The 72,089-nt window shown below is 40.1% G+C and overlaps 1 long non-coding RNA gene across 1 annotated transcript; it reads right to left on the bottom strand.

Moving 5' to 3' along the window:
- Positions 1-36,630: 36,630 nt before the first annotated feature.
- Positions 36,631-64,854, bottom strand: LOC121319571. The gene is made up of 3 exons (XR_005950719.1): positions 64,814-64,854; positions 64,117-64,180; positions 36,631-36,904 (listed from the first exon to the last, which is right to left on the bottom strand). It is a non-coding gene; the product is annotated as an uncharacterized LOC121319571 (long non-coding RNA).
- Between the last annotated feature and the right edge of the window lie 7,235 nt (positions 64,855-72,089).

The raw sequence follows: 72,089 nt of genomic DNA, 5'->3' as shown, positions 1-72,089 counted from the left end.
AAAAAAAGGGTAAATAACAAAATGAAATAAACATTAGGTAAAAGCCCTGGGGAACAAATATGAAAGAAAAGTACAGCTAAGAAATTTGAAACAAAGTTTATGCTTTATTACTTACTGCATGCTTTGTGTGTTGACAATGCACTATGTAAGCAAGGGGAGAGGTGTCCTTTCACAAGGTACAGGGGGCACGCCGAATACTAGTCTTTGAAGGGGGAAGTAAGAAAGGTAAAACATATGCTGTGATTGCCTACAGAAGTACCTATCCTGATCAGCTAAATACAAATATGCTGTATATGTGTAAATGTGGATTTTATGGACTTTAATTTGTGTTGTAAATAGTTTTAAGTTCCTATGTAATGATATATTGCATTGGAGGGGCTAGGAGATTAGGCTATAAATACCTGGTCCTGGGCTTCACTCCAGAGAGCAGAGTAGTGGTGAGTATGGAGTGAGAATGTGTTGGCTCTTATTATAGCAGGAACAGAGTGTGGTGTGCTAATTTTACCTGTAGCAGTCTCCAGTTTTACATTGCCAACGTATCAAAATAATAAAAACATTGTTATACACACATTTAAAACTATGAATTCAAATGTGTGTTTTTTAAATCGTTCTGTTTGTGATGTTGAAAAGTAAGAAAGTTTTCTATACGGTATTCCTGTTTTGATTAATTGTAAAAAGGGTCATGGTATAGTAAAATAAATGTAAAGACATACACTTAGCAAAGCAGAATAGCACAGCAGTTTCTTAAAAAAAAAAAAAAAAAACATAGGTAGCTAATTAAAACAATTCAGTTCAATTGAGACAGGGCATTTTTAACCTGGTGTGTCAAATAAGTGTTAACATAATATTTATTGAAAAATATATAATGAAAATAATAAATAAATAAAGCATCTATTTTAACACTGTACCATCTGTTGTCATTTAAAAGGTGACAGGTCTGCTTTGGAGTAAAATTGCATAGGCTTGTATTATATAGGATGCAAATATAGGGCTTATTGTTGGTTAACTCATAGGCAGATGACAAAACAACAGTGTGCATATATGAGACTGTTCCTTCAGAATTTGTCATTGGTGCACTGAAGTGGTACAAACTGTATTCTACTGTGTGTTTTCATTCCTCTATTGATCACTGTCCGTGTGCAGACTGCAGAGAGTATTTGGATTTACATATTTTTCATAGGATTCTATCATGTCAAGTCATTTTAATTCCCGGGCACAAGTCCCCAAACACTTAGATGTGTATTTTATTTATATTGAAAAGTACTGTATTTATGTCAAACAGAGCTGTGTTCCCATAGGCCGAATTTGTACAAGAGGTTCTAATTTGGCAACTACAAATAAATAACACAAAATATGTCAAGTTTTCTTGTCTGATTTCACAGTAAAACTGTGTAGTACTGTGTGACAGGGTGAATTTATTCTAGTTGTATTTTTTTTAGTTTATCGTACTATATGAGATTTTATCAACCCTGTATGCTTTTAGAACCTAAATTGATTTGGACAGCCCTGTAAAGAAACCATTAACAGGCATAACAGATAACATATATAAATCATATAAAGAGTTACAGTTTTGGGAATAGTAAACATTTTGAATGAATAAAACCTTTATTATGATTTATTAGACCAAGCAGATCAGTGTCGACAAAACACCCACAACCAGCCTTTCATGTGGTGTCATTATCGAGGCGGGCCATGACGTCTCACTTTTTAAGAAAAGAAACATGTGCACAGCAGGGAAGAAAAGGCACTTGAGTAGTTATACTCTGTGTAAACTTTTACGTTGTGAGATGTTTTTTCGACATAAAGGACTGCACCCTCACCATCAGCACCTCCCTCCTCCACCTGGTTACACCCTCACCCTCACCACCACCCTCCTCTGTTTACACCCTCACTCCCAGACCTTGGAGCCCTCACTTTTAAAAAGGCTCATGCTCCATTGTCATTATCATGTTCACATTCAAGAGCTCCTTGCCCTGTAATACATTACTGTCAAACAACATTGCTTTTAATAACTAGACTTTGTGAGACCATGTCAACCTCTATGACCTGCAGGTTACTGCCCTTATTACTTGCTACTGCAGTATATAGTGACAAAGCACTTAAAGAACACACTTTGTAGCTTCAAAAAAAGGCCCAGTAGCTACCTGATGGCAAGATGCTATCACCTGAGTGGACTGAGCTCCAGAAGAAAAGAGCAAGACTTTGAACAATGAGGAAAACAGAGTTACAAGAATACAGGCAACCAGCTGTAACTAACTATCCTGTGTGACTCTGAACTCAGACCAAGGCTGCCCTGTCGTGGTGACGGATTGTGATTTGAAAGGTGGGCTCATGGGAGTTTTATTAATCCCCTGCTAAACAATGGCTGACCTCCGTGTGGTGTCCTTTCTCACTACATGGTTTGGGGGTGGGGGTGGGGGTAAGCAAAACAGAGTTTACTGATGTGTTTTTAAAACTAATTAAAAATATCCATGTAATGGCTTCTTTAGGATCTGACTTCCCAGGTAGTTAAAGAAGGACGGATAGCTTTATACATGTTCTTTCTGTTCGCAGTAATAATCAAGAGAAGAATTTGGTCTTGGCACATTTCTGGTTCATTTAATTTTAATTTATTGTTCATTGATGCCTAAATTTTAGACTTTTCGCTTGACCATTATTATGTTTTCATAATTTCAATTGCTTTCAGTCACATTACAGATGTTCACTCTAGGATGAAGTAATAACTTGCCTGTGTGTATTCAACCATGTCATGAATTAAAATAAAATCACAAATTCAAATAACTAAATCTAATTGTGTGCAGTCATTTGACTAACAAATCTGCCATTGTTTATATCATTAAACTGTCAATACTGCAGACATTTACAGTGGTCTAGGAGAGATGACTACTAAAATCCAAAGACAACTATTCTGTTACATAAATTATATTGTAATACAGTATTATTCATGACGGAACTGTCGAATCCCTAAATACTAACTGTCAATAAAAAAATACTCCAGTTTATAAGTTTACTTTTTCAATTAAAGCAGATTGATATTGAGTGTTTAAAACACAGAAATTAGGCTTTTTTTTACAATAGTATGCATTTATTGGTAGATAATGGCCTATAATACTGCATCTTGATTGTTTGAGGCAGTGTCCAACATTCTGTTTGGTTTATAATGCAGCATACATATGCCTTTGCCCCTGTCCCCTTTTCCTCTCCCTTACCGTATATTTATTTTTTCAATATCCTTTAAGACCTTTATGGGAAACGTAAGGTATTGCCACAGCTATGCTCTATTTGAACTACAGAATGTGATTGGTACTTTGAACACTTAATATTAATTTTTTTTAATTTATTTAATATAATTTAGCCAATCCACATTTTTTACCCCAAAGCTGAATTTTAGCAGTCTTAAGATACCCATGATACATTGAATGACATAAAAATAATTAAAGATGAAGTGAATGCCCAAACTATAATACCACTGAGCTGACCCCTCATTCTGGATACTAGTGTAGTAGTAGCTCGTTATTTGAGATATGCTTGTAGTATTATTATTGTCTTTTGTTTCTGTGACTTCCAGTTCCCCTTCAATAATTCCAGTCTAACAAAAAAATTGCTTAAGTGTTGTTCATCCAGTCTTTCCAGTTTGATATGCATTTAATTTGGCTTCATATATATTTTTTGTGTTATTTCTGTAAATTCATCTCTTGTCTTGGTGTACTTTTCTTTTACAAATTAATTAACCTGAAAGACTTTTATAGTCTTAATCCGAAAGACTACATAATGGTGTCTATCTCCCAATAATCATGCAGAATATATTGATCCCCATGCTTGCAATTTAAATGCTTTCAATGAGCAAGTACTAAAATCTAAAATAATAAATCATTGTGGAGGCTTTATAAAGGCTGTGGAGGCTGTTTTGTGATTACTTCACTTTGAAAACACCTAATTTGAGCCTTTCTATGTATTAGTAAGTTTAATCGATGGAGGTCACCCACTCTTCAAATACAAACCTTTAAAATATAGTAAGGCCCTAATGGACTTAACCTATCTAATAGCATTGTGTTCTAGATTGAAATGCCACAATGTGTCCTGCAACAGTCTAAGCAACAGAACATGAAGAGAGGACTTTACCATCTGGTAGGCCCGCCTCGTGCAGTTAAATGTCGAAGGTGAAGGTATTTAACATAACAAGAAGGGCCTTATCAGACGACAAATCCCTCTTCTGAGGGTTGCAATCCATTTTCTAATCAGAATTATACCACAATCTTAATATTAATTGATTTAGTGGCCATGAATGGATAAACCAACACTTCTTGGTTCACAGACATGCACAGTCTTGCTAGTTTAACAGAGGCTGTTTTGTTGAAATAGATGTAAATCTCAAGTTTAACCAGGGTGAGAAGCTCTACTCTCTTTTCCATGAGGTCCTGCAGACATTGTGCCAGTGGGGATAGCTTGTTACCTGGATGGGTGAGATCAATAAGCAACACTTTGGAAAGGCTAGAGGCAGGTTTATGCAATTTGGAGAATGGACATTAAATATACACAAGGAAAATATTAATAGGATCTTAACATTAATATACATCAACACAATTTCCATATAATAGGTATTTATTCTAAATACAGATTGTTTCCTATATGGCTATCAATACACAAGAGTAACTATGTATTTTTTTAAGAAAAACAATAAAAAAAAAAAAAAAAATGCCCCATCCATTATGCATTTCTTAAACTTCCCTGGACCGCCAGAAATAGCAGGGATATCAGAAAAAGTCAGAAACACTAGTTAAATAAATTCAGTAAATGTTTTTTTTTTTTTTTTTTTTTTTACATGATATTCTAGTTTTTTTTTTCTTATCTGTAAAGAACAGAACACTAAAGTTTTGTAATGTGTTTGTCCTTTCCCAACATACATGCATACTGTATAAATTGTGAGACTACACCGTGCCCCAGTAAATATTGGATGCTAGTGTACATTACACCTCTTGTTACAGTTTCCCTTTTTTCCTCCAATTACATTCTAAAAAAATAAATAATAATTGTCATCTTTATTTGTGATATTTTCCACCTGTCATCATGAACTGTCGATTGTCAATGTGGAAAGCTTTGAGAAAATTACGGTTTAAATTGTCACTTCAAAATAGTTAAACCTACAGTGTTTTCAGCAATGTATCTGTTCATTAAATAAGCCAACAATTCCATAACATAAATAGAACTAGTTTGTTATAAAAAGGCAGTTTGTATAACAGTCTTAGTAGGGACAGGTTCTGTTGTGCAGTTATTCCAAGTATTTTCTTAATGTTTAACAAAGGTAACCAAAAACAGCCATTTCATCACTATTAACAAGACATTCAAGCTGCTTAAATCAGGTCTCCAGAGGAGGAAATGTAGGATAGTGAACCTGTTATTGTGTTGTACAGACTAGAGTAAAGAGAAATCATCAGTAATAGAAAGTGGTTCAATTTACAAAACCCCACTCACAACTGACTGAAACAAATAGAAAGTGGCCAGCTGTAAATTTCATAACAGTTGAAAGAGATCTGTTATATTATAAAAAAAATGTATTTGCTGTCCTTTTCACTGGGGACTTTGTGTAAAGTTACATACCGGTAGTATCAATTTAAGTCCAGAACAAAAAAAAAAAAAAAAGAGTGAAAATTAAAATGTCATCAGTTTGTTGAAATGAGAACGATGAGTTATAAAAGAGTCTTTGGAAAATATTGGGTTTAGGCTGGTGAAATCACATCACTACAGATTTACCTCCCCTCAGAAAACTCAATATAGAACAATAACAGTCTATTACTACTGAAGCTCAGAATGTAGAAATAAAATTCAAAGTGTTACATAAAGGCCTGGAATCACCAAGATTAAATTACTTGTTCCACAGGAAGCACACCAGGGAGCTTACTGAGTGGGGCTTATAAAAGGGGCTACTAATTTACCATTCATACACTGAATCTGCTGCAAATTCAGTTTTATCAAGAGGTAGAGAAAGGAATAAAGTGGGTACAGTAATACAAGACCCTTCAAAGAACCATACATGGGAAGAACAAAATAGTCATTCTAGAATCTGAAAAAATATGCTTATGAAGCAATCCAGCAAGAGTACTGTATATTAATATATTTCTTAGATAAAACAGACTTGTTCAAAAGTCGAGTCCAGCAAAGTCAGATGAAAGCCCTATGGCTGTGAAATAAGGATATTCAGTAGCTGTTTCACTTTTATATTAAAAGTGATGCCTCTGTTAAGCATATCAGTAGTAACTCACTTATAATTTTGCAGTGTGGTTCTCACATTCTAATGTCAAAGACAAAATAATCTAAATGTTTAAACCACAACACATTATATATGAATTGAGTGAATAATTTCAGCATGATATATAATGTATGTGTGTACAATTAATTAATTATATATATATATATATATATATATATATATATATATATATATATATATATATACACACACACACACACACACACACACACACACACACACACACACACACACACACACACACAGTACCTTGAAAAGTATTTGCCCCCTGTCTGATTTTCTGCATTTTTGCACATTTTGGTCAGATCTTTTTGTGGGTTGTAGTAGTATATAGAGGGAGTCAGTTTGGTGCTTCTTTCATTTTTGGTGTGCAAGGTAATCAAACATGCAATATTCAGATGTGAAAAAGTTATTGCCCCCCCCCCCCCCCCCTAGTTAACTCAACCCAATTAAAGGGATAATTGGGGTTTGAATACTTTGGTTAACAATCAGGCCTGATTTTGGCCAGCCCTGCCCAATATAAATCTGACTAACTTTGTCCCTTACCATCAGAGTGAAGTTGTCAGCACACAGGTTCTAGAGGCACATCATGCCACGATCAAACGAAATTCCTAAAGACCTCCAGAAAAAAAGTTTTGATGCCTATCAGTCTGGAAAGGGTTACAAAGCCATTTCTAAGGCTCTGGGGCTCCACCAAACCACAGTCAGAGCCATATTGTTCAATTGGAGAAAGTTTGGGACATTAGTTAATCTTCCCAGGAGTGGCCATCCTGCCAAAATCTCTTCAAGAGCAGGGTGTAGAATTGTCCAGGAAATCACAAAGAATCCTAGAACAACATCTAGGGATCTGCAAGCCTCTCTCGCCTCAGTTAAGGCCACTGATGGTTCACTCCACCATCAGAAAGACACTGGGCAAAAATGAGATCCATGGCAGAGTAGCAAGACGGAAACCAATGCTCACTAAAAAGAACATGACTGCTCATCTCAAGTTTGCCAAAAAGCACCTGGATGATCCGCAAGAGTTCTGGTACAATGTTCTATGGACAGATGAGTCAAAAGTTGAACTTTTTGGCCAATATGGGCCCCATTATGTCTGGCGAAAACCAAATACTGCATTCCACAGTAAGAACCTCATACCAACGGTCAAGCATGGTGGTGGTAGTGTCATGATTTGGGGATGCTTTGCTGCATCTTGACCTGGACGACTTGCCATCATTGAAGGAACCATGAATTCTGCTCTGTATCACAGAATTCTACAGGAGGATGTCAGTCCATCTGTCCGTGAGCTGAAGCTGAAGCGCAGTTGGGTCATGCAGCAAGACAATGATCCGAATCACAGAAGCAAGTCTACATCAGAATGGTTGAAGAACAAAAAATTAAAAGTTTTGGAATGGCCTAGTCAAAGTCCAGACCTAAACTCCATTGAGATGTTGTGGCAGGACCTGAAACAAGCAGTTTATGCTCGAAAACCCACAAATGTCATTGTGTTGAATCTGTTCTGCATGGAGTGGGCCAAAATTCCTCCACGGTGCTGTGATAGACTGATCAATAACTACAGGAAGTGGTTGGTTGCAGTGATTGCTACTAAAGGTGGTGTAACCAGTTATTGAGTCTAAGGGGGCGATTATTTTTTCACATGGGGCATTGGGTGTTGCATAACTTTCTTTAATAAATAAATGAAATAAGTAGCAAAATTTTGTGTTATTTATTCAATCAGGGTCCCTTTTATCTAATATTAGATTTTGGTTGAAGATCTGATAACATTCAGTGTCAGAAATATGCAAAAATGCAGAAAATCAGACGGTGCAAATACTTTTTCACGGCACTAATATATATATATATATATATATATATATATATATATATATATATATATATATATATATATATATAGTGATGGATTGCCCTCTGATCACATGTTTTTCTTCTCCAAATAAATACTTTTAGAAACAGAATGCCAGGAAACTCTATAGCGTGTGTTTATTATGTATAACAAAAGAAAATGAACAAAAAAAAATCCTAACCTGATCTCGGGCCCTAGCTAAACAAATGTTTCCCGAATTAATAACAAGGCAGGCTAAGCCTGTTACCTTGTCACCAAAACCAAATTGTAATCCAAATCGTAATCCAAATACCTTTGAAATAGTTAATTGTCCCTTTTCCACAATACTCACAGTAATCAGCTTACACACCAACTCTTCCAACCAAACTAATACCATCACTCACACCAAACACTCACACCCTTTTAATCATTATTAATTAGTTAATTGAATTAACCTGGAGTTGGTTCCGACTCCAGTAACCACTACTGGGTCCTAATGCCCCCAGTGTATGGTCTCTACTAAACACAACATATTTATTTTAAATCAGGCTTAATTACATCTAGTTTCCCTTATTTAACAGTATTATCAATTAATTAACCCATCTTTAGTTTTAATCTCAAAACCATTACATTATTTATTTTCTTTGTTTACCAACCAGTTAGTTTACATTGTCTTTTCCATTTTTTAATCGACCAATCCCTTACACTACCCCCCTTTTTGCACGATCCCATGGGATCGGGCATACAAAAAAAGACAGGCATACACCCCGTAGAACACAATACCTTTTTTTTTCTTTTTTTCTTCTTCTTCTTCTTATGTCTCTGACCATTGTCCCAGGGCTTTTTGATGCTGGTTAGTAACATACACTCCATCCCATACCCAACCTCTTTTTTTTTACAATTTCAGGTTGAATAAACAAGTTAACTTTGGACAAAAAGTCAGCATTGACGTGGTCCTTGCCCTTCTTATACTGGATATCGAAGCAATATGGTTGTAGCGACAAAAACAAATGGGTCACCCATGCATTCCCATCCTTGTTACGATACATCCACTTTAATGGTGCATGGTCTGTAACCATGGTAAACCTTCTTCCCCACAGGTAATAACGAAGGTCCTCTTTTGCACTGTCACAAAGACGGACGGAGTGGGTGACGTCAGACCAGAAACAGAAACCCGGAAATAGACAGAGAGAGGAAGTGGAGTTTGGTGGAGCTGAGTGAATGGTCTCGCTAAATAAAAAGGTTGTAACACAAACAAAAACACAGGACACGGCACTCGTCACCAAAATAAAAAGACAAACAAAACGGACTATACAGACAAAACACGGTGAGCAGATATTTTAATGTTTACGATTATTATTACAATTATTACTATTACCTCCGTCTCCAATCCTGTTCTCCACTCACCGAACACACAACCCAGAGTGGGTGAAAACATGCAGCTTTTATGCAGCTGTACTGTGAATCGATTGCTAATCAATCATTCAATTGGAGTTGCGGTACAACTGCACGTGAATTAATAAAGTGCAATTCCCCATGCTCACATATTACATTTCACTTACACGTGAAGTGCTGTGCAATCCTTGTGCCTAAATACAAATATGCATTTTAAACACTTGTGTTACACAGACCCGTTTATATCCCGTGTACCAATGACTATACACCAACATTAACACACAACACAAAATACACACAGGGGTGAGAACTTTGCCACATGCCCACTTAATGGCCATACATTCTTTTTCAACTGTGGCATATTTAACTTCTCTGGGTAACAACGTCCTACTTAAGAACAGTACTGGATGTTTCTCTCCATCCCTTTCCTGTGAGAGTACTGCCCCTAGACCTACTGCTGAACCATCTGTCTGCATAATGAAAGGTTTGTTAAAGTCAGGGCTAATTAACACTGGCTGACAAATAGCCGACTTCAGATAGTTAAAAGCCAGCTCTACTTTGGTGTTCAAAACAATATGGTTGGATTTTTTTTTCTTCGTCATCTCAGTAAGGGGAACAGCTCTAGTGGCGAAATCTCTTATAAACCACCTATAATACATATTAGCCCTAAGAATGTCCTCAGGTGTTTTTTTTTTATTGGCCAGTTGTTTATAGACTTGTATGGCATGTATCTTCTTTTCCTGGGGTTTTATTTCCCCATTCCCTAGTATAAAGCCCAGATACTTGGTTTCCTGTACTGCAAATGCACATTTCTTTTTATGGGCCGACAAGTTACTGACCAACAACAAATTCAGTACTGCCCTCACCTGGCGTAAATGGGACTCCCAATCTTCACTAAAGATAACCACATCATCCAGGTATGCAGCCGTATACTGCTGATGTGGTTTAAGAACCTTATTCATGAGGCGCTGAAAAGTAGCTAGGGCCCCATAGAGACCGAATGGGAGAACTATGAACTGAAAAAGACCTTCAGGAGTAGAAAACGTTGTTTTCTCTTTCGAACTTTCCTCTAAGGGAACTTGCCAATAACCTTTTGTTAGGTCCAGTGTCGTTATAAATTTGGCTGGTCCCAATTTTTCAATCATTTCATCTGTCCTTGGCATGGGCTAAGCATCAAATATTGACACTTTGTTTACAGCGTTAAAATAAATACAAAATCTGATGGTGCCATCTGGCTTCGGCACCATCACAACTGGACTTGACCAATTGCTGTTTGACTCTTCAATAATGTGCATTCTTAACATATTTTGGATCTCTTCTGTCATGCTCTCCCATCTATGGCATTTTTTTGACCACTACCCCTAGTGGTGTAACAATTTTGTTTTCTATCAGACTAGTTCTCCCTGGAAAATCCGAAAACACATCCTGATTCTCTCTGCGTAAATTCATTATTTCACCCTTTTGAATCTCTGACAAATGTTCACCAATTATGACATTTTCTGAATTCAGGCTTACCACGTGTGCATGTGCTACATCCACCATTTGACCATCTTCCCATGGTTTCAACAGATTAATATGAAATAATTGATAGGGTTTTCTCTTGTCTGGTCTAAACAGTCGGTAGTTTACGTCAGATACCTTCTCTACTACCTGATATGGCCCCTGCCATTTATCTAAAAACTTATGTACATGCGAGGGAAGCAGAACTAACACTTTATCCCCTACTTGAACTCTCGTAGCCTAGCCCCAGCATTATAGTGCCGCTGCTGTTTCTCCTGTATATCCTCCATAGTTTGCTTGACGATTTCAGCTACCTTGCTCATTCTTTCTTTCATTTTGAAAAACATACTCAATTAAATTATCGCCTGAAGTATGTTTTTCCTCCCATGTTTGAACTTTGAGGTACTTCTCTAAAAGCAAACAATAAATAGGGTAGCAGCCTGTCCCAGTCCTTACCATCATCCAGCATCAACTTTTTTAACATCTGTTTCAATGTTTTATTAAATCGTTCCACCAGCCCATCCGTCTGTGGATGGTAAACTGAGGTCAATATCTTCTTAATTTGACACAACTTGCACAACTATGATTACCTCATTCAGAAAACCCATCCTGCTGAAAACCTGTAAAAGAGCTTGAGCTATATTCTTTGTGCTGGAGACTCTGGATACCTGGTTTTGCATAGTCTACAATAACTAGAAATGTATCGATGACCAGAGTTCGTTTTTTCCAGGGACCCAATCAAATCCATCCCAATATGAGTAAAAAGGATCTCAATAATGGGTAGTGGTACTAAAGGAGCTGGTAATGTTTTTTTTTTTTTTTTCCGAAACCAGTTGACGGTCTCTATGTTGTTTACAATGATTAAGAATGTCCTGATAAACCCCTGGCCAAAATAACCTATTCAGAATTCTCTCTTGTTTTATGTGTGGCCAGATGACCACCCAACATGTGACTATTAGATAAATAAAATATCAATTCTCTAAACTTGTAGGGAACCACTAAATGTTCCAACCAATCCCCTTTCTCAGTTTTGGTCATGCGGTACAATAAGTCGTGTCTTGTAATAAAATGTGGAATGGGTAAGCTGTCTCTAGTGTTTTCATAACTGTAATCAACTCCATAGATCTGGTCAAAAGCAACGCACAAATTTGGATCTGCAAGTTGTTCTTTCCTGAAATCCATTTGGGAGACAGGTAATTCATTCCACATTTTTATTGACACATCTCTTTCTCCAATTGCAACTTCTGCTTTTCTAAGCCTTTCTTGCCTCGTTGTTTCACTTTTCTTAGAGTACTTTCCTGACGGCAACGTTTGTGGTCTAGGCGGTTCGTTACTTTTCAGTACACTTTCATTAGTACACTCAGATTCTGTCCCTGAATTAACCAACACATTATATTTTCCTAGTATTCTCTCTCTTTTCCCTGTAACCCCATCTTGTTTTTTCTGTTTTCTTGTTTTCCTGTTTTTTCCAGGTTCAGCAAACAGTTCCTGTGAAAATGCAAACAACTGGTTTACCTCATAAGTCTCCTCTCTGGGTTTCTCATCCTCTGCCTGTAACGAGGATAAAGCTTTCTTTCCCTTTAATATTTTCTCAAAATTGGGGCAATCCCTACCTACCACTACCGGGTAAGGTAAACAAGGAACCACCCCAAACTTGTAGCATACAAAGTCCCCTCCAATCTTTATCTCCACCAATTTAGCTGGGTAAGTTTTAATATCACTATGAATACAATTAATCCGCACTTTGTTACAACTAGGCAATTTAAAATTTTCAATTAACAGGGCAGTGATTAAGCTCTGTCCACAGCCTGAATCCAAAAGAGCTAATGTCTCTTGACCTGCTACATGCACATTACACAAATATTCACTGGGTAGAATTCGTGAGGTAAACAAGTTGTAACTAGTGGTAGCATATTTACACTCCTCATCAATCACATCTCTATATGCACCAACCCAACTACAATCCATTTTTTCCACCTCTGTTTTACAGTGCCTAGCAATGTGTTCTCATTGATGACATTTAAAACAGATAATGTCAGTATTAATTCCCCCCTATAAGTTTCACCCCAAGGTCCCTCACAGCTCTTGACTGCTCTTCATCACCCCATTTCCAAAACACAGTCTTAACCTGTTCCCTGGGCTCTCGGTTCTTCAGGAATGGGGTGCGCGGTTTAAAGTGCCGTTGTTCTGCAGCTATATGTCTCTCAACCAGAGAGATAAGATCCTCTGCATTGCTAGGGTTGGTTTGTCCAACCATTTTCCTTAAATGGAAAGGTAATGCCCGCAGATACCGGTCCATAACGAGTAGCTCCACCACCCGAGCCGATGAGTTGTCCTCAGGCTGTAACCACCTCCGTGCCAGATGGATAAGGTCAAACATTTGTGATCGTGGTACAATATGCTTCTGGAACAGCCAGTCATGGAATCGATGACCTCTTAACGCAGAGGTAACTCTAAACATCCTCTTCCAACAAATCCTTAGGCCTTGTTATTTAATGCTAGTGGCTAGCAAAAGGACGGTTTGGAAACATAGTCATCCATCTTGCTGCATCATTCTTTCACAGATCTTCAGTGGATAGAGTCCTTTTGCGTCACCAGGGCAACATTCAGCAATATAGTGGAACTGGTAAAGGAAGATGTGCAGCCATAAAGGAATTATGTATGGTCTCCTGTGCCAGTGGAAAAAAGAGTGGTGATTACTCTGTATAGGCTAGCATCCTCAGCTAAGTACAGGGTAGTTGGCCATGTTCATCGCTGAATTTACAAGTTTGTCAACTCCCTTGTTCAGAGGCATTGCAACATATATATAGCTATGCCAGATGTAACTGAAGCAAAAAGCATTGCTCAGCGTGTTGGTGAAAAACATGGATAGATTGATGCTATCCACATTACCATCAAAGCACCACGGCACTGTCTGAGAGATTACCTCAACAGAAAGTACTGGGCATCTTTCATTCTGCAAGCAGTAGTGGAATGACACTGGTATAAATTTCATGAATATTACTTTATTTGTGTATTATATATAGATATATATATATATATATATATATATATATATATATATATATATATATATATATATATATATATAGTGTTTACACAGGTCTTGACAACATCTCTGTAAGAAATATTATGACTTTTGATGTAAAATACCTTATTTTGACATGTCTTGATTCAACATGCACTTCCGCAGGTTTGTATTTCTAAGGGATTAATGTATTTTTAATGAAAATAAGCTATTCAGTTATGTGTATAAATAGAAGACAGTGTTAAGATTTTACATTTTCCTCATATATTCCTCACTTAACAGCGTTTGTGTGTAATGCTGTAGTTTCAAATTAAGCGCTCAATATTAATATTTTAAGATGTTTGGGGGATGTTAGGAATACTTTTGCATACATTTCACATCCTTTTTTCAATAATAATCTATATTCCCCTTTCATTCAGGCAATACAGCATATAGGGGATCAGGATGTGCCCTTTTATCTAGACGGTGATGCTGCGTACCTCCTCCTGCCCTGGCTTATGAAACCCTACCTGTCTGGACGGCTGACTGCTGCAGAGGAAGCATTCAGCACCACACTTGGGTGAGTACGGGTAGCGGCTGCACACGCTTTTGGGCACCTGAAAGGGAGGTGTTGTATCCTGCACAACCTGTGTCAAGAACAAAACAAGGTATTCAGCAATCAGTGGCTGACGTCTGTGAAACAAACATTATTATTTATACCCCTGCAGCCATCTCTGCCACAGGGGACCTCTCTTTGGAGAGCGATCTGGACGACGGATAGACGTTGGAGGGGGCCTTCCCTGTCTTTGCTTATGCCAGCAGCCTCAGCAATGCTCTGCAGGAACTCTGAGAACATCGCTATAGTTTCCCGATGTTGCTGCTGCTGCTGTCTCATCCACGTTGACCAGTCATGCTGACAGCGACGCTCTGCCTGCTGGAACAGGACCTGTTGCATCTGGTGTTGCATCCGTCTCTTCTCCTGTAGACTCGACCGTCTGTACTCCACTGCTGAAGGGTATTCTTGTGATGGACGAGTTTGAGGGGGTGGGGGGGCATGCAGGATAGAGGGTTTAAAAAAAAACAAAAACCAAGCAACATGCAATATCGATCGTTAATTTGACGTACATGTATACAGGGTTCAGATAAACTGAAGACACAAAAAAATGTATACAAATAAAAAATAGAGACTCACCTCCATCTGCCACATCAAATTGTGAATGTGCAGTCTCATCCATCAATTCCTCACCCACCGATTCTTCTTCCTCTGTTTCCTCATCCATGACATCTGAACCGGTGTGTTCACTCACCTGTTGAGCTTTCAGTTTACTATTGAATTGTATCACAGCAAACAGGTTTGGATGTTGAATATTTGCCAAGTGTCAGATCAATCACTTCAGTGGTTCCAAAGAAGAAGATTGTGTGAGGTTTGAAGAAGAAATGTGTCATATGGCCATTTCGGTTTAACACCAGTTTCTTAAAAGTCAGTTGTATTGTTACAGTTTCAAGGATGATGCTTGTGAAGTTTTGAGTTAGTCAGGCAAACCGTTTGTCAACTGAGGCAGTTTTAAATTTTAGATGTAAACGTACACCTGGTGGCCATCTTGTTTTATAAAACATAACCATTTTGACATATTTGTATCCCATTGTTACTGGGACAATAACTACCAAGTTTGTTGATCAAACAGTGTTCATATAGCAGCAGTTTGCTGTTAAAGGCACATTTCGTTAAAGTCTGTGACAGCCATTTCAACATTTATATTTATTGCAGAAACTTCTGCTTCGCAAACTTGATACCAGTTTGGATGCTGATGATATATGGTAAGTGTCAGATCAATTGCTTCACCTGTTCCCAAGAAGAAGATTTCGAAAGGTTTCTAAAAAAATGCGTCAAATGGCCATTTTCTTTTCTGGTACACACAATTTTTTAAAAGTCAGTTGTATTGATACAGTTTCAGTGAAGATGCTTGTGCGGTTTGGAGTTAGTCAAGTAAATAGTTTGTCAACTGACACAGGTTTAAATTTCAAATGTAATACGTATAAGTGGTGGCCATAATGTTTTATACAACATCACCATTTTCACTTACTTGTATCCCATTGTTACTGGGACAATAACTACCAAGTCTGGAGTTTGGTGGACAAACGGCTTTCAAACAGCAGCAGTTTGTTGTTAGGGGCGTGTTCCAATAAGATTTGTGGCAACCATTTTGACATGAAAATTTATCACAGTTATTTCTGCTTCACAAACTTGATGAGGGTTTGGATGCTGATGATATATGAACCTGATGAGTCACACAGCTTCGAAGTAGCAGCAGTTTAAAATTTTAGGAATAATAATAATAATAATAATAATAATAATAAACAACTTTAACAATAACAACAGGCTACCCAGCCTTTGGCTGAGAAGCCTAATAAACCATGCTGTCTATGTTTATAAGGCTTGTACTCATTCCTGTTGGTTTTTCAGTCTTGTATCATTTACTACTTCTCAATTTGCCAAATTGTGATTATTTTGCATAAATAGGGCAGACATGGTGGGTAGAATGTAGACTTAAAATGTGTGAACATAAGATTTAGAAAAATAAACAGGAGTAAAATGTGAATCCCCCACCCATCTGTGGTTCTCCCAGGTTTACCCTGAAAAAGGAGTTTGATGAAATCCATGGGATTCCCTTGTGCTGTAAAATTCCAGGAACAAAAATCCAGGAGTGACTTATCCCAGGTGTACAAGTTGATAAATAAACCCCTGTTCCCCTACAAATGTAATTATTAGGAAATCATAATATTTTGTTTAATTAAAAAATTTGGGGAAATACAAGTCCTATAAAATCTTGTTCTTGTTTTCGCATGTTATCTGAAGGATTAATCTGAACCTGCATATAGAGCCGTTAAGTTTTCTATACAAATCTATATTTTCATTGTATTAAATATCAGGTGTCCCTATGGTATCAAATAATGTACTGTATTTTTTGTTTTGTTTTTTTGTTTTTAAATAGTCAGCCCCTGCTGACTGAGATCAGAATAAAAAGACACTTGTTCTGATACAAGTTTGTTATCCCTGTGGTCAGTGTTGTTAATTTTGGACTTTATCTCCTAATAAATGTTGTACAATGAAAGGTCAAAGGAACAGGCTAGTCCTAATTGAAACACATAATGTGAAAAAAAAAACTGCAACTTGGACAACTAAAAGTACATATCTGCCAGTCTATTGAAGTAATTTTTACACACACAATGAAAGCACAAGGCCCAAAATGCCATATCACCCAGATCAGCAAGGGTGAACAAAAAAACACTCTGAATGTGATTCAAATATAGAGAGCTGAATACAGAACCTGCCTTTTGTTTCTGACTGGCACAGCTTTGCATCATGGTGTAACAGAGTATACCTAAGGCCATTATGAAGTAAAATGGGAATTATTGTACACCCACATTTGAAGAGAACTTGATTCCTTTTAGCGGAATAAGCAGGTTCTGTAGTTAACGAAACTCCCTTTAAATCAAAGGCAATGCAGTAGAGGTCATCGGATTGGGTTAACTGAAAAAAGCCTCTTGCCCAAGTCCCTAGGTGATACCTGACACACCCAGGCACTACATTTGTAGACTGGAGGCAAGGAAGATAAGGTGGAAATCACAATGTGGTTCCTTTGCCTTTGGCCCAGCAGCAAAGTTTAAAAGTACAAATAGACCACGGCTGGCTAGCAGATGAATTACTTAAATGTCAGGCCTGTATTGTTGGGGCTGTATCTGTATGCACAGCCACTATCATGTGTACAGGGAACGAATTGAAAACATTTCACTCAGTGGTAGACCAGATAAGTAAATTATAATAGGCAGGGGACTTTTTTAAGTAGAGTTAAAAGATTTAGTTTTACAACAATTTTCTAATATCAAAAAGTTACTTATATTTTTTTTAAAAATGTCAGCGCTGGTTTATTCTGAGATAAGGGTACAGATTTCCAGCTTATCCAGCTGGTTCAAGAGAGACCAGTAACATTTTTAATGCTCAACTTTCACATCTGGAAACAGCCAAGTATGTTTTTTAAAGTAGGTGCTGAATGGTCTCATTTATGAAAATCAGGTTTATTTGTAATTGTTTTAGTTCACGTAATATTTGGTTTCCATTTAGTATGCCGAGGACTGATATATATATATATATATATTATATATAATATATATATATATATATATTTTTTATTGTTCAGCCGACTCGCCACACAGGGTTACTCGGGTTCTTTTACCTTCTTTAATCACGACCAGACACACAGGATTTGAAAGAATAGCGCCGACGCGCTCTTTTAATTAATAAAATAAACAAAATAAACAAAAACAAACAAACAAACACTTAGCTCCTTCGGAGCACTGACTAACATTTGTTGCAGGTCCCTGACTAGCTCGCAGGACGGATACGCCGTTTACCTGCAATGTAAACACAAAAATAATCACACAGGTTTAACACAGGACTTGCGATTTATACGACTGCTCTGGAACAGAACGCACCTTCTGCTCCCTTCTACTCAGCAGCTCTGAGCAGACTGACTGCTCACAATAAATACCAAGTGCGGGTGATAATTAAACAATAAAATAATAAACAAAACGTGCATTTGCACATGGGAGGACATACATACACACACACACACACACACACATATATATATATATATATATATATATATATATATATATATATATATATATATATATATATATATATATATATATATATATATATACTGTTAATTCCAGGCAGGCAGGTTTATAATTCTCTTTATAACCCTTTGCTCACGGGTTGTTTTGGATTTTAAACTGACCACCTGGACCTTCCCAATGAGTGTACAGAACCACACAAACAGGGAAATAAAAATAATGATTTCTTTATTAAAGGAAATTATACCGTTGAATACAAACTTATTTAAGACAATTAGCAAAATCCCCCCTTTCAAACCAACCATTTTAATACCAAACCTATTAAAAAAAGCAGGCTACTTTACTTCAGAGAATATTACAGTTATTTAACTCCACACTTATCACAACACAGTCCTGAACAACATAAGCAGCAGTTTGGTGAAACGATAGTTTCAATATATTCATCTGGGCCTCAAAAGGCCTAGCAAACTCAGTTTGTAGGTCCTATAAATCCACACACTGCCCCAGTAGAAACACCAACAAGGAAAAGTAAAGTTGAAGGTAACCAATCCAAGAACCTCCTAATCCGTTTGTCCCGTATAAGGCTTGTATTTAGCTCCCTTCTGCACTTGATATCCACACCCCCTCTGTGTCCCTGGGCATCCACACATACTCCCTGATCTCAGCCCTTCCTACTCTTACTTGATTTTCTGACCCAACCACTGGTACTTAGCTTCAGTAGGGTAGGATCTCGCGTTTCGGATGTGTACAGGGAGCTGGCTGTCCTTCCCTTGGCTGCTGCCTGTTTGCTCCTCTGGGGCGTCGATAATGGAGGGAGGGGTGGGGGGGCCTTGAAGTAAAGCAATGCAACACCTTGTCATAAACCACAATTAGTATTGGTAAATCTAAATATTTCTGCCAACTGTCTTTACTTTTGAATCATTTGTCAACACCACACAGTCCTCTTTTAATCAAAAAGTGCCACTTTAGCAGTATAATTCAGGATAAATACTTAACTTTTTTTTTTATCAGTTTCTGACCAGTCCTTCCTTTCATGGGTCTGCTGTCTTTATCATTTTGTATTCTCTATAGAGTTCCTAATAATCATTGTTGTTAACGTCCCGGTCGGTCGGTCGGTCGGTCGGTCTGTCTGTCTCCTCCATTCAATTCCCCCTGAAACCACACACTCCCTTCCTGTACTTTTAGTTCCCTTTTATAATGTGCTGTTAATGACAGTTAATTGGGTCAAATGGAAAACAACTGGCTGCATTGAGATTTTGGGGAATGGGACTATTTTCTCCTTCTATTCGCCCGTGCTGTCGTACAAATAAAAAAATAACACACACTTAACAAATAAATATGTAACACAAACATACAAAATATGCAACAATGTGCCTCCCTTTGGGTAGTAAACAAAATAAAGTGTGAAACATACATAACAAGTGCAAATCAAACAAAACTAATATACTAAATACAAAAGCAAAACAAAACATAATGTGCACAACCACAACTAATTATAGTGACGCAAGTATAAACAATTGTTTTATTTCTTTATCTGGTTTACTTGTTTTTTTTTAAACACAATTTACAGTATTATTAGTTTATTATTATTAGTTTATTTTGCAGAAGCCTTTATTGAGGGTGACTTACAGGTGTTATAGCGCAATACAAGGTTACAGTGCTAGCAATGCTATTTCTTATCTGATAAGGTCAAAGGTCCAGGGGAAAAAAATGTATTCAGAATGTAGTGTCAAATTAGATTGTCCAGAACTGTCGGTCTTAAACAATAAAAACAATTTTAATTGTACCAATACAGTTCTTGAATTGGTCACAAATAAAAAAAAAACTTTTTATATTTTACAATCAAACAAGAACCCTGGTCAAATGCATATGAGTGTCAATCATGTTTAAGAACCCCCATATTAACCAGTCCTGAGGCAAGAAGTAGGCGGCTCAAACACATATCTAGTTGGGATTGGGCAGATTCTTGTCATTTTTACACCAGATTCAATATTTCTCTCTCTCTCTCTCTCTCTCTCTCTCTCTCTCTCTCTCTCTCTCTCTCTCTAGCAACCTCTGTTTGGTGTGTGTGTGTGTGTGTGTGTGTGTGTGTGTGTGTGTATATATATTTAGTGTATATGCATGGCTTGGGCTTGCATACGAATGACCCTCTTCACAAAACATTATAAAGACAAATCCATGACAAAATTCCATGAAACTGACATTTTATTTATTAGCTATAAAACCACTGTCACAAAATGAGTGACATTCTACCCATTTTCTTTAATAAGATTGTTGATTAAGTTCTACATAAATTGCCAACAGTAGACAAATACCATTAAATGAGGCACAGCTAAATAAAATAGAAAAAAAAACAAAGGTGAAAAAAATACAAAAAAGAAAATGAGATGTTAATGATTTTAAAGAGTAAGTAGCAGGATTCCGAAAAATATAACGTGTACAACACCAGGTGTGGCTACAACTGTTTAAATAATGTACCTGTAATTTTTCTTTTCATTGTTAACATTCTGACAACTTTATACACATATAAGTCTGTTTCAAAGCTATTTTCAAAATGGCCGTGCTCTAGTGCACTGGGGATTAAGATCTGCAGGAAGAGTGATTCAAAAAACAACTGTAACAGGAAGTGCTCTGGCTTCCATTGCATACCACATCATGGATCGTTATTGCTGTGTAACCTGTTTGACAGTGTGGGCAATAATCCTTACATTATCAAGGCACTGGAGCGGCCATTTTGGAAAGAGCTTTGAAACACACTTTAAAGGTATAAGTGTTATCAATATTTGTATGTTAATGTTTGCTAAGATTTGCTTGTTATTTACTTATTTCCTGCCTATCATTTACAATTTTGCTAAAATTAAATATATTTGTTCTAGATAAACAAATACTGCGCTCTTAAATTGGAATACAAATTGGATTCAAATAATGAGAAATTTGAACGACACAAGTGTTACATTCGTACTTAAAAACTCCTGTTAGGATAGAGCTATAGAGTTGTTGACACTTGCACTAGACAGTGAATGAAACCATGATTATGACTTAAAGTGCCACTGATATCAATTAGATTAAGCCAATGGAAACCTAAGAATAGGGGAAAAAAACTTTTACTAAACCTGCAACCGTTAACATTTCAAAATAAAGAGAAATAATTTATCAAAATAATTTCTCATTAATCTGTACAAAACCAAAAGTGAAATTCTGATATCTTCAGATATTTTATCTTCTCGATATATTCACACACACACACACACACACACACACACCCATGTCCTCAATGAGTCACAGTATAAACCATTGTCTGTCATCCAACCTAAACTGTACAGTTAGCGTTTGAGAATAGTCAATAAAATTAAATATTTTAATGAAAAATAAGAAAATCCTGTTTTGAATTTGGTTCTGAATTTGGGTAATTGAGGGATTAATATGTAAGTTGGATTTTTTTTTTTTTTTTTTTTTTTTTTTTAATAATTTATGTTTTTCTGTTTTATTGTTCAATTGTAAAATCTTTGTAGTGCTAAAACTGTCCTCTGTGGTTTTTTTTGCTGTTTATAATTATTTGTAATTCTGTTTTTGTGCTTTTTTGCTGTCCTGAAGGACTTTTGGATTAGCAATTCCTTTTAATCGAGTACAGTTTCTGTGTTGGGTGGGCTGAATTATTTCTTTATTTAATGTATTCATTCTTTAACCAGAAATAAACCAATTGAGACAGAGGCCTCATTTACAAGTGTCCTGGCAAGAGGACCAGAAACCGATAGTTATTTCACACCCCTAAAAACAACATCACTCTAACAGTTAATAGCATACAGTCAATCTGGGATCAGAAACATTTACACTTTGATAATTCTTGAAACCTGCTCATTAAAATAAATGTTAACTTAAGCCCCTTTCACACTGGCATGCTGGTCGAATATATACGATTTCACATTGCTTTTGATAAAGCAGGGTTGACCTGGGTGGCAGACATAAGTTAACAATGCACGTATCAGTGCCCTTGCCCAATGCCACTGGATTGAACCATTGGCCCAAATGTTGATTATATCAAATGTTTCTTCATCCCTGCTGCAATCTGTTTCACGGTGTATCTCATGCAACAAAAATATGGCTAAACAGAATAAAAAAAACATTCCTTGTGGAAGTGAAACTTTCACACAGGCATGGCTGTTTGTTATTTTGTTGGCCGTCATGCATTTTCTCTCGCTGAACCCGAATCAAAGCATGTCAATCCACATCTTGTGGGTCACTGGGACCCGGGTTAACCCAGGTACAACCCAGGTACGTGGTTTCACACTACATGGGATTGTGACCCGGGTAGCAAGAACCCAGGTCCGGACATAGGTAGAAGTGCCAGTGTGAAAGGGGCTTTAGTCATTGTTCTGTGTTTAGCTGATATATTTCGGTTACTTATATTAACTTGCTTTCAGCTCCAAAATTGTTCTTGTACAATATTGAAAGTCTCTTGTATTTTTAATAGCATCTTTGCCAGAGTATCCACTAGTATAAAGCACTGTATCATCCGCATAGAGAGGACAATGGATTCCATTCAAAATTCGACACACTCCATCAGTATATAGTGAGAACATTGTTTGACCCAGGATAGAGCCCTGAGGTACACCTTTTTTTTTTAATCTCTAAAATAGAAGACAACATACCTCCTCACTTTACCTGTTGTTGCCTATCTGTTAAATAATTATGGAACCAATCAATAGCTTTATAAGACAGACCCAATTCCCCCAGCCATCAATTAATAATAAGTGGTCCGCAGTATCGAAAACCTTAGATCAATAAAAACTGCAGCTGCCACCTGCTTCCTATTCAAACAACTCGAAATATCATCAGCCAGTTTACTCACTTTCTGGTGTAACTGTGTAGTTCGTTTTGTTTAGTGGATTTTGTTTAGTGTTGGAAGCCTCACTATTTTTCTCAAAGCTGCTTTGCTTCATTTATATTAAACCTGTAGCCTGTGTTTGGATGTCTCTGAAATTGATATGTCGAATTTTGATGCGTGCCATGTTTTGTTCTGCCCTTAACAATATTCTTGGAATATTTACTAGGAAATATGTGTGGCCCCAACAATCAGTCCAAATATTACACAGATGGCATATATACCATATGTTGCATACATCAACAAAAATGCATAATTGAGATACTTGTTGATACCTGTAGGTACATGGATTTATAAGTTGGATGTATACACTGTGCTTAACAGTCTGTTTGCTATATATATATATATATAGCAAACAGACCCTTGTAAAAGTATGCAGACCCTTCTATGGTGTCCCATTTTGTGAAATTACAATTTTTTTTAAACTTAATATTTTATTCAAAACTTGAATACGCAAACTAAATACTTCGAAGGGTAAGATAAATTACAGTAAATGTCAGCAAAAACTAAAGAGAAAAAACTGAAATATGTTGACCTTTGGCAGCAATTACAGTCTTTTTGGGTAAGTCTCTACCAACTTTGCAAACCGGCTTGGTGTAATCTTTGCCCATTCTTCTTCATAGATTTGCTCAAGCTCTCTCAAGTTGCTTGTGGATCGCTTATGGACAGCAGTTTTCAAGTCTTTCTACAGATTCTCAATAGGATTCAAGTCAAGACTTTGACTGGGCCACTCAAGGACATTCACTTTCTTATTCTTAAGCCACCCCAGTGTAGCTTTGGCTTTGTGCTTTGGATCATTGTACTGCTGAAAGGTGAATTTTCATCCCAGTTTTAAGTCTTTAGCAGACTGAAACAGGTTTTCCTCTATTATTTGCCTGTACTTTGCTCCATCCATATTTCCTTCAATCCTAACAAGCTTTCCAGTCCCTGCTCCCCATAGCATGATGCTGCCACCACCATGCTTGACTGTAGGGATGATGTTGACTGGGAGATGTGCTGTGTTGGATCTGTGCCAAACGTAACGCTTGGCATTTAGACACAAAAGTTCCAATTTGCTCTCTTCTGACCACAACACCTTTAGCCACATTTTTGCAGGATCACTCAGGTGCTTTGTTGCAAACTCCATGCAGGCTTTGAGATGGCTTATTTTTAGTAGTGGCTTCCTTCTTGCCACCCTGCCATAGAGACTACTTTTGTGAAGTGTTCTGGATATTGTTGACTGGTGCACATTTTCTCCTATCTCAGCCATTGAACTCTGTAGCTCTTTCAAAGCTGCCGTTGGCTTCACAGTGGCATTCCTCATCAGTTTCCTCCTTGCCTGGCTGTTCAGTTTGGAGGGACGGCCTGATCTAGGCAGTGTCTGGTTGGTTCAATGCACCCTCCATTTGGGCTGGCCTGACAGTTCATTTCCAGGGTCAGGAAGTCGTTCAGCCTGGATGAAGGCGATACTCTGTTGCAGGAATGTATTGACCTGGAAGGTAAACGAGGTAGTAGCTGCAAGCAATAAAAGCCACATTAGTAACTGCCTGAGAAACAGCATTGTGAAAAGAGTATTTGTGACTGTTTGTTTGTTCTACGTGTTGTTAGTAATTGTCTTGTTTGTTGAACCACCAGACAGCTAAACATGTATCCGGAGCTGTCGCTTTTTGGCCAGCACAAGCTGGAACTGCACTTCATGAACTGTCACAAAATAACCTGTTATCACCCACAATGGGCACTAATGCACACATCCTGGACTGGTGACTGTGTTTTTAGTATTGTGGGGCAGATAACACTTATTGTTTGGGACTGTAACCCGGTTTTTTATTTGGCTCCATGCAGTACACATTATTATGTATTGCCAGAGCATTTTCTTTTGGTCATGTGGCAGAGCAAAGCTCTGCCCTTTTTAAATTGGCAGGGATGGAGTTAATTTCCCCTACCTGCCTGGGTTTATTATGTTCAGGTGGCTGGGGTTGATTAGTTGATTAGGTGAATTAACGATCAATCAGCGCCCAGCCACCTGACATAAAAGGAGGCCTCTGCTTCTCATTTAGGGGAGGGAGCTGAGGAAGCAGGTTGGTGTTTGTGGTTTTTGTGATTTGTGAATCCAGTGAAGGCATTGCCCAGCCTGGAAACCTTTATTTTGTACATTTTGCTTTTTGTCTTTCTTTTTGTGTTTAAATCCCTTTATTTTGCCTTTGTGCACTTTTATTTTGTGTTATTTATAATAAAATTAGTATTTTTTTGAACTGCAGACTGTCTCTAGGCCTCTATCCACTCACCAACCTGCCACAGGTCACCAGACCCAGATTAAAAATAAAACCCTTTCCAAAAGGATTACAGTTGTCTGTGATTACTCCTGCACTGCATCATCTTTTCACCTGTTCACAGTCACCAGCCACTTTTCCACACGTGGTGTCAGTCGCGGGATGGATAGCAAAACACTGGCAGAGCTGCTCTAGGCACTGGAAAACAGATGGGACGTAGAAGAGAGAAGGAGGGAGGAGCGCTACACTGCGCTCATTGAGTGGGTAGGGCTGGCAATTTCCACAGCTCCAGCCCTTACCACAACACTAGTAATGTCGGCACTGAAGGCTCATTGATGAAGATGTTGGTGGAGGATGACTCAGAAGCTTACTTGGTGGCATTCGAATGGCTAGCTACCACTGCGGCTTGGCCAAGAGAGTTCTGGGCAAGCCAGCTGGAACCCTGCCTGATTGAGGAAGCTTAGGCAGCCTACTAGGTGATGAGCGACCTCAATGCCGACAACTACGACCTGGTCAAACACATCCTCCGCCGCTTCAACATAACAACAGAAACCCATCAGGCATGGTTTAGGGAGTACCGAAGATCCCCGGAAACACGCCCCATGGTACGTGGTACAGATGGGGGAAGCAATAGTGGTGGAGCAGTTCTGCCATGTGGTCGGCGTCGATACCCAGGCTTGGATACGGCTCACAACCCGACACCCTGGAGGAGGCAATGAAGCTGGCGGAAGACTTTGAAGACTCCCTAGTTTATGCCAGGATCTGGATACTCTAGGCCCCTGCCATTCAGAGCAGTCTCCAACACCACCACCACCATCAGCCCCAGCACCCAGACCTCAGAGACCGCCGACCCCAATGGGTCCCCTTGCCTCCCCCCCATAGAGACCAAGATTGGCCCCCAGCTGGGGGTAGAGGTGCTGCCCCCACCTAGTTGCCATACCAGCAGTGGAACAGATTCTTAACCCCTGTTCCCTATGTTCCCCCAATTTGTTTTAAGTGCAACCAACTGGGACATATGGCCAGGTCATGTCCCATTGCCATTGAGTGTGACACTGCATGTAATTGGGCATCTGAAATAGGTAAGCACGGGGGAAAATGGTCGGGAGGGCCCTTGTATGATTGATGTGGTTTTAGGTAATGTGAAAACCCACGCATTAGTGGATACGGGCTGTGAGCAAACCTTAATTAGAACAGCTCTCCTGGGCGGTGTGTCGTAGCGGCCACAAGGCCAGGTGGCCATCTCCTGTATCCATAAGCACACTTATCGGTAAGACCGATAAAATGACACCTCGTAGTAGGGGTGGCAGAAAGGTTGCCACACCCAGCTATTCTTGGCCAAAACTCAAAGAATTGGTGCAAATAATGGCAGTCTCAGAAAAAAAGAAAAGGGAATGAATTGATGATGTGTTTTCTTTTCACACTGAAATGTTTTCCCCTATTTTCTGTTATAGAAAAATGAATAAGGAGAGATGGACTGCAAAGTGGTAAGGAGCATCTTTGAGACAAGGCTGGGGTCTAGTGGGTGAGTGCTTGAATGGTAACAAATGCCAGTACAAGGGAGTCGGAATGCAGTGTGACCGAGAGGGTGAGGTTACTGGGCCATCCAGGACAGATGCTACTCCGGCCCCTCTCAACATACCAGACATATGGTATTCAAGCACGGACATAGTGTGGGGCCAACACAATGACCCGTCACTAGTGCACGCTTAGGGGCAGGTATGGTCTATTGAAGGTAATGATGTTGATGGTGCTGGGGCACTAATAAATGCACATTTCAGTATCAAGGGGCGATTACTGTATAGGGTAAATCTAGCTGCGGGCACAGGACAGCCTGTAACACAATTATTTGTTCCTCCATCTTGTCAGACCGAGGTCATGAAGCTGGCGCATGATATCCCTTTTGCGGGGCACCTTGGAGTTGAGAAGACAAGGGAGTGGATATTGGCTCGATTCTATTGGGTAGGTCTTCCTACTGATGTGTGGAAATATGTAGCCACATGCCCAGACTGCCAGCGAGTAGCATTGGGTCAAGTGCACCTCGCTCCTTTGGCCCCACTGCCGATTATTTCCACTCCTTTTGAACACATTGCAATGGACATAGTGGGCCCTTTGCTACCTTCTGACTCGGAGTATACGCATATATTAGTAGTGGTAGAATATGCAACGCAATAGCCCGAGGCAGTTCCATTGAAATCCACTAGCGCCGCTGCAATAGCCAACAAATTAATAGTTATGGCTAGAGTAGAGATCCCCAAAGAGATCTTGACTGATCAAGGAACAAATTTTTGTCTAAAACATTGCAGCAGGTATATAAAATATAAAAAATACTTCGCATAAGGATGTCTGTTTATCATCCACAGACGGACAGTTTGGTGGAACGCTTTAATCGGACCTTGAAGTCGATGCTGAGACGGTTTGTAACACAAGAGCAAAAACATTGGGCGTCGCTTCTTCCCTACCTCCTTTTTGCAATGAGAGAGGTGCCACAAAGTTCAACAGGGTTCTCCCCCTTTGAGCGCTTGTATGGCTGACAGCCTTGCGGCATCCTCAATCTGTTGAGAGAGGGGTGGGAGGAGCACAAAGGCTCGTCCAAAAATATAGTGAAGCATGTGCTCCTACTAAGAGATCACCTAGATTTGGTCGGTTGTTTGGCCCAGGACAACCACAGATGGGTTCAGCATCGACAACAGCAGCATTACAACAAAAATGCACTAATTCGAACCTTTCGACCAGGAGACAAGGTAATGCTGCTACTTCCCTCATCAGAATCGAAATTGTGTGCTAAATGGCAAGGGCCATATGAAGTGATTCGGACTATTAGGAAGGTGAATGAAATTAGACAACCCGATCGCCATAATGAGCGTGAAATTTATCATATAAATTTATTAAAGCCCTGGCAGGCAAAGGAGGTCTTGTTTATAGCCTCAGGCAATATAGAGGATGATTAATGCCCCTGTCCAAAGACTCCTAACACAAAAATCATTTCAATGGGGGAACAATTGGTTCCAGATCAGCAACGGGAGCTGCGTAAGCTTATTGAGGAGTTCAGCAATGTTTTTTTCTGACTTGCCAGGCAAAACTAATTTGGTTGAATATGACATTATCTCTCCACCAGGTGTCATCGTGCGAGAGAGACAGTACTGGATCCCAGAAAGCTGACAAAGTGGCGTTCGCAAAGAGGTATGGGACATGCTCGAGCTTGGGGTGATTGAGCCTTCCAGGAGCTACTGGTGCAGTCCTATTGTCAAGATGGCCAAGAAAGACAGCACCAACTGCTTCTGCATAGATTTCAGAAAGGTAAACTCTATTGCCAAATTTCGATGCGTACCCTATGCCTTGGGTCAACAAACTTCTAGATAGACTGGGAAAATGTTATTACCATAAGCCTGGTTCCCTGAAATAGAATGACAACCATTACCGAATGGGAAAGAGCCCTCTCTGATCTGAAAGCTGCCCTGTCAGGGTCCTGCTGTGAGGGGGAAGTCCCTCCCACCTCCTGTTGAAGAGGGACGTCCTCACAGTAACATATCGCCATTTTCTTTCAAAAACAGAGGTCAGCTGGGGACATGACCTCAAAGGGTAATGGTTGTCATTCTCTTTCAAGTTCCCTTTCATAGCAGAGAAATAGCTGGTTGGACTGTCTCCAAGACACCATCCTATCCAGGTAACAATGCAGAGCCCAAACGTGGCATAGCATGTGCTCCTCCTCTGACTCGTGCGGGGGAGATCTGAAAGTTTCCAAAATCACTGGTTGATTAATATGGAATGAGGATACCACCTTTGGCAAAAAGGATGGATTTGTTCTTAATATTATCGGGGAGTCATTTCCCGTAAAAGCCATGCATGTGTCATCAATGGACAGTGCATGAAGCTCACTTATTCGTCTGGCAGACATAGTGGCTATTAAAAATACCACCTTCCCAGGGGGTCCCCGTCTCTCTCAAGAACCACAGGGGGCAATGAGTGGACTCAGCTGTGGCAAAGAGGTCAACTTGTGCAGGTCGAAACCTCTCCCAAATCTGTTTCACCACTTGAGGATGCAGCCTCCATTCCAAGCTGTCTAGAGCTCTTCTGGACAGGAGGTCTGCTGCTTTGTTGTCCACCCCGGGGAGGTGAACTGCCCTGATGGAACGTAAGTTTCTGTGCATCCAGGACAGGAGTCTTTGCGCTGCGTGGTGAAGGCCCGGTGAGCGCAGGCCGCCTTGGTGATTTATGTAAGCTACCACTGTGGTATTGTCTGTCCGGACCAGCACATGTTTGTGCGCTAATTGCTGGCGAAAATAGGATAAAGCCAAACTCACTGCTTGCAGCTCTTGGCCATTTATGTGCTTTTGCTGCCAATGTCCCTTCCACTGGCTTTTTATTCCTCTCTCATTCCAGACCGCTCCCCAGCCTAGGCTGGAGGCGTCTGTATTGACCACTTCCCTTCTGTGGGGGGATCAGAGGGGAGATCCGAGGAGCAGATTGCCGGGACGGAGCCACCACTCCAGTGTCTTCCGGCATTGTTTGGACACTCACACCAGCCAGTACCGATCTCAGACCGGGTGCACCTTGAGCGTATTTACCCAGGCTTGAAGTGGGCGCATTCTCAGCAGCCCTAGTGGAAGGATTCTTGAGAATCAGCCCCAACAACCTTTGATATACTTTGACCTGTTCCTCTCTGAACAGGGAGAGTGTGGCCTCCAACGTGGAATCCATCCGACAGTGAGGCAAGCATGCTCACAGAGTTCAGTTTGATCCCCAGGAACACTGTGGACTGTACGAAGTTGCTCTTCTGTTGAAGTATCAAGAGCCCTAACTTCGTCACATGATCTATGACCTGTTTCATGTGCGCCTCTGCGCGTGCTTTGGAATGCGTGCAAACTAACCAATCATCCAGATAGTTTAGGATCCGGATACCCCGCAGCCTGATTGGAGCCAGTAATGCATCCATGCACTTTGAAAATGTGCAGGGCACCAGCGAGAGGCCAAATGGCAACACGCAGAATTTGTACGCGTTGCCTTGAAAGACATGAAAGTAGGTGTCTTGCAGGTCGATCAATGTGAAACAGTCGCCCGGTTGGACGGACTGGAGGATACGCTGTGCTGTCCACATGTTGAACTTCCTCTGTTTGAGGAACAAGTTGAGGACCCTGAGGTCCAGAATTGGTCTGAAAAAGCAGTCCCTTTTGGGCACCAGGAAGTACCTGGAATAAAAGCCGCTGAGGGCATCGCTTGGACTTACCAGGCGTACAGCATTCTTCTGTTGAAGATTGGCGATCTCCTATTGAAGGAGTATTGCTCTTGCTGGTTTGACGGTGGTGAGGGGCATTCTCCCTTTGACTTGAGAGGGGGCAAGTCTTTCTTAGGCCCCTGCCTCGGTCTCCAGCCAGAGAATCGGTTAACCCTGGCCTGCGGTGGTCCCCTGCTGCTGGCTCTTCCTCTGCCTGCTTGTCTACTCTGGGGTGGAGGGCGGTTTTCAGACCCTTTTACCCCAGCAGGCTGAGAATGCCACTTTGAGTGCTGACAGTAAGCCTGAAGGAGCAAAAACTTGGAGGCAACCTTTGTGGCCTTGTGGGACCTCTCAATGCTCACATCAGTGGTTGCTCCAAAAGTCTGCCCCGGTGTAATGGGGGCATCCAGTAGCGCCACCTTCTCGGTCTCTATGACCGTGGCTTGTGTCAGCCACAAATGCCGACAGGCAGCCACCATCGCCACCAGTGACCTCCCTGATGCCTGGCCTAACTCCTCAATTAGGTCAGTCATCGCCCTTGCTACCGCCTGGAGCTCCCCTGTGTCTGCCTTTGTAACCCTTTCCTGCAGTCTCTCTGCTAAATGGTTTTGATAGAGCACCAGTTTAGCCATGGCATTAACTGCTCGGACTGACAGCGCTTCCAATGCATACACATTTTTAAGCATCGCATTCATCGTCCTGCAAGGCTTGGACGGACAGATTGGGTCCTTATCCCGCTTAGTGAAGGTGGAACCTTGCACCAATACCATGACCATGTCCCTGATAGCGGGAAATGTGCCTAGGTCCGCTTCTTGGGCTCCTGCAGTGTGCAGCAGACTCTTCTGGAGGCTGAGGGTGCAGATACTGGGTTGCTCCAGGTGGAGCGCAACAATTTCAGGAAGTCCTGGCATAAAGGGAGGGCATGTTGTGGGTGCCCTTTCTGCTGGAGGAAGCTGTTATATGATACCAAAATACCAATATTTAATAACTGTTAGTATAATTCCTTTACAATTGTTCTGGTTTTACCTAATGCTTGCAAAATGAGTACAGTTTTGATTACTGTGTGTTTTGTCTGGAATCACAAGAAAAAAGAAAAAGTTGTTAACATGTACATGCTGCTCGTGCTTCCCCATTCCCTTCAGGAAAGTTAATGCTTCGCCCTAATTTATTGGCTAATGATGTTATCTGTTCCATGCTGATTGGAAGAGTTTTTTCTTGAATTCTCTGACATTCAGGAAGACATTTTGGAACACAAATAGAAGTGATTATGAGGCATTTTAGAGGACCCTAGAAGCCACTAAAGACACTAACAAGGGCTAAGACTTTCTTTCATGCATATGATGGAGAGGAGGGACTGAATATGCCACCACAAGATCTGCTTGATTGTCCCAGAGTGATAGCCACAGACATTGTGTGTGAAAGTTTTTTTGGATGGTGGCTCCTCCTTTTCATTTAAGCTCTGCTGGTCGACAGAAGTCTCAGGTAAAACATCACAACAGAGGAGGCTTTGTGATAGGCTAGGGGTTATCGGAGTGCGAGGTGGGGGCTGACAAGGGAAGGGGACAGCTGGTGAAGGGGCAAATTGTTCCAGTTTCCTATTCACACTCAGCGTTTTTGCATCGCTGCATAATAATTAGTCTTGAGAGAAGGCAGTCAAACATCAGTAGGCTGCCTGTCTACCTGAAGTAAAAGCGCACAGACAATATTTTAAATGAGTGGTAACCAATACAGTGCACTCACAAATCGGTATGTATTCTTTCCTTGCAAACCCAATACTTGTATTTCCATAGTGCTTTATCACAAAGAAAGCATGACCCCTACTTGAGCCATGCTGGCACTTCGTAATGCATCAGCATCCACCACTCTGGGTATGAGCTTACACAGTAAAACCACTGTCCAACTGAAAGCATTCTTGCTTGCCCCTGACTGTTTTTGGCACCTCACTTTTCTAGTTGACTTTGAGATGTTCCTTTCCAACTCCTGGGCTCTCTGTTCAGTCTTCACTAAAATGCTTAAATTTATATAGTTTTCAAATTGACCTCCTCCAATGAAAACGTACATTAAAATCCATAGTAGTTAAACCTGGTGGCGGTTGCGTCATAAATTGGAATGAATATATAGTAAATAAATAATTTAAAGCCATTGTAAAACAAGCATTTAATGAATGAAATATGGAAAACAAAGTTTTTGAATAGATGAAGAAATCCCATTACCCTAATATTTTGTGTATTGTGCATTCAACCCTTTGCTTTCCTCTGAACTAAAGGTTAAACTCATAAAAAATTGGGATATCAATTAGTAAAATATTTAGCTTAAAACATTCAATATTGTTGTTAAGAGGCCCACAATAGTTTAAAGAATAACAGATTTTACACAATTGATCCAAAATGAGATTTTGGAGCCCTGTTAAAATTAACAGCTTTAATACTAATACTGAGAAAGTGTTATATACATATTTCAGCATATTTTTTGTGTTTGTGTGTGTGTTTGTACACTGTATTATTTAGTCCCAAGAAAGTGTGACTAGTCTGTGAGAATACATGGCGGCAGTCCCAGGCCCCTGCCAGGCAGAGTACCCTCCTCCCACGTGCCCCTTGCTGTGAAGGACCATGTCAGACAGCAGCCCCTGTCATGTACCTCTTTATTTCCTTTTACTCTGGTGAGAGCTGTCACCACCCCCTAGCAGCGTTGCTTCGGAGCAGACAAGGCCGTACCAGCCCTGGCAGCAGGGTGGAGACTGCAGAAGACCACATTTACATTTTTGTGTTTTGTTTTTTGGTCCTTCTTTCAGACAGTGTGTCTAAGACAGAGATAGTCTCAAAGTCGGAAAGGGATTCTAATCGTTATTCATCAGTTGTTGCTGTAATTTTTACGAATCAATTAAAATAAATATAACCATATTTAGAAACACTTTAAAAATAACCTACCTTATTCACCCATTCATTTCTAGATACACTTCTTTGTATTGAAATTGCTGTTGAGCTAATTTAATTACATTAATTTTTTGTATCTAACTATTATAAAAATGTATTAAATAGCCAGAGTGAATAATAATAACCTATTATTATTATTATTATTATTATTATTATTATTCGTCGTATTAGTTTTTGGTACTTCTTAAATTACTGCTCATGACATAAAAAAGGATAATTCGAGACAATGGCACTAGCAACATTTACATCACTGACATGGTGCGGGCAAGAGCCACTTTAGCTTCCTCTGCCAGCACACCTAAATTACTCCTGGGCCTCTCTCAGACACTGCCAAGTGTGTGAGGAGGGGGTTATGTGATGTTTACCAAAGTCCATATATTGCCGTTAACACCCATTACCATCTAAATATGTCAATGTGAATGTTATACTGTTGTATTTATTGTGGCTTAGAGTTTAAAGAAACTCCTGATATTGTGACCCTAGTACAGTCAACCTCAGTTAACTCGACTGGTGGATAACTCGACACCTTCACTTAATTCGACAGACAGTCTTGGTCTCAGATTTTCTTCATATAGAATATATGCAAACTGCCTCTTTATTTGACACTTATTACTGGTACCAAAGGGATAAAAACTATTGAAAAGACTAGTGGAAAATTCAACACTGTCGTTTCACGTGACTGACTTCTGTCTGGAAATGGATCGTTCATTCATTCATTCACAGCTACCAAATGCAGCTGGTTACAGTATCAGTGCACCATGAGTCAGAGGTGAAAAATGAGTTCTCATTCAATTGGCTTTAAAGGGCAGGTTATTCGGGATAATAAGCTTGTCAGCAGAACTTTCAAAGCGCATGTTTTTGCATGTGAAAATTGACAATGGTTGATTTCTGTGTGAAACTAAGTTGTTTATCATTGTTTTTGTTCACCGAGTTAATTCTGTATAATGGATATTACTATTTAAGTCATCAAATTAGACAGCACAAGCCAATACCTGTATAGTCAACAGTTTGTTGTTGAATTGTTTTTGTAAAAATAGCACTGTAGTTATTTTATTAATTCTTATTTCAACCTATACAAGTTGAACCGAGTTTGTACAGTACTGTATACTGTGATATATCCATTCACTGCAGTTCTTTCAACTGTTTTCATAAGGTCATTTAACTAAAACTTATTTTTTTTAACTTGTAAATACTGTAATACTGTAAACGTGTGAGTTCTGTTACTTATATGCATGTTAATATCACAAAAAAATTGAAACACCTGGGTAAATAAGGGACACCAAGTATACTGAAAGAAAGGGTCATGTATAAAAATGCTGGACAGGCCTGGTTGCCTATAATTATGGCTAGCATGGCTGCAAGAGGAGACCTCAGTGACTTTGAAAGAAGGGTGATTGTTGGGGTGCACTTGGCAGGAGCTTCAGTGACCAAGACAGCTCAACTTGCTGATGTTTCACGAGCAATGGTGTCTAAGGTGATGTAGGCATGGAACTCTGAGGGAACGACATCATCAGCAAAGGGCAACAGTGGGCAGAAGCGCATACTCCAGGATCATGATAGCCGTGCATTAATTCGAAGTGCAAGGCAAAACAGGCGAGACAACCTGGGGCACGAGCAGCCAGTTTCATCAAAAATGGTCCGCCGAGAACTCCATAGAGCGGGATACCATTGTCAGGTTGCAGTGCACAAACCGCTCATCACAGCTGGCAATGCACGTTTGCGAGTCCAGTGATGCAAAGAGCACAGCTAATGGACTATCGAGCAATGGAGAAATGTGATCTGGTCAGATGAATCATCCTTCACCATGTTCTCGACAAATGGAAGAGTGCATTTGTGACACCAACCTAAAGAACTCTACAGCCCTGAGTGCTTGGTTCTAAAGGTGAAGTGTTTTGGTGGTTCCGTAATGTTGTGGGGTGCATTTTCCTGGCATGGTTTGGGTGCACTCATTCCCTTAGAAGGCAAGGTCAATGTTTATTGCTACTTAATGGTACCGAGTGATCATATCCACCCCATTTCTTTCCTGCCGGGGGTGGTGTCTTCCAGGATGACAATGCCCCCATCCACAGAGCATGTGTGGTTGCCCAATGGTTTGATAAGCATGACACTGATATTATTCATATGTCATGGCCTTCTCAGTCACCAGATTTGAACCCAATCAAGCATTTATGGGATATTCTGGAATGATGCCTGAGACAGCGTTTTCCACCTCCATCAACCAGGTTTGAGTTGATTGTGCCTGGCGGTGCCGCGACCCTGGGAGTCAGGCCCAACGACCAGAGGTCCAGACATGCTGTTTGGGAGTCCAGGTTGAGGGAACCAATCCCCAGGTGCTGGGCTATGGCACAGGGGTAGTGGTTGGGTCTCTGGTGGATGTGGTCTCCTCACCTCCCCCCTCTTCTTCATAGCTTCTAGGGCTCTGGCCACACTCGCTCCTGCAGCGAAACTGCTGTGGGGGGAGGTGGTCTCCTGACCTTTCCCCCCTTTTGCCTTTGGCCACAGTATTACCTGCTGCCATGAAGGGCTGGCAGCGACCCTAGGCGAAGCAGAGCCAGCGGAGACCCCAGACGAAGCAAAGCTGGCAGCAACTTCAGGGGATGCAGAGCAGAGCACTTTGTGGCTGTGAAGCCAGAAGGGGCTCCTCCCCTTGTGGCTACGAAGCCAGAAGGGGCTCCTCTCCTTCTGACTGCGAAGGCATCAGGAGCTCCTCCCATTCTGGTTGCGAAAGCGGGAGCGGTAGACAGTTCTCCCTGTCGGCGGAGGCAGAACCGGCAGGTATTCTCCTATCCCTGGGTTGCGGGAGACAGAGGGGCTTCTCCCTCTTTAGCTGGATGCTCGGCTTCCCCCCTCTTCAGTGTTGTAGATGGCCAGGTCTGATCTACAGCCCAGAATCACTCTGCTATGTCCCCAACCAGGCCCTGGTTCCACGCCTCCTCATACAAGGGGTTTTCGTAGGGGCGCTGCACATGGAGTCTGCATCCGATGTCCCTTCACACTAATAATAAAAAAAATACTATATTTTAACAAAAGTCATTTCTATCTGAACTATGAATGTTCATTATGTATGTGATTAATTCCTGTTAGTGCTAAACTAGGTCTGTGCAGACAGTTATGCACACAATATCTAATCCCTTTCCTACTGTAGTGGTTAACGTAAAAAGGCTTTATAAGTACTCAATTATACATTAACATTTGGCTGACCTAAAATCCTACTTCACAGTGTCAGGTCTAAATACACATTTTAAAACAATATTATTATTATTATTATTATTATTAGCCTAAAGAAATATAATGAAAAAACATAGATCAGTGAATATATTGCAAATACATTAGCGCAACTTGTCATTCATATCAGTTACTATTTTGTGTTTAGCAGATTTTATTTTCAAAAACAGTGGATATGAAGTGGATAATACATCAGTACATTTCAGTTCAAAGGACTGTTATCAGTGTTTAAAAAACTGAGATTTGCATTGTGACCAATCTAACAATATACAAGAAAATCTTAACTACATACAGGGAAAAGAAAAAGCTTAAAAAAATAAAAATTGCTAATTATTTACAGCAGGGGGTTGCTTAGCATAGGGGCAGTATCCACTGAGGCCAGGCATTGGACACACCAAGCACGGTGGACAGCCAGTGCCAAAGGACACTGCAGCTTGAAAGCTTCTAATGTAATGCTTTGTTTTAACAGCAAGTAGGAAAATATGTCATGGGGCTTGTTGGCCTTAATGGATCATTACTTACGAAAACGCTGTTCCGCTTCCATGGCAGAGTTTAAGAATTTGACCTTTAACACCCAGTTTGGTGGTAAGGTGAGACCAAAACTGTGAAACTATTTCTAGAAATTATAAGTTTGCATTATACTGTGTTTCCAGCTTCACAGAAACCAATGATCTCCCACTATATATAGAGGATATTGAAGGATCATTCATGGTATGCAGTTTTTATTCACCGCAGGAGGATGTCCCAGTAAATCATGAGCCCTGACAGAGTGAGTTAAGGACATCCTCCATTTTTATTTTAAATCAACTCATTCTGGGATTATATTTACCTGGCTAATTTTAACTTTAATTTTCAACAGACTATGCTTTGACGCTTGTTAATTTACACCCTCTTTGTTATTTCCTACCATTATAGGTGTTGATGAAGGGGCTACAGGCTATTCGGAGACACAGGCCGATTGGTAACTGGCATTTCTTGATTAAACCCATTCTCAAGGATATTTGAAATTATTTCAGGCATTTTTAAGTTGTTATAAAGCACTTATTGGTGGCAGTATTGTTTGAACTGCCAAAGAACAGCCCCTTCCTGAGTTTCAGCAGCACAACACTGGATTGGAATGTAAAGAAAGACACATTTGAAGCTAGTCACGGTAAGCATGTTATCCCACTAGAGTTGCACGAAATTCTCCTTGAATGCTGTTGAGGTTTTTTTCTTTACAATTAATCTCCTTTTTTTTTTTCTTTAAGCCAGTTATTAAGTACATTAACAGCCTGTGTTGTCATTTATTTTTTTGTGGGTTTTTTTTTTTTTTCATGTGTGTTTCCTTCTATTTTTGTGGATGTACAGAAAAGGTTTAACTGATTACAAAATAATGTATTTCAGGACATTTCGGACAAAAGCTGTTCTTCAGCTGTGTAGAAAGAAAAGTAAACACAGTGCAGTAAACAATTTATATGATATCAGTGGGGAAGTCTTGAAAATAGATGCCAGACATGGTGCCATAGATGGATCTTGCTGAAAATTTTCGTTGCACGATTTTTTGTATTTCTGTGTTGGTAGGGTGATAGGTTAGGACCAGAGGAATTGTGTCATCTGCATGTTGTTTACTATTATTATTATTATAAAGCATCCTTTCTGTTTATATTAGACTATATATAGTTAACTGAAATTAAATCTCTGGTTGCTGATAAAATTCCTTTTCTTTTTACAAGTGAAGGATATGTCAACAGTAGTTTATATACAGTACCTTGGGCAGTAATTCCATTTTCTCAGAGAGGCTCTATTCCATGTGAACAACAAGCTCTCAAGATGAAAAATTGTATAATAAACTTACAGGACCTCACATACAGCCCTAATATAATAAATTAGTCGGACTTGATGCAATTCTGTGCTACAGTAACTTGACTGGCAGTGTGCCTGTTTTATGGGCTTTTTAATGCAGTTCATTATTGGTTCTACAGAAATTCCCACAATATATTAGTTGCAGAGTGACAATAAAGAGCACACAGTATGGAGCATGTCTCTTTCGACACACATTCTCTTCCCACACTCCCTTTACCAAGGAAACTGCTGCAGCCCAGTTTAATTAAACTCTCCTGCCCTGAATTAGCCGGGGTCTTAGCCCCCTAACTGAGAGGAGCCTGGCAGACTGCAGGGGTTTCTTTCCCTTGTGACATCAGATGCCACGAGCAACATGGGAAAAAAGTGATAGGCTCCATTATGACGGCATAACTGCTGCCAGCCAGTATATCAGGAGTGAGCTATAGGCCTATTTACATTGTTACACTACTAAAGTCAGACCAGGTCCGGAAAGTTGTATCAAAAACTGGTTTGGCCCAGGGATTAGGCCAGTATACACCCTAGGCTGGGGAATCCTGACTTTGTCTAACAAAATACAAAAAAAGAAGGAGGGACTATGTTCTCGAAAGTTACGTCAGTGTGAAACCTGTTTTTTTTCAAACCTGCTATTTCATACCTTTAAACCTACCTTGTTTACAAACATTAACGACTGCATGTATAATCCCAACATACATTTAACTTTTATCTGCATATATATATATATATATATATATGCAGATAAATTTATAGAAGAAATAAAGTAAATGGATAAATAGACTGAACACTATTATGCCAGTGGGACTCAGCATAACTAATAATGAACTAATTAACTCAAATATATAACATTTAAATAAATAAACAAAATGTATTAATGCATGCTGATGTGCTGGGGAGGACAAATCAAGGCTTATGCTCAGAGCCAGCATTGCATAATATAAAGAGAAGTTTATGTAAACTAATGTTAATTATAATTAATACATATTTAAAGACAGACGTAAAAGTGATGTCGCAATATATAGAACACCATTACATCATGCAGGAAGAAATCATGGATTTGAATATAAACAATAACAAGTCATTGTCATGCCATCAAAAACCTATAAATACCTCCAATGTTTTTGATTCAAATAACCTGGAGAAAGATATGTACAGCATATCTAAACGTTGGGCAGCTGACTCTTTGGGCTAAAATATATTATTGTGTTTTATACATAACATTATCTTACAAAGGAAATTTATGTAGGAATTGAGAAGTGGACTGGAGTATTACACTAATTAACTTAACAAACTTAAGAGACCGACGGCACAGAGAGCTAAGTATAGCTCTCATCAAAACTTTATAGATAATTGTATAGATAATGCACCAGTTCTAACTGGTTTTAAGATAAAACTGAGCGTAAACATAAAGACTAATGAAGTGGAAAGAGTAAATGTAAAAGAGATTTTGTTTAAGGTAATTCAGGAAGCTAAATTGACATCGGCAAGACGAATTAAAGAAATAAACAATGAAATAGAGATAGTTATAACATAAATTGCATGTTCCCTCCATCAGAAATTAGACAGTTATTTCATAAAGTAGAAAACAGTAGAACATTTGCACAACAAAAAGTTAATGAAATTGCAAATCAAAGCATAGTCTTTTGACAAAGAAAGTAAAGATCCGCCCGGTAAAATAAGCCTTGAATGAACTGATTTAATATAAACATTTAACATTGTTTATTGCTATTTATTTTAAAATATATATTTGTGGTATGCACATAATAGTGAATGGTCATTTATGGTATACGTTTTTGATTCACCTTATGAGGATGTCCTTACATATTTACTGGGACATCCTCCTGTGGCAAATAAAAACCGTATACCATGAAGTATCCTCTATATATAATATGGCATACAGATATATGGTACAAATGATAGCAAGGCATATAGTATATATATATATATATATATATATATATATATATATATATATATATATATGAGAGAGAGAGAGAGAGAGAGAGAGAGAGAGAGAGAGAGAGGTGTGTGTTCATTTGATTATTTACAGATGTGTTCAGATTAAAATACCTTCATCAGAGGCAAAATATAAAGAAAAAAATGTAATTGATGATTAATACATTCATGAATGATCTATTTAAGTAATGGTAGGCCAATTTGTAGTTTTTATTAAAGTGAAATAATGTTGTTCATTTTAAAACACAGGTAACAAGCAAGCCAGAATGATAATTTAAGGACTCAACTGTGCTTAAAAACTCAACTTTGAAATAAATACATCTTCCTGAGTGTGTTTTGGATAAAATCAAAGAGAATTAAAGATGTTACTAAACGTTACAAGTTTTCTATTTCTTTACCGACAGTGCCAAAATTATACATAAATCAATAAACTATGCAATGGAATACATATTTAATGTATTCCATTGCATGGTTATTAAATATCATTTATTTTCATTGTTATCCTTACAATAGTGCAAATACTTTAAATATGACCTGACCATTTGCAGTTCTGGCTAATTTACAGAAAGTATTTGTATTTAGTTAGCGTGTTAAATTATGGCTGCTAATAACAAAACTGTGACAACTGATTCAAACAAAATCACTTTGAAAAAGTTGAAAATGGCTGAAAGCCTTTGCTTCTGGTATGATGTGTAATGGAGCCATTGATGCTCAGAGGCCTTACTCTCTGTTTACAATATGAGCTTTAGACAATGGCAATTAATTCCCTAATAATTTAGCTCAGTTGGGGAGAGTGCAGTGGGTTGAAATGCCAGACATGGTACCTTAGTGATTGGCTCATCGTGTCGCCATGTTACCACAGGCGAGCTCAGCACTAGACTGACAGTCCCATCAGGTGTCATGTAAAGCATGTGACCTTGGAATCCCAGTACTTGATCCCTGTCACTATCTGTCATTATTTTGTGCAGACATGACTCTGTCTCTATACATAGAGCAGCATTATTACTAAATTCCTCTCACTGATGTTTTTCTGGTTTGGTGAAAAAATATTAATCTGTTCCTGGGTTATAGGGATTTGAAATTTTGGTTCTGAGCATGCTCGGTGCAGCTCTTGCAGTTAGATGTTTGATCTCAAAAAGGAACTAATAGTACAGTAGTATTTAAGGCATGTTGGATTTCAAGGTGTCACATTTTTAAATATCATAGTTTTCCATTAAGTATGGAAAACTACAAAGCGGTATGTAATTCAATATGTTAACATAGCTTTATTCCACAGGCTTCATTCGAAGCAAAGTGATTTCATTATACAGGGAGATGCAAAACTTTTGACCATAGTTGTACTGCTAATTCACTCTATTGTAATAGTTACAATTGTACATGCAATATTGGCAAACACAATAAACATAGCATTGATTTACAATGGTCTGTACTGTGTAAGTGAGATGTGTTTATATATCTGACCCATAATATTGCAGTAATGTCATAGTTTATTACATATGATTTAACTTCTGTTTGTAACATTTGCACAAACAGCTCCCCAAATTGCTGTCAGCCAAAAGGATAAAATCTGTTTATGCTCCACATCTCGAACAAGCTGAATGTATCAGAGTCTTCCTGCCCCACAAAATTCCATCAACTTTGAATATTACTAACCAGTGGTAAAAATTCAGTAACTTTTGCTCTTGATAACATTAAAATCCAATTGATGCGTATGATTAATACATTTGAATATGTTTTGTGACTAATTTGAAGCTATTAATATGTTTCAATATTAACTAAATCAAGATATTAATCAAATTCATTCATCATCTTATCATAATTGATTTATTAAAATGTTTGGATATACTGTTATTTGATTGATTACTCTCTTGTTCACAGCCATCATAAAATAATGATTCAGATTTTGCTGCTGATGTATTAATTTTCAAAAAGTTTTCTTTAGGTTGTGCTGCCGGGGGGGTTGGGTCTACTTCACAGTCTTGCACCAGAGCCTAATAAATCAAAGCATCGGTGGGGGATACAATTGTTAAATACTTTGTGTGGTTTTAACTGGGCCACTCTAGGACATTCACTTTCTTGTTTATAAGCCACTCCTGTGTCGCTTTGGCCGTGTGCTTGTGGTCATTGTCCTGCTGAAAGGTGAATCTCCATCCCAGTCTTAGGTTTTTTGCAGACTGAAGCATGTTTTCCTCAAGGATTTGCTTGTATTTAGCTCCATCCCTCTACTCTGACAAGCTTCCCAGTCCCTGCTGATGAAAAGCAACCCCATAACATGATGCTGCCACCACCATGCTTCAGCGTAGGGATGGTGTTACCTGGGTGATGTGCCGTGTTGGGTTTGCGCCAGACGTAACGCATTGCATTTAGGCCAAGTAATTCAATTTTTCTTTCATCGGACCACAGAATCTTTTGCCACATTGTAGCAGGGGGAGATCTGTGCTGACTCTGCTGCCGTGTTCACAGTGCTGCAGGAAGAGGGCGGCAGTCGTCCAACAACCACCTGCGAGTCATGGCAGTGACACGGGGAGGTGGGAAAGTGGGTGTGTGGACTTTCCCCCTCTCTGAATGGCTGAGAGGCGAGTCTTGGGGAGATTGTTAGCCCTATAAGTTAACCCTCTGCTGTTTCCTCAGGTCCGCCCTTATAGACGCGCCGAGAGTGCGAAAGTGCTGGTTCAGGACCGAGAATCAGTCGGGAGAGAAAAGGAAACGAAACGTTTCACAGCGAGACAGTGAGGACGGGGAACCCTTGGACAGACCCCGGAAAAAAAATAACGAAGCAGGCTAGTTAGGTCGGTGATCCGGGACCACTGATAGCAACGGCCGGGATATAGCTGTCAAGTGCAGCATCTTTTCTTTGTAGTTTTGTTACTGTTTTATTTTCCCTGTTTCTTTGTGCCTTCTGTTTTGAATTATTGTTTCGAAGCACCTGCAAGTGCGTTGGTATTGTGTACCATCGCTTGTTATTCGCGTGGTTCGGTTTACCATCGTTGGTAAGCAGACCACGGACCAACAGCGCCCTCTGTGGGCTAAAAGAAAAAGAGCACCCCAAAATAAAACTGGGCACTTGTGCGGTGTTCCCAAGTCCACCTGTCTGTCTCCTGTGTCAGTGAATTACCCACCACCCTTCCACACACATCTTTACATCTTTCTGCAAATTCCAAGCGGGATTTTACATGGGCTTTTTTCAGAAATGGCTTCCTCCTTGCCACTCTTCCATACAAACCAGATTTGTGGAGTACCTCAGCTATTGTTGACACATGGACAGTTTCTCCCATCTCAGCCATAGAACTCTTTTAGAGTTGTCATTGGCCTCTTGGTGGCTTCTCTGATCAATGCCATTCTTACCTGGCTGCTCAGTTTGGGAGGACAGCCTGCTCTAAGCAGATTCTGGGTGGTGCCGTATACCTTCCACTTCTTATTGATCGACTTGACTGTGCTCCAAGGGATGTTCAATGCCTCTGAAATCTGTTTATACCCCTCCCCTGATCTTTGTGCTTTTCCACAACTTTATCCCAGTGTTGTTTTGAAAGCTTCTTGGTCTTCATGGTAGTATCTTTGCTTTGAATGCACTACCCAACTGTGGGGCCTTACAGAGACAGGTGTATTTAATCTGAAATCATGTGACCACTTTTATTGCACACAGATGGACTCAAACTTTTTGTGTGAATTCTGAAGGCAATTGGTTGCACCTGAGCTTATTTAGGAATGTCATAGCAAAGGGGTAAATACAAATGAAGACTTTTCAAGTTTTTATTTTTAATTGATTTGTTTTTTCACACCCCCGCCCCTCCATTTTCTCACACATTGAAAATGTTGAGTAGGTTGTGTAAATCAAAGGAAAAAAATTATATTTAACTGCATCAAGAGTTCAGGTTGTAACACAACAAACTGAAAACATTCGGGGGGGGGGGTAATACTTCTATAGGCACTGTAAATAACAGAGATATTGTCTATTAAACATACTTGCTTAAATTGCAAATTATATATTTTCGATTTATCCTGTATTCCTTTCCTTCAGTTTCAATTATTTATGATCTGGTCTCCTTGCATTGTTTCCTTTACAATTGCCAATGGGCTATATCCCTGTGGAGTTTGTAATCCAACTACTTGTCTGTTTTCAGTGGCTTGCTTGTCATAGTGCAGCTTTTGGCTCCAACGTTTCTTGGTCAGTTGCACCTTCACTGTAGAGCTATTCTTAGACAAGGGTTTAAGAAGGCTAGTGTTCATGGACAGAGTAGTACGTGTCCTTCTTGACAGCAGACGTTGTGCTGGTGAACGTAAAGTTGAATCACAAAGCACACTGCGAAGATTGGGAAGGTTAAGAAATAAGTCAGTTCCAACTCTTTAGATTTTTCCAGGAGTTGTTTTGCACTGAACAGCTCTCTCTCCCAGACCATTAGCTTGTGGGTATTCAGGGCTGCTGGTGGTATGTTCAAAGTCCTATGTTTCAACAAACTCTTTGAAGCACTGGCTTGTGAATTGAGTTCCATTATCATAGATGACTTTGTGAGGTGTTCCTGGTACTGAAAAGCGTTGCTTCAATTTCTTGATTGTGGTGTGAGATGTAAGATCACGGAGTGCATCTATCGCAAACCATCCTGAATATGAGTCAACTAGCAGAAAGTCATGATCACTTTTCCCACTCGAAGGTGTCTGTCACCACCGCTGTGCACTAAGGCAGATCTGGCACTGGGTGTAATTTCAACGGTTTAAAAAGGCACTGCCTAGCAAAATTTTATACATTTTAAACATTATTTTATTATAACATTTATATAACTAACATTTCAAAAAGCTCTGAAAATGTATGTGATATTCTTTGAGCACTGGTTGTAAAAGCAGCTATCTTCTTTGTGTCCGTGTTATCTCTGTGGGGCAGGGGCTATGTGTATTGTTCAATCATGCCCTTTTTTTCGTCTTCTCTCGGCTCCTATCAGTCTCACTTGACTTTTGCTTGTCAATGTAATTTAATTTTAAATAATGCCGTCAGATATACGGAAGTTTTTCACAAAAGAAAAAAAATACTACCAATCTGCAAGATCATTTAGTAAGACAGCACCCGACAAAATACGACAGCGGGAACACAAGTAAAAAACGAAAAAGCAACACCTTCAGTGACAACTTATTTGGGAAAGAAAGTTGATCCAAAAAGTGTCACAGCAAAAGAAATAACAGGCCTGATGGTGGATGTTATCATACAAGATATCAGACCTGTTAATACAGTAGCGGGAGCTGCGTTTAAAAATCTGATTGCGAATCTTGCTCTGGGCTATGAAATGTCCTATCGAAAGACAATCTCCAAATTTATTACTCTGGATCATGAACTTGCAAAGGAAAAGCTTAGACAGGATTTAAGTCAGGAGTGTAATTCAGAGTCCATCACTACTGATGTATGGGCAAGCATTTAACAGTCATCTGCCATTACATTAAACAAAACTGGGAATTCGAGTCAAAAGTATCAGTGACATAAAAATTACGCAGGACACACACAGCTGTGAATTTAGCAGAAGCGATCCATCAGATAAACAGAGTTTGAAGTGGCTACAAAAGTAATAGCTTGTGTTTATGACAACACAGCCAAGGTGTGCAGAGCACTGTTGTTGCTTTCTGCAAGCGAGCGTGCTGTGTTTCTTTTTGGTAGCGTGGCAAATGTAAGCTGGGCAGGGCACAACATAAATCTCTGTATTCAGAAAAGCTTGGAGGATGTACAACAAGTCCATACGTTAATGGCAGCAGCAAGGAGACTGGTTGCACATTTTAAAAACAGTGAGGTGGCAAAACCGTGCTTTAAATAGGAAACAAACAGAAATGCAGAACACAGAAAAAGCATCACTCAACTTAATACAGGATGTACGAACTAGGTGGAACACGGTTTATTATATGCTTGAATGCCTTGAATTAAAATGGCCAGTTATTGCTGCTTTGTCAAACCCAGATTACACCAAAAAGTCTGACCCACCTACTTTAGATCTCACGCCTGAGCAGTGGAAGCTAATGACTGAGATACGACCTCTACTAGAGCCATTCAAACTGGCTACAGTACTTTTGAGGGCACAGAAAAACATTACGGCTAGTTCTTTGTACCCACTTGCAACAGGGATAAAACACAAACTAACTGAATTGCTAATTCCATTTACACAGAGTTTGAGAGATAAGCTAGTGTGTAATTTGTCTCAGCGATTTTGTTTACATCAGCTGAATGACCCGTAATGAGGTTATGCCACTACTTTTTGTGTCATTTCTTGACACCACGATTTCACCATCTGGATTTCCTATCCGAACAGGCCAAAGTCTGCGTGTCTGAAGCACTGTGTTCCAAACTAGTGAGGCTGGTGGAGGACAACATGATGAAAATCATGCCTGTACAAGTGAGTGCAGCACAGAGGACTTACCTGTTAAAAGGAAAACGAAGAACAAAACAAGCAATGGCATTGTTACTTCGTGGACATCAACAAACACACATTACTTCCAAGGAAACCTTAATCCACAAGAGATGACGATTTATGCTCTGAAACTCCATTAATCATCAGCAAAGATCCCCTGATTTGGTGATAAAATGTCCAAACACACGTTCCCAACCTAGCAGCCTTGGCAAAGAGCATGTTAAGTATCCCTGCAACATCGGTCCTGAGCGAGCGTGTGTTCAGCAAAGCAGGGATGCTTGTGAACAAACTCAATTTTTTTTTGAAACCGGAGATTGTAGAGGCCACAATATTTCTGAATAAAAACAGAAAATAAGCTAGGGAGAGCGCACAGACTTTGTCACGTTGGGCTTGTAAATAATTATTCTTGTGTTCCCTGTTGGAGTTTTTTTTTTCCCCCTCTAATCCAATTGCTGTCAATACATCTTAAGGTAAGACATTAATATTTGCAATGTTTTATTAACTTTTTGTGGGGAACCTCGCAGACAGTGTGACTAGACAAATACTTAGAAATGTGTAGTTTTAAGTTCAACTGGAGAAACGTTTACTTTTTGTGACTGGATCTGATGAAAATAGATGTACTTATTATTTACATGTTTCTTTTGCATTAAAAACGGTGCATCAGGTCTTTATGAAAATGATGCATCAATAGTAAAGAAACACTATCACCCAGCCCTATAATTATGTAGTGTGCAGTTAGCCTACTCATGGCAGTTTTTTCTCTATATTTTTACCTTTGGTTTTCTGCTTAGTCCTCGGAATTAAGCTCTGCTTCTGACACCACGTCGAGTGACGAGTGGCAAGACAGTTTAGTTCACTTAAACAAGTTTGTATTTATTAGCATAACAGAAATCCATTAGATTCCATCACTCCAGCCATCAGTATAACAAGCACTGAGTGTCAACAATACCCGGCTGTATAATATAAAGCATGGTGTCCCATTCAATACACATTCAGTAGGACATGTGTTATTAAAGTAGTCTACCATCTGTATCATAGATAAACCTGTGTCAGTGTTTAACATATACAGTGCAAAGAAAAAGTTTGTGAACCCCAATGATAATTATGGAAATTCCATAGTTTTACCATGATAACCTTCTTAAATCAAAACCACTCTGAGTCTTTTTCAATATCCAATAAGTTTGTTAACCAATTCCCTGTCTTTTGGAACAAAATGATGTATGAATTAGACAAACAATGAGCAATTAAGATTCAGGGTATGTGAAAAAGTAAGTGAACCCCTGGTTTTGTCAGCTCAATTAAGGGGATAATTAGGAGTCAGGTGTTTAAATAATTAGGTAGATATTCAGGGGTGAGTTTGGGAGGCCCCACCCTATATAAAAGATCAGAAACTTTGTAAGTATGGTCTTCACCATATAGGTGTGTGGAAACACGTCATGCCACGATCAAAAGAAATCTATGAGGATATCAGAAAAACAGTTATTGATGCTCATCAGTCTAGAAAAGGTTACAAAACCATTTCTAAGGACGTGTGGCTCTACCAATCCACTGTCAACAAATGGAGAAAGTTCAAGACCACAGTCACTCTATTAAGGAGCGGTCGTCCTACCAAAATCTCTCCAAGAACAAACCAGAAAATCATCAAGGATGTCACAAAGAACCCCACAGTAACATCCAAGGATTTGCAGGCCACTCTCGCCTTGGCTAATGTGAGTGTTCATGACTCAACTATCAGAAAAAGACTGAACAAGAATGGTGTTCATGGAAGGATAGCCAGGAGGAAACCATTGCTTTCTAAAAAGAACATTGCTGCCCATCTGAAGTTCGCCAAAGAGAACATGGATGATCCACAAGACTTCTGGAACAATGTTCTCTGGACAGACGAGTCAAAGGTAGAACTTTTTGGCCTCAATGAGTTATGTTATTATTATTAACGTTATGTTTGGCGAAAACCAAACACTGCATTTGAACAGAAGAACCTCATCCCAACTGTCAAGCATGGTGGTGGGAGTGTGATGGTTTGGGGAAGCTTTGCTGCCTCAGGACCTGGACGGCTTACCATCATTGACACAACCATGAATTCTGCATTGTATCAGAAGATTCTAGAGAAGAATGTCAGGCCATCCATCCGTGAGCTGAAGCTGAACCGAAAGTGGGTCATGCAGCAAGACAAATGATCATACAAGCAGATCTACAAAAGAATGGCTGCAGAAGAAGAAATTCAGGGTTTTAGAATGGCCTAGTCAAAGTCCGGACCTAAACGCCATTGAAATGTTGTGGCAGGACCTGAAGCGAGCTGTCCATGCAAGGAACCCCTCAAATGTCATAGAGTTGAAATAGTTCTGCAAGGAGGAATTGGCCAACATTTTTCAAAACCGATGTGAGAAACTTAACAAGTTAGAGGAACTGCTTAGTTGAAGTCATTGCTGCTCAAGGGGGTGCCACCAGTTACTGAATCAAAGGTTCACATACTTTTTCACATATGGATATTGAACGTTGAATCATTTGTGGATAAATAAATGTTGAAAAAAGGTATCATATTTTTATGTAATTTGTTTAATCAGTTATCTATCTATTATTAGGACTTAGATTAAGATCTAATAACATTTTAGATTTGAAGTGTGAAATATATAAAAATCCTAAGGGGTTCACAAACTTTCTCGGCACTGTATACACCTGAGACGTGTTTAATCAAGTTTACAAATATAGTCAGTTCTACTTTTCGTGCTCTATAATAAAATATACAGGTTTTCTAGCTATAAATTTATTCTCAAAAATGAAGGAAATTCTTTGCAAAAAACATTGTTAATGCATCAGTTAGGGTTGATATTAAAAATGACAAAAAGTAGGGAAATTGGATGTTTGGGTTTTTAACTCTAACTCTGCATTTCCTCTCACCCCCTTACAAGCACTGGAAGGGGCACGACAACAAATCAACCACAGACAGCCATCATCAGTTAAGATGAACAACATTAATTAAAAATGATGGAAACAGAAGACCTAATTGCAGCATTGTTGCAGTAGACTGCTGCACAGCAGGAGACCAACCACCTGCAAAGAGAAGCAAACTGCGTACAATGAGAGATATGGGCACTTCAGCGGTGTGCACAGCCAAAGAGACAAAAGCTCATGCTGTGTGCTCAACTGCAAGGGAAAAGTCTCGCCGTCTAAAAGTCCTGTGCAGAAGCCAGAGGTACCAATGTCAGAACGGAGTTACCACCAAAAAAGTAGGAGCTATGGGCTACAGCCACGGGGGTGGATGTCAAGAGACCACCACCCCTGTACCACAGTCTGATGCCAATAGGTCTTGTCCCTTGTCCCTTGTCCCATGCTCCCAGACACCCAAACTTTGTGTTGACCTCTGGTCGCCCTGGAGGCTCAGACATCTCTGCACCAGCTCCAGTTCTCTCACATCGCCGCTGCAGCTGCCCGCTCACCGACCTGTGCTCCCGACACCCCATCAATGTCACCCTGGTCCTTTGTCTCCGGTTCTCGGTCACCTCCCAGGTGGGAAGTGGCCTTAGAATGGTCGGATGTGCTGAGCACAAGGGGAGGATGTGTGGCAGAGTAGGATGCTGCAGGACTACATTCCCCAGAAGGGAATGAGCTGGGAGTGTGCCAGTTTTTGTTTGTTTATTTCTGTAAATAATAAAAGTGCACATAATGCTTTAAAAAAATATACTGTTCTGTGTCTGGATCGCCTGACTTAATATATACTGTATATTATAGTAAAAGTTTTAATATTGGCAATTTTCAAGATTTATTGGTAAATGTCGACATTTACCAAGTAAAGCGGTAAATGTCCAAAATATTCATGATAGCTTGGGCTTCCATATTATCTTTCATCTCTGTATCTTTATAATTGCGATGATATTTGCCATAAAGCTCTGGGTATTGTAATTGTGGAGCCCATTCCATTGGCAAAGTAGAGGGAGGGGAAGAACCCTAGAGGGCAGAACGTGATGGTGCCCTGGAGGTAGTTCCCCTCCCTACGAAGACTTAGAATGGGCCGGAGACCATTCCTCGGTCCTCTGAAAAGGGGCCCAAACTGGGAACACAACCATCTGGTTTGGCAGTATACACAGAGCCCACATCTGCATCTCCTAAATCAAGGGTGTGGATGGTCCCCAAGAGGGTCCCTCCACCAGTCTCACCTGTCACGTTCCCTGGGGGTGGGACGGGGGAAGGATTGGTGAAACTATAAATCAAGCTTAACGTGCTACACAACAGTGTGAGACCTGGAGGATGACACAGAGTCTATTTGTAGCGTGGACCACAGCTTCTGAAGATATCCCTGCAGTGTAGCTCCTAGAATTTCTGGAGACCACTGTCCGCTGCAGGAAGAGCTGGCTCTGGACAAATGGAAGATTTCCAAAATATCTTATGATCTGTGTGATCCTTCATCAGGGCCAGCAATGCCGAAAACAATTTAGGCCCGGGAGTGCACATTCAATCCCAAAAGTTAATGTAGCAATTTCACCTTGCCCCTGTGTATTTCTGTGTTGTATGTTGCTTGTGGCGTGTTAAAATGTTGGTGTATAGTCATTGGTACACGGGATATAATATGGGTTACGCGCACAAGTGCTTAAAATGTATATTTGATTTTTGGCACGATTATTGCACAGCACTTCCAGTGCAGGTAAAATGTAGTAATATGCGAGCATGGGGAATTGCACTTTATTAATTCACATGCAGTTGTACCGAGACTCCAATTGAATGATTGATTAGCAATCAAGTCTCGGTACAGCTTCATAAAAGCAGCATGTTTTCACTCACTCTGGGTTGTGTGTTCGGTGAGTGGAGAACAGGATTGGAGACTGAGCTAATAGTAATTATAATAGCTGCTCGCCGTGTTTGTCTGTATAGTTCATTTTATTTGTCTCTATTTTGGCTGCCAGTGCCGTGTCCTGTGTTTTGCTTGTCTTTACAACCTTTTATTTTCTGTCTGTTCAATTATTAAATGCTGAGCGAAAACAATCACTCAGCTTTACCAAACTCCAGCTCTGTTTATTTGTTGGTTCCTGGTTCTGGTCTGACATCACCCACTACAGCCGTCTTTGTGACAGTTACACAACCAGTTTGTGAGCTACGGGCAATCTTAGGGTCTCCTATGAGCGTCACCAACAAATCCTGAGAGAAGATCATGTATCACATCAGTACACTAAATAGGTTTAAGTACCACTTTCGCAGGACCCAGGTAAACTCCTACCTGAAAAAAAGGAGGTTACTCTGTATGGTTCCTACAGGAAACACACACTACTCCATAGGCTGAAGCCAATTGGGGGGGGGGGTGTCTTCAGCCACCTCACTGAAACATCTTGCGGGACGGCAACGCTCTTCTCCCAGTTCTTTTGTCCCAAGGTTGCTGATGTGAACAACAGTGTGCCAGGCTGTCTGTTCCACCAGTTCTAGGATGGACATAGTATCGTTCATCTCTTGAACTGGTATGCGCCGTCCCAGTGGTGGGACTTGGGGAAAGCGCTGATTAAAGTCTTCTGTCAGGATTACATGAAGGGTGCGAGCCGGTAGAGGGACTCCTGGAGCAGAAAAAGAAGGGAGACCAGAAGAACATCACTTGGCTACTTTGACGGATCCGGAGAGCATGAACAAGAGGGCTAGGGCTTTCTACTCCGCTCTCTTCACTCTGGATCCAGTCAACTCATGGTGGGCATCAGGGATGGGTTTGAGGGCCAACTGACTCGGGTCGAATTCACGGATGCCCTCTGTCTGATGCCTTATAATAAATCGACAGGCTGACCATGGAGTTTTACAAAAACTTTTGGACTTGCTGGGGCCTGTCTTTGTGCAGGTCCTGGCTTCCGTGAGACCAGAGAGATGCCCCTTTTGATGCCCAAGAAAGGGAATCTGCGCTGCATCAAAAACTGGTGCCCGGTCTAGTTGCTGTGCACAGACTACATAATTATAGCCAAAGCTGCTTCGCTGAGGCTCAAGTCTGTACTGGCAGACGTGATCCACCCAGACCAGTCCTACCTGGTCCAGAACAGGACAATATTCAATAACATCTTCTTGGTTCGAGACCTGCTGCATTATAGTCGGGAGACTGGTCTGTTTGTTGAATTTCTGTCTCTTGATCAGAAGGCGACATTCGACCAGGTGGATCGCGATTCTCATTGGAAGCCTGCATGCATTCGGGCAGCAATTCATCGGCCTTATCCAAATTACTGTACGCCTCTGCTGAATGCCTTCTTAAGGTTAACTGGTCCCTGATGATGCATCTCACTTTCCAGGAGAAAAGTGGTCAAGGATGTCCTCTATCCAGTCAGTTGCACGTGCTGTGCATCAAGCCCTTCCTCTGTCTCCTGTGAAGGAGACTCACTGGGATGGTGCTCGGCAGATTACTCTGCTGCAGGTTGTTAAGATGACCCTGGAAGGAGGACTGCCTCCCTGTTGCGCTCCAACACTTCCACTAGAGCACAAGCAGCATCAAATGATTAGGAGTCCACCTGAACCTCAGTCGCAGCCAACTGGATGGAGTTGGAGGAAAAAGTTGCTGCAAGCCTGAGGTCCTGGTCAGGTCTGCTGAAATTGCTTTCCTTCGGGGGCAGAGCTCTAGTGATCAACCAACTAGACACTGGCATCGACTGACCTCCCTGAGCCCATCAACTGAGTTTTTCACCAGGTTCCACAGGAAGACGGAATTCTTCTGGGCCGGAAAGCATTGGGTCTCCGTTGGGGTTCTGTGCCTTCCTCTGGACGAGGGAGGTCAAGGGTTGGTGTGCGTCAAGAGACAGGTGCACACCTTCTGCCTACAGACCTTGGAGATACCTGTACAGAACCAGCCCCTCAATGGTGTGTGCTGGCCTCCCTCCTCTAGCACCAGCTGCGCAGCCTGAGCTATGACCAGCAGTTGCTCTGGATCGATCTTCAGGGAATCCATCGCTGAGCTGCCAGTCTTACCAGGACCTGCTAAACACCAGATGCATGTTATCTGTGAGCCAGGACTGTCCATCCTACAAGTAGAAAGATACCAAAAATATCCATAATGCACACCACAGCGTTGGTTAAAACTTTCACTGCAGTGTGTCATGTGCCAAAAAAATTAACATGTTAACACTGTTTTGTAAATCAGCATGCTCAATATAGTAAAAGTCAGCCTCAGTATGAAAAATACTTGAAAGTATGAATTCCTTTGTCAGGGACTTTCAGTAATAAGATAGACAGTTTGTGAACTTATTTTGTTTATTATCCTGCTATTTGAAAAAAATAAAAAAAATAATAATACAATCCAGTTAAACTAAATAATCATACAACTAGATCACTCTGGTCTTTCTTGGGTATCCATCACTTGTTAATGGTTCCACAACCACCCACTGTCCTGCAAAGTCACCGAGATCATTGTGCTTTCTCATAATTGTTGTCGAGTATTAGCACATGTCTCTCACACAGCTTTTACTTAGTGCTTATGAGTTTGTGAACACAAAATACCATAATACATCAACTTATTTCTTTTTTTTTAACAGACCTGGTACTTCACTGTGACTAAGGCTGTCAGTGGGTGTTGGATAGGATTGACATTCAACTTGCTGACTTTCACAGTATTTAATATAGCTGCTTGAAAACAAAGAATAAACTAAATGTTTTTGCATTAAGTTCAAAATCAACTGCAACCTGTTGCACAATAAACACACTTTGACAAAACTGATGTAACCGAGTTGACTCAAAACAAACACGTAATTCTAAAACGTTAAGCAGCCACTGCTCAAAAAAAGATGACATGAGAATCAAACCCCCTGTTTATATAGGCCAGTAGTGGCCAATACGTGGATCATGATCCACCGGTGGATCGCAAAGCATTTTTGGTAGATCTCTGGACAAATCAGAACTAGCACTAATATATATGCATACAACAGTTTTTGTTAGGGTTGATGGGGAGAGCCTTCTGTGCCGTCCAGTAGTACAGATGAAAATATCCCCACAGTTTCTGGATATAAGACTAAATAAATGCTTGTGCGAAGGTACATTTTAATTTAGACGCACGTGTGCCATTAGAAATTCCTAAAGCTTAACTATAAAACAAACATGATTTTGTTTTCAGCTGAAAGTATAAAACAAACAAAAAAATAACCTCAGTCACCTAAACACTGATAGCTCAATTGTAATGTACTCTGGGAATGTAGTTTATTGGTGTCCACTGTTAATCACACATTAAAAACTACAAATCCCATACCCCACCAATTTCACTGATTTGTCAGTGTGATGGCTACTGGTTTCCAGACAGTTTGAAAACTTGTCAAACCAAGATGAGGAAAATATATTATTTTCATGAGATTGGAGAGGTTTTAAAAGAAAACAGCGATGGACAACATTCAGATATGTGGGCGTCTTTACAAGAAATGTGCAATGAAGATATGTCAGAAGATGAATGTGAACAGGGAAGGGCTATGTTAGTTATAGCATGTTCACAGCTTTAAGTAGCAAAAGAACACACCGTTCAACCAACAGTGGCTAAAAGATTTTCCCTGGTTAAGTTTGACAATGTACAAGAAATCCATGTTTTTTCAGTATGCAGGGGAAATGATGGCAGGCAAGACTGCATTTTTAATAGGGAGCCAGAAGTTAAAACGTGAAAATTTATTAAGCACAGTACATCAAAATGGCATGCAATGTGCCGAGAGGCATTGTGATAAAGACAGAAAGAATCGAAGCTGTAAATCTCCCTCCAGACCAGAAAGGGCACAAGGGTGTAAGGTTGGTAGTACACTTCCCCATAGACAGGTTGACTCGATGGTGGCTGGAAACAGAAAGTCGGCCATCTTAGAGGAAGGGCGTAGCTGCACGTACTCTAAACAATCCCCAGGCAATCAGCCAGGCAGAGATTGGTTACACTGGGGCACCAGGCTGATTGCAGGGAGAAGTTGGGTAGTACAAAAGGGGACACAGCTACGCGAGTACAGCCTCTTGTGCTGAAAACATAACATATGGTCGTAGCCTGTATTGTTTTGTTTTGTTACGTGTTCTTTTTGTGTTTTTTTAGAAGAGGAGTGAGCATCCAGGAGCTGTCACTATGGAGCCAGCACGAACCCCTTCACTTCACGACATCGGAATTGAGCATGTACACTTTCGTGCATGGAGGACATGGGACAGGACAGTGTCATACCATCGTTGGTAGAGGGGCGGCTTCTTTTCTTATTGCAAATAAAATACTGATTGTTTTTGGGGGAAATGCTGTCTGGACAATCACTTTGTTCCTCACACCACTTGCACCTGACGACAAGCATACATCCAGAAACATTAGCCAGACCATCCTGCTACCATAAACATGCAAGCAGCACATTCTGAAGAAGATAACTACCAGACAGTTAAAAATCATTTAATTTGGAAAGTAAGTTGTCCATTATAATTTTGTTGATGCAAAAGTATTGAACTGCACAAGTGTTATGTAAGAAAGGAAAGAAAAAAAAAGATTGGTAGATATTCAATACATGTGTACAAAATTGTGTATTTTTTTGTGCTTGCCTACATTTTAACTTAGGTGCACATGTGCCTAAAAGTTAGTGTCGAGACCTGCCTATACCAGGTTTCAAGACTCAGATGAACAATGCTGGTAAGCGTCTGTTTTATAACTGCCTATGCTTAATATTAAAAATGCTTTGATTACACCTTTGTTACGGTTTTGTTGTTGTGGTTGCTTTGTTGTATTATTGCTATCTTACATATTGGACACTATTCTGCTAAATACTGCTAATAATTGTTGGTCATAGCTTACTGGTGGATAGCAGAGCCTGTTGAAATCTACCAAAATGGATCGCAGTGTTTGGTGTATTGGCCACCACCGATATAGGCCAATGGACCACATAAATTTGCACACATTGCAGGCTTGGGGATTTTCTAATTGTATTTGCATTCTCCAATTTTTGGTCAGTCATTGACGTTTTTAAGTATTCCATTTCTGGGATAAGAAACATCTACTCAACCAGTTGTTTGTCCACTCTCTGCGTCATGAATTTCAATAGTCATCTAATCTGTGTAAATTTTAGTGTTGGAAAGTTTGAGTGACAAGACATTCCCTTATACAAGTAGGCCCTAGTAAAAGCAAAATATAGCAGAGTGAAGGCATGGTAAAGCATAGGTAACCATTGTGAGTAATGTATAGTAAAGCAAAAGCAAAAAAAAAAAAAAAAAAAAAAAAGCAAACCAGGGTAAACTATGGTAAACTCATAGTAAACCAATGAGAAAAGCATAGGGAAACTGCAAAAATACCATAGTAAACTTATAGGCATTATAAAAGTGCTGCCATCAGGCTATGGGAAGTGCCTCAGCTACAAGGACTGTACTATATTTTGAGACTCTACATCCACTGCAACTAGATAAGTTAAAAAGTAGGCTGGCAGGAAGTCTAACCTAAAAAAAAAGAAAAAGAGTTGTAACAAAAATCCATATTTCAAAATGAGCAATTAGAATGTGCCTAGCTGTTTACAGATCACGCCAACAGCTAACTTCCACGCACTTTTTAGAATATGAGCTACTGTTCAGTGCCTGCATAATTACTTGGCTTCTTACCAGAAAAATCTGAAATTAAAATTCATCCATCCATTTTCAATAACCACTTCTTCCTATAGAGGGTCAGGGTGAGCTGGATCCTAACCCGGCAGACACAGGGTGCAAGGCAGGACTACACCCTGGACAGGTTGCCAGTCCATCACAGGGCAATGCAAACACACACTGGGAGGGCAATTTAGAGAGACCAAATCAACCTGACCAGCATGTCTTTGGACATTGGGAGGAAACCGGATTGCCCGGTGAAAACAAACATGGACAAAGGGAGAACATGCAAACTCCACACAGACAGACCCCATGAGCCGGGAATTGAACCCGGGAACCCAGACCCTGGAGCTGTGAGGCAGCAGCCCTAACCACCACGCCACCGTGCCACCCTAATTAAAAATTCTGTTTTATATAAAAAATATTATATATAATTCTTGTTATATTTGTGCTCTGTTCATATATAATATTTAATTAAACTACACAAGTGCATTTTTATATCTTAAATTTTATAGCTGTTCATAATATACAGGAGAGAGAGACACACACAAAAAGACTGTTTTAAACACTATTCAGATAGCCAGAGGCAACAGCTCCATTGGTTTTCCCTATCTGCAATAGACTTCAATATAAACTGAAGAAAATCACATGTGCTATAAACAGTTTTTCATTGGATGAATTGCAACATTTTTTTTTTTTTTTTATCAAGTGAGGCAAGTCTCCAGAAATGCTTCCAGCCTTGCTCATCTCAATATAATTATTACCTCACCCAATGTTCTATTACGTATGCCCTGTTGGAGTTAGTAGAGAATGTATATTCAAAGTTGACAGTAGACATCTTTGCCCGTATTAAGCAATTTAATTTAATAAAAGTCTGTATGCAAGGTGAATATTAATTACATTTTGGACGAAGGTAGGAAACAATTACATTTTCGTATATTCAAATTATAGTGAATTCTGCGGTGCCAGTGCCACAGTGTTAAATGGCTGAGGGTGTGAATGTGGTTGCTAAAGTCTCCCTTTGGTACTTTAGATTATACAGACAAGGTTTGTATAAAAGGGTAGACCTCAGCCTGAAAAAAACTAAAAATAAATGGAGAAGAAAAAGTACCACCAGATCATTTCATTGTCACTGAATTGGCAGACAGCGCGATTACAAACTGCCTGTATTGTTGGCCTTGTTTGTTTTTCTGTATTCTGCTAATACTTGGACAAAATACTGATACTAATTTGATCGAGCAGTAAAACGACATTCCAAAGAAAATGACCACGTCAATGCCGAAGTGAAGCTGAAGCTGCTAGGACAAATTCGCATTGAGCATGATAGATGAAGGTTCATGTATTCAAGTAGCAAAACACAACGAAACCATGAGAAGGAACAGGGCTGTTTTAAAATGTTTAATTGTTGGAACAAATTTCTTCGGACACCAGGAATTATAGTTCAGAGGAAACAACGAGATGGCAGATTATTTAAACAAGGGGAACTACCGGGAGCTCACAGAGGTAATAACTTGCTATGATGAATTGCTTGCCACTCATATTGAGCAGTCTAGTGTATTTACAGGAATGTCAAAAACAATTCAGAATGATTTGATTTCTTCTATCTTATTATCTGTGCTTCAGGAGATAAAAAGGATGTGAATAATGCCACTTTTTTTGCATGGCAGATAGATGAATCAACTGACATTGCCAGTCATGCTCAGCTTTCTATAATTGTGTGGTATGTGGAGGAATTGGGAAATATGCAAGAGCGTTTCCTGTTTTTTTTTTTGACGAACCAGTTGGCGAGATTCGCAGTCAGTTTTCAGCCTAGTTAGCATAACAATGGCATGAGTATGATTTTGAAGAGAAACTGGTTGCACAGATGTATGACAGAGCTGTAGTGATGGCTTCCGAATTAAACAGGCTAAAAGCCAAAGTACGAGAAGTGGCTCCAAGTGCTGTCTTTATACACTATGTAAGCATCGTCTAAACCTGGTGTTAAGCCAAGGAGCAAAAATCATTACACAAGCCAGGGTCTTTTTTGCAACACTAGGGGGGTTCACGTCATTTTTTTTCAAATCCACCAAAAGGGTAGCTTTGTTGGAAGAAACTGGTTGTCCTCAACTGTCAAAAAATGCTCCAACTCGCTGGAACTTCAGTTCAAGGATCGTCAGCAGGATCACCAGTAATCGTGACAAGCTGGTTGAGACTTTCTCACGCATCGTCAACTCAGGGGGCAGGGATGACAATGCCATCAGAGATGCAAGTGGGTTCATTCGAACTCCGATTCGTGCTTTTCACGTTCAGACAGGTTTTTTCTGTTAGATACAGTATTTGATATTGTTCAGCAAAAAGCTATGGATGTTGTGTTCTGCAAAAACAGAATTGAAAATCTGCTTTGTTCTACAGAGGCGAAAAGGACTGACGTATTTAATACATTGTACAAAAAAAGCAGCCAACTTGACAGAAGACCCAGCTGACACACAGGAGAAAGAGTCACCGACTGCAAGGCGAGATCTAAGATGTAAAGAAGCAATACCGCATGCTGTATTTTTCTACTTTGGACTACATAATACTCCAGAGTCATCATTGATATGCAAGTCTGGAGAAGCTGCAATTCCTTGAGCTGTTGAATTACGAGAAGTTTGCAGCAAAGAAAACTGTATTGCCAGATGAAGCATTTAACTGCTTAACTGGGGGATGTGGCCGATTTAACGCAGAAAGTTTGAAAACAGAGCTTCAGGATTTCTGTTCGGACACCAAATTGCAAGGTGACAGTGGCAGAATTTCAGATTTGCTGTGGTACTTTAAGGGCAGTGGTCTTAAAGCGATTCACCAGCTGTACAAGCTGATGTTTTTAATAGCAACAGTCGGAGTAACGTCTGGCGGTGTGGAAAGAAGCTTCTCCTGTCTCAAAAGGCTAAAGAGCTATACAGGAAACACAATGGTACATGAACACCTTAAAAACCTGGCAACTCTATCCATTGAAAATGGAATTTTGAAGGCTCTGAAAAAGAACCCTTGCTGGTATGACCAGGTCATTGACTATTTCACAACCAAGAAAGAAAGAGCAGACTAATCAAGAAATAAAGTAAGAAAACTCTTTAATCAACTTAAGTATTATATTTTTAAACTTGCCCTTTACTGTTAATTGGTAACCTATGTAACATTTGTTTACTTAACACTTTTATTTATGCCCTTTCTTTCAAATGCCTATTTATGCCTATGATACAGAGTTGAGAAAAAAAAAAAAAGTTTTATTTCTGTACTTCTCAGTATTGCTGTATGATTGTTATCTGCTCCGACTTGTAAATATATATTGTTAGATCAGGGAAGCAAGTAGGCACATCCATTTTAGAATGAGTAAAAATGTTTAAGAGTAGGCTGTCAACAGTCCCCCCCCCCCCCCCCCCCACCAGTGTGCCTCCTCTGGCTCAGAAGTCACCAGCCACCGTTGCTTTGTGCATAGTGTTTTGTAGCAACCACATATTTTAAACATTGGCACAAAGTACCCAAAAGGGGTTGATGAATTTATACATTCTCATTGTGCTTTTGTTTCTCCGAGATAAAATGATGGGATTGGGGCAAGTTGGAACACAAATGACAGGGAAACAGAATGGCAAAACAATTTATATACCACTTATATAATAAGCTTCTACTGGAATATTTCTCTTTTACTCAGGTTTAGTACACTACTGAATGTCATAGTAAAAGTTTCAGTTGGGGTCTGATATCTGGTGTTGAACAAAATGACCTTCTTGGTCTTTGGCAGAACTAAAAACTCTGCCTTTACCTTCACTTGTTATCTAAATTTTTTTTTTTTTTTTTTTTTTTTTAAAGCCTTTTTCTTACACTTACAGAATAAAATTGCTCTTAATGTACCTAATAGATTAAGGTATGTTGGAATTTTAGCATCAGCATCTGGTTAACATATTAGAAAATGAATTGATAAAAGAAACATGCAAGGTGGAATAAAAAGGTGAACATGCATATTATAAAATGGCTTGGTGTCCAAATTGAAATCAAACAATAGTGCCACTTCAGTGGCAGCTTTGTTATTGAAGTCTGTCATCTAGTGGACATTTTATTAAGAATTTAAAATGTACAAAGCACTTATATACAATTCAGTCAGAGGTTCCCAACCTGTGGTCATGAATAAATCCCAGGTGGTCTTACAGAAAAAGGTTACTGCATCTTCCCATTTCTACAAACTAACACAGTTGCTACAATACAGTAACAGCATTTTACCAAATAAGCTTTGTGCATTCCTTACTAAATCATTTTTGTTGCTATCATTGAATCTAAATGACGTTTCTCTGTTCCTTAATCCACCTGGCAATACCTGCATCAGTGCAATCCTAATTTAAGACACCTTTTAAAGTACTTTCTGAAAAGTATGTGTGATATTAGTCCGGCAGCCTGAAATGTGGGCATTCCAAAACTCAGGTCAACAGTTGCCCAGCAGTGAGTCGTTGAACTGACCAGTCTGAAAGGCTGCTTGCTTTGTTGCAGTGGTGTGGTATCATTCTGTCATCTAGTGGCCGTTATAGCAAAATGCCACCATAACTATATCAGGAAAGTGAGCTTCATGTAAATAATTTCAACAACCATGGTGTTAGGGCAGCATTATTAAGCCTGCCCTATTGCTAACTATGGTTCTAAAATATTCTTAAATGGATACTTTCCCACTTCGTCTGCCTTGGAGTCTTTTCAGAAGCATGACAAATTATGATCTGAGAGAAAAAACAGCAGGGAATTATACAGAACATATATGTTTAAACAGGTAAGACTTGCAAAATGTAGCAATCTGTTTAATCAAGATGTATGATTACAAAAAGGTTTTAGCTCCTGCATTAATTGCAATACATTCTATTTCCCTATGTGTTTCTACAATTATAATTCAAATAGATTATAGCCTCACTGCATGGTACGACATTTAAACAGAACTATTTTTATATTTTCAAGGAATTAGTGAATTGACACCACCATTTCCTCTTTAGACCTCTGCTAACTTTTTTTGTTGAACTGGACTGGCCTCTGACTGAGCAGGGACTCATAGAAGTTGGACAACATGACAATGATAAAAAAAAAAATGTAACTATGACTTCCATGTGATAAATAGTACTAGGAACTGAACAAAATTAAACAATGCATAATTGCATCTTGCTTTTTGGAGAGTATACTTACTGGAACGGGAGTATATCTATCATTGGGGAGGCAGATGAAACAGGACTTAGAGTGATCTTAATGATGAGCTGGTCAGAATGACTGTATGGTATATACTTTGAACAAATCACAAGAACAACTTTTGACCAGATGGTAAAGTTAAATTTTTTTTTTTTTTTTTTTTTTTTTTTTTTTGCAGTAACTGATGTTTCAGTTTTTTTAAAAGGGCAATTCAGCTAGTAAAAAGAGAAAGAAAAAGAAAGTTCCCTACTCACCAGGGTAAACACTTAGACAAAAATGATCAAATTATCTGAAAGCGAAATCTTGCAGATTCACAAGTGCCAGTAAAGTGCAGTATGAAAGATAGAAAAAAGGCTGTACAGACTCTGGAAATAACACCAATTTGTCGCCTTAACCCTTTGCGGTCCTATGTCGGACCAGGTCCAACATTACAATTTTTCCTTTCCAGTCCGATGTCAAAGACTGAAAATACAGGTCTAGTCGTTTTTTCTCCGGAAAAAAAGAAAACCTTTGAAATGAAACCAAAAAAAAAGGGGGGCGTATCTGAGCAGAGAACACAGACACAAAGATACAGCAGCTGCTTCTGCATCCAGCATTCGAATATCATTGACATTTGCAGAGCTTTTTGAGATGTTATAGTAATAAAATAATGACTTGGATTTATCAGTATGCACGACTATGAAGAGGTATGTGAAAAATACAGCGAACAAGGGGTAGGACTTGGCTGGAGATGCAGTACTGATGTCCTTTTGCTATGCAGGGCCTTTTAAACCTGTTTTACTCTTTTTAAACAGCGTGTGAGAATTTGGACCTGGCGCGTCTGACAAGTGCTGAATAAAACGGACCACTAAGGGTTAAGAGTGGGTTTTACATTTTTTTGTGAACTTAAATCAAGTTGTCATAGCTATCTACATAGCTGTAAGGATGTAAAATATGGAAGGCAGCTACATCTTTTTGCTATGCATTTAAATAATTCTCCAACATACACAAAATCCTAGAAATATCAATGTATTTCTCTCATGGTTTTGAATGTGGTGAGTTGTTTGAGCAGATAATGACAATGCTAGACTTTATTAAAAAGAGAGGGATAACAATGGTTACAATCAAGGTTTTGGCAGCAGACACCATGCAAACTTACCCTCACAGCTCTTGTAGTGCACCTCAATCCAGACCCTGACAGTTCTTGTCTTATCTAGCTGCAACTGAAAATGGGAGAAATTGGTCATTTTAGATGTTTAAAGGGTTGTAATGATCACTCTACACAATTGAAAAGCAGTTGTACTGTCCTCCTTAAGGAGATTCTACTAGCTCAATATCTATAACTAACTAAGTCAGCAAGAGTGGCAGACAGCTAAAGCAGGGACGTCAGAGGTGTCAATTTCACGAACAAACGGTTTATTGTTGTGAACTATAACGTAATAAATGAAATATAAAGACAACAACTTATTACAGAGAACATTTAGTTAGGTGGAAGGTACAGGTGAGTAAGAAAGTAAAGTGAACTAAACAAACATCCAAACAAAATAACACTAAAACAAAATGAATGCAGTGTCTGGTGGGCCTCCAATAACCCCCACACACAAACACCACACCAATACAAAACCAACACACAGACAGGCAAAAAAGACAAAAGGTGAATGAATAAGTATACGGGGAAAACAAATTACAAAGACAGTCTTGATGGCAATAGATGATGAATGAAATTTAGGCCTAACAAGTCCAGTGAAGCAATGCACATGAAATCCAAAGTAACAAAAGAACAAAACCAAAATTACAGGAACCAAGTATCAAAGTAAAGTAGAAAAAAACAGCAAACAGAAAAGGAATAATCTCACCAACAAATAATGAAGTCCAAATAGAGTCCTGTACTGATGACGATGGATGAAGGTTGATGAAAAAATAATGATCGTAGAAAATGGTGAGTCTGTTGAGTAGTACCAGGATGAGTGGTGAACAGCCATTTGGAAAATATCAGGAGGATCAGGAACAAAATGGAGACTGAACACACTAATAAAAACAAACCCTAAACAGACCTTGAACAGCAACTAAACTTAAACAAGTAACAGTGTAAACAAAAAAAAGAAAGGTTTAGACAAAGTACAAGATTTTAACAAAAGAGTAAATGGACACACCTGTATTTATCTAAAATAAAATTAAAGTTACACTGTAATTAAGTAATGTGCTGTTTGTAAAATGGATTCCTCAAGAGAAAGGGGAGTTCTCTCCTGGCGTAGCCAGCCAGCTTTAATACCGGTTTTGGCTTCCAAGGAGCTCTGAGATTGGAGGAGTGGATATCTGAATGAGCCAATGGGGGGAGAGGATGACCAGAGGGTGATAGCAAGGAACTATGGGAAATCAAGTTTTAACCTGGCCAGGCTACTGACCCTAATAAAAGGGACAGGTGGGTGAAACTTACACCCACTTTATGGAGCATGTGAATTGCTACAGGGTGTAACTGAAACCACTAAATGTGAAATGTAATAACACTCCTTTTAGATCAAAATGTACCGGTCTAGGAAAAAGAAGAGGACTATGATGTTTTAAAATTGAAAAGCAGGGATCACATGTAATGTTTTAATGCTTATATGATTTAGTTTACTGGAAATGTGTTTAAGGAAACATTTTTAAGCAACAATGAAGAAAAGCATTAATATTATATTGAGTTGTGGAACTGTGATTATTTTATAAAGACACAGCGCACCCAATTTAGTCGATTTGATGCGCTTAACAGGGGGATTAAATGAGCATGATCCACTTGCTTTGACTAACGTGAGTACCACTGATCCCAAATGTAGCATAGCAAAAGTTGATTAGTGTGATGTGTTGCCATTGTTCATATCATAGCAGTTAATAAAGTTATGCTGTTTGTATAAGCATGCGCCCTGAAGAAAGAATAACAAAAATAAAATAAAGAACACGTGTGCTTGATACCACTGTCTCATTCTGCCTTTCGTTATGACCACACCGATACAATTAGCTTATTTGGACCATCAGTTAAAATAGACTATGTTTACCATTGATTCCAGACCCTTGTGCTCACAAAAATGTTCCACATCTGAAGAGGATTAAGTTAGTCCTAGGAATTTAGAGATGTTATTCTCTTTGCTCTGGTTTTTCCTCATCATCCAACATTTGCTGTTTAATATGAGTTACATACATGAAAATGTTATGTTCTTTATGTTCCATGTGTCCATATTACACCAGTCAGAATATAATATCACACTTAATGTATGTTTTTTTTTTTTTTTAACAGAACATTCCAGAACAGGAAAAGGCCATTCGGTCCACCTATGGGTCCACCAATGCAAGGTAGTATCCGATAGTCAACTATCTGCTTCAACAACTCTGTCCGGCATCCTTTCTGTGAAAAAGCTCCTTCTCTTTTTGGTTCTGAATATGCCCTTCTTCAGCTTCCACCTGTGGCTCCTGGTTCTGTTCTCTGTGACCTGTGAATTAATTCTCAGCAGTTACTTTGTTAAACCCCTTGACAATTTGAAATACCTCTATTAAGTTGCCTTTCAGTCTATGACATGCCCATCAATCCTGGAATTAATCATGTTGCTCTCCTCTGTACTCTCTCCAATGCCTCAATGTCTTTCTTATGATATGGGGACCAGAACTGTATACAGTATTCTAGGTGTGGTCCTACCAGTGCATTGTATCATTTTAATATAACTTGTCTAGATTTGAATTCAACTGTCTTGGCTATATAACCTAACATTCTATTTGCCTACCTTTATAGCTTTTCCCACGTCTTAAATAATATAATACTAAACTGTTCAGTCTATAGAGATTAAGAACTGCAGACAAAGGGCAGGTTTACAGTGCTAGGTCCAGATGGTTGTCCCACATTGTTGACAGTATAGAGAGGTATCTGGGGTTCATTCCTCAAATTAGGTGTAGGGGGGCCTGGTTGTCGCTTATGAACACACCAAGCATCAAAACCTGTAGGTTGTTTTGATTTCCTGCATCTTTTTCCTGGTGCTTCTGAACTCCTTCTGTGACTGCCTATAGATTCTCAGCCAAACTGTAAACCTATTCATTATAAAATTCATACTTTTCTTGAGGTTTCAAATGTAACATTACATCAACTGGGAGGGTTATTTCTCGTCCAAACATGACTCTACAGGGTGTAAATCCAGTACTGTACTGGACACTATTCCTATACACCATCATTACATTTGGCAAAAGTTCATCCCAATTGGTCTTAGAATCTACAAATAAAGATTGTACTAAGTGTGCAGTTAAATCATTCAACTATCTATCTGATTGGGGATGGTAAGAAGTTGTCCTAGATTTATTGATCTTCATTAGTCTGCACATTTCCCCAAACAAAGTAGATTCAAAATTCTTGGTTAGGCAACATATAGGCTTCTGTCCATTTCAAAAAGTAATCAGCAACCACTAAAATGTACATTTCCCATTACAAGTAATAGGAAGGGGGTCCAAAATATCTAAAGCTATACATTGCATGGGCCAAAAGGTCTTAGATGAGCATAACGGGACACCAGGGGCTTGACCTGGTGCTTTTCTAGAAACACAATCTGTGCATTTTCTATACCAATGTTTCCCAAAGAACAGTCTATGGACCAGAGCCAGTGTCCTAGGAAATAAGTTGATCAGGAAATAAATTGATCAATTTAAAGGGGAGATTCCATTGTGTCTAATGTCTATGAGTTTAGGTTGGGAAATAAGTGGATCGAGACCGGGAAATAAGCAGATCAAGCCTAGAAAATAAGTTGATCAGATATATTATAAACAATAAATAATTTTAAATCATTTTGTAAGTAAAATGTATATTAATAAGTAGTATAATAGTATAAATATCAACAGGATGATGCTAGATAAGGAAACAGTAATGTGAATATTGCTGTAGTCTATATTAGCAACAAATACATAACTTAAAATGAAATTTGTAAGTAGCCTGTGATTAATATGTATTTCTGTTTGTGTAATAAACGTTAACTAGCAAAATGTGTTACATATTTAATGTTATTTTGCATTTCTGGAGGTGTTCTTGTTTTGGGAAGCACTATTGTATGTAGGTATGCAAGTGTTTTTCCAAAAGTTAAAGCATGACTTTCAGTCATGGAAAAAATTTAAAAAAAAAAAAAACTAGGCATACATTTTTCATTTCTGTATTTGTCCTATCTACAGAGGATTTGACAGGGTCCTTTAACATAATACAAATCGTATCCCTTAGTAATACTATATACAGTGGCTCTCAAAAGAATTCACCCCCCCTTGAACTTCTTCACATTTTATTGTGTTACAACATGGAATCAAAATAGATTTAATTAGGAGTTTTTGCCACTGATCAACACAAATAAGTCCATAATGTCAACATGAAAAATAAAATCTACAAATTGTTCTAAATTAATTACAATATAAAACAGAAAATAATTGATTTCATAAGTATTCACCCCCTTTGCTATGACACACCTAAATAAGCTCTGGTGCAACCAATTGTCTTTAGAAGTCACATAATTAGTTGAATGGAGTCCGCTTGTGTGTAATTAAGGTGTTTCACATGATTTCAGATTAAATATACATGTATCTGGGAGGTCCCACAGCTGGTCAGTACATTTTCTAACAAAAACTACGTCATGAAGACAAAGGAACATTCAAAGCAAATCCAGAATAAGGTTCTTCAAAAGCATTTGTGACAGACTGGCACTTCAAAAAAAAAAAATACTTATTAAAAATAAGCACAAGGGCCAAAACAAAGGGATTTAAGCATAAATAGAACAACACAAAACAAGACTTACAAAAATAAAGGTTTCCAGGCTGGGCAATGCCTTCACTGAACCTGAACCTGAACCTGAACCTCAACCCCAACCCCAACCCCAACCCCAACTTGCTTCCTCATCTCCCTAATGGGAAGCTGAGGCCTCCTTTTATGACAGGTGGCTGGGTGCTGATTGATCGTTAATTACTCCAATCAACCCCAGCCACCTGAACACAATAAACCCAAGCAGGTATGGGAATTTAACCCCATCCCTGCCAATCTATACAGGGCAGAGCTCTGCTCTGCCACAGGGTGAATACTTTTGAGAGCCACTGTATATATTACTGTAAGGCATACAGCTGTGACATTGATGTATTGTGTGCAAACAACATGAGAACTTTTCTTTAATTCCCAACCTGAGTACACGACACAATTCCTTTCTATAAAAACAAACAAAAAACTTTTGTCTGGCTATTTGTGGTTAATTATCTTCACCCTATCCTAATTTGAAAACAACAACCCTAAACCGAGAACCTTTTTTCAATAAACATAATTGTTTGTGTAACAATAAATGTTAATGCTTAAGACATGCAAACAAAACAATGTTTAACATTTTAATATTGGTATAGCTGTAACCTAGTTAATATATAGCTTTATATATATATTATATTTATATATATATATATATATATATATATATATATATATATATATATATATATATATTATATAACTGGCAGTGGTAGGCCTACGTTTTGCCATGTCTAAACTGTAATAAAGTTGCCATACTAATGTTAAAATGTAAAAATATGACCTTATCATACTAATATTATGGATGCATAATTTCATTGGATTATATTACTGAAACATTTTAATTATAATTAAAAATTGACAACATTTTGATGTGTACAATCATTTAATATATAAATAAATATCTGTGATCACACATAAACTACATCAGATTGACAACAATGTTATAGAAATATAATAAGACAGGGGTTTAAAACAATTTACCATATAAAGAGTCGTCGATCACATATTTAAAGTTCATATGAAAACACAGTGGCACGAACACACACCAACATACACAGTCTTGCAAATAAAACAGTCAGATCAAAATAAAAAGCCATGCAGTGAACCTCCCCTTTAATCAAACTGTTGCCTCGCCTTACTTTTGTCTATTTGCATTGAGCGATGAACTTATTTCCAGGTCAACTTATTTCCTATGACACCGGGCCCCAGAGGTGTCCTTACCAGTTCCTGGAGAAGGAAATAAGGCGTGATAAGCGATTGGGGTCGTAAATTTATAATGAATATGATCCTTTTAAAATGTTTCTTTTTCACTGACATAGATTTTATCAATTCATTGATTAACTTTCAGTTGATCTGCGGTACACCAAACAAAAACAAAAAATACTGAACAGTTAATTCTAAACAGCCTCGCAGACACTTAAAATCACCCTGTGTTTCTTTTATTTTTTGGCTGTTTATTTTGTCGGTTATTTATTTTTGTTAGTTTTGTTTGCCATTTAGTATGCCTGTGTGGCAGGCTGGCGAGTGGAAAGAGGCCCAGAGACAGACTGCAGTTCAAAAAAATAACTATTTTATTATAAATAAACACAAAATGAAAGGGCACAAGGGCCAAAACAAAGCAATTTAAACACAAAAAAAGATAAAAAGCAAAACTTACAAAAATAACAGTTTCCAGGCTGGGCGATGCCTTCACTGGATTCAAACTTTCTAAACAACCCAAAAAAAAAACAACCTGCTTCCTCAGCTCCCTCTCTCCAAATGAAAAGCAGAGGCCTCCTTTTATATCAGGTGGCTGGGCGCTGATTGATCGTTAATCAACCTAATCAACTAATCAACCCCAGCCACCTGAACATAATAAACCCAGGCAGGTAGGGGAAGTTAACCCCATCTCTGCCAATTTAAAGGGCAGAGCTTTGCTCTGCCACACACCTCCCCCCATGTACAACGTACACCGGCCGCAATCGGCCAACTCCCCCCTTCCCCCCCCCCCCCCCAAGAGTCCAATTATGTCCCTTGGGTGGGCTGTTATGGTGGGTGGTGGTGGGCGGGGTTGATGTCGGAGCCCCCAAGCCTTCTTTGGTTGAGGGGGCCCCGAATCTCCAAGGTAGCACGGCGACGGCGGCCCGGCTCCCTCTGGTGGCGGAGGCGGCGGCGGCGGCCCGGCTCCCTCTGGTGGCGACGGCGGCGGCGGCTCCCTCTCCCTCTGGTGGCGGCGGCGGCGGCCCGGCTCCCTCTGGTGGCGACGGCGGCCCGGCTCCCTCTGGTGGCGGCGGAGGCGGCGGCGGCGGCCCGGCTCCCTCTGGTGGCGGCGGCGGCGGCGGCGGCCCGGCTCCCTCTGGTGGCGGCGGTGGCGGCTCTCGGGCTCTGGTCGGCGGCGGCGGCCCGGCTCTCCTCTGGAGAGCTTCGTTGGCAGCGGCCGGCTCATCGTCTGCCCTCTCTGTAGGCCCGAGTGCCCGCTCGCCGGTGAGACCACCGCTCCGTCGGCGCCGAGCGCGGCGGTCCCGCCCCTCTCCCGCCGCCGAGCCGGCCCGCGCTCCTCAGCCTCTCGCCTCCGCCGGGCGGCGGCGGCCCTCCCTCCTGCTCTGTAGAGCGCGGCTCCTCCCGCCGCCGCTCCGAGAGCGGTGGCGCGGCTCCTCCCGCCTCGGGCTCCGAAGCGCCGCGGCTGGGCGGCGGCGGGCTCCTCCCTCTCGGGCTCCGAGAGCGGCGGCGGCGGCTCCTCCCTCTCGGGCTCTGAGAGCGGCGGCGGCGGCGGCTCCTCCCTCTCGGGCTCCGAGAGCGGCGGCGGCGGCTCCTCCCCCTCTCGGGCTCTGAGAGCGGCGGCGGCGGCTCCTCCCTCTCGGGCTCTGAGAGCGGCGGCTCCTCCCCTCTCGGGCTCCGAGAGCGGCGGCGGCTCCTCCCTCTCGGGCTCTGAGAGCGGCGGCGGCGGCTCCTCCCCTCTCGGGCTCTGAGAGCGGCGGCGGCTCCTCCCTCTCGGGCTCTGAGAGCGGCGGCGGCTCCTCCCTCTCGGGCTCTGAGAGCGGCGGCGGCGGCTCCTCCCTCTCGGGCTCTGAGAGCGGCGGCGGCGGCTCCTCCCTCTCGGGCTCTGAGAGCGGCGGCGGCGGCTCCTCCCTCTCGGGCTCTGAGAGCGGCGGCGGCTCGGCTCCTCCCTCTCGGGCTCTGAGGCGGCGGCGGCGGCTCCTCCCTCTCGGGCTCTGAGATCGGCGGCGGCGGCTCCTCCCTCTCTGGCTCTGGGAGCGGCGGCGGCTCCTCCCTCTCGGGCTCTGGGAGCGACGGCGGCTGCTGCTCACCCCTCTCTGGCTCTGGGAGCGACGGCGGCTCCTCACCCCTCTCTGGCTCTGGGAGCGACGGCG

This window comes from Polyodon spathula, chromosome 1 (genome assembly GCF_017654505.1).
Source record: "Polyodon spathula isolate WHYD16114869_AA chromosome 1, ASM1765450v1, whole genome shotgun sequence".
Classification (NCBI taxonomy): Eukaryota; Metazoa; Chordata; class Actinopteri; order Acipenseriformes; family Polyodontidae; genus Polyodon; species Polyodon spathula.
Note: the sequence above shows the minus strand (reverse complement) of the source record. Positions and strands in the feature narration are given on the sequence as shown.